Below are 70,462 nucleotides of genomic sequence, written 5' to 3' on the forward strand. Positions count from 1 at the left end.
AGTGAGCAGAAGAAGACGGAGTGACGGGAACAAACACAAGCAACAGATTTTGTGGTTCTCTCTTGATAAATCATGGACTCAGACTGGATTTACCAAGAGTTAGTCTGCACAGCAGCAAGTGTTTATGTTACACTGCCCATTGCTAATGCTAACGTGATGCTAAATGATGCTTATGCAGTTCTTACCCTTCCAGTCACTACAAAAACCAGATTGTGTCCATTTGTTTCCCTCCAGGCTCTTGTAAACGTTCAGTGACTCAGTTAACCAGGAAGTTGCAGGTCTGGAATAATGTCCTCTCCACCTGTTTCCAAACTCATAGAAAGCATGTCGGGGACATTATATCGGTCGCAGTGAACTGTGACAGGTTGTTTATTATCGCTGCATCTTAGGCTGCAAACATGGCGTTTCATGTCCGCAGCATGTACGTTGATATATTTGACTATTATTAGGTTATTTATTGTCTGTAACCTGTGACCGGCTGTCAGGGGAACTTGAGGCAAGCTCCTCTTCACTCTCCTGTGGTTCTCTCACTACATGGTTTACCTCTGCAGTCTCAGACCGCTCTCACCAGCATGCTCTCGACCTGATCGTATTACATAACAGCATCACTGTTGGTGCAGCGGGACAGAATGGATTTTTTCCTCTGGACATGCTCAGCCGGCTCTGAGTTGAGCTGAGCTGACAAGGCATGGACGCACTTTCCTCTGCATGTTGTTATGGTGTGTTAGTGTTTTGCAGCACGGCCCCCTCTGCACACACTCCTGTTGCGCTGCAGTGAAATCGATCCACTCATGCTGTTTTAGACTTTTTCTCTCTCTCTCTCTCTTCTTATGTAACACGTTTTCCACTTCTCTCCTCCTCCTCCTCCTCCTCCTCCTGCCCACATCCCTCCTGCATCACGCAGGTGCGTACGGCGATAGCCAGAGGGGACATGGTGTCGGCAGAAATAGCCTCCCGCGAGGCGCGCAACTTCTCCTTCATCAGCCTGGCCGTCGGCATCGCCTCCATCGTGCTGTGCACCATCCTCACCGTGGTGGTCATCATCGCCTCGCAGCACCATGACGACGACTGGGAGCCGTAGCTCCACGTCGACAGGAAACCGCGGCACGTGTTGTCCAGCTACTGTAACTATTTGGAGGAAACAGGATCTCTGAAAACTCTAGTGCTTGCTGGCCCTCTGTGTTCAGCCACACACACACACACACACTCAGTACGTTTACATGCATGTTAAAAGTCAGATTTTAGTCAGATTAAGACAATAATTTATTTATTTTTTAAATATTATGTAAACACGTTAGTCCGACTAAAATCAAGCTAGTCTTAGTCGGACTAACGTACCTGGATAATGCGATTCATAGTCCGATTACTCCTGAGTCGAACTTGGCGTTTGGTGCATGCACTTAAGGGTCTTTGAATCGAAAGTAGAAAGAGACGACGTATAAACTCCAGTGCTGTTGTCTTACTTTGGACAACACAAGAACCACAAGAGACATGTCCATGTAATTTGTATCATTATTAACATACAGCCGGTACAGAACCACAGCACCGTCCATATAAATGTCTTTTCTGCTCTGCATACATACCTGGACTCGTCAGGCTGTCTGATTGCCTGACTTACATCAGTTTAATGGAGCGACATCCTAAGCTCGATTAAACTGTGCATGTAAACGCACTGACTGATCGACTGATGACCAAAAACACAAACAATCACAGCTGACATTCGAATACCAAATACTAGCACGGCCCAGTATTGCTGTTAGCTCACTGACCGCTCAATATTTCCACTCAGATAACATGAGCTGCAGGACGGAAACAAAGCTGCTTTCACTCCCTATTGATTCATATACAGTATTCTCTGATGACGTCCCGGTGCGTTCTTAGAAGTTCTGAAGTCAGGAACTCGGATTTCAACCTCAACAACCTACAAACACTGTTATTTTACTCTTCATAGCACTTCAGTGTATTTGTTTCACTATGAATCCACCGTACACACACTCGAGCTTCATATTTAATCGTAGATGTATTTGCACAACACACCATTGTGCAAATGTTTGTGTGCATTGTGATGGACTAGTATTGCTAACAGTGGCTATCACTAGCTCGAGATACAGTGAACACAGCGGGTTCCGAGTTCCGATGTAAATGGAACGCAGCATTATGCTGTGTTTACACCAGACTAATTTGATGCCAGGATTTCCCACCGTGTGACAGCCGCGGAGTGTCCGCTCGTTTACTCGTTAAGTAAATGGTGAGACTCGCCAAGGGTGTGTCCGGCTCCAGACGGCGCAGACACACATAGGATGGAACGCAACAATGCGGCTGATATTAGCCACGGTTGATGCCCGTTGTACTTCTGTCTTCTCTTAGGAAAATTAAAAATGCAGTAAAGTGATCGTGCTGCGCGTGGTGTGAACACAGCATCAGTGGGAGGACACACACACACACACACACACACACACACACACACAAGCAGCCAAAGGAGGTGTTTCAGGACAGAGGAAGATTTTAGTCTCAGACACATACACACGTTTTCCTCTTTAAACACATTCTAAAAAGTGCCATGTTTGTCCAGAGCAGTGTTACAGTGTTACAGTGTTACAGTGCTACAGTGCTACAGTGTTACAGTGTTACAGTGTTACAGCTGAGAGAAGAGACGGTCGGGTGGATTGAGGGGCCGATGTTGCTAACAGACACATTGACTGACTTGCTTACCACACACTGAACGTTCATTTACGACTCATGGTTTTTGTGTTACGTGAACATTTTAGCAGAATAATGATGTTTGTTAAATGATTCTTTCAAATTATTTTTGATCATTTTCCAGTGTACTGCTCGTTTTGAATTGGCTTAGATTTGAGATCATACAAGGATGATGACGAGGATGACGATGCTGATGATACACTTTGTAGAAAGCAGATGACAGGCAGTAGCTGCTTAGATTCATAGCTCACATAGTGCATGATAAACACAAATGTAGGCTAATGAGCTTTTAGTGCCAACATAAACTGTCTCGCAGCTGTTTTTGGGGGATATTTCCACTGGTACAGTATTTCCCGGAGTGTAGATTTTTCAAAATGAGCTCATTTAAATGATAGGTATTTGAATCTTGGTTTGACATATGTTTTAGCGAGTAGTTTAGAAGCGTATCGTCGCACAGCTCTTTGCTGTAAAACTGAAACTTTAGTGCAACATGAGACTTCTGAGGCAGCGCAACCCTGCATGTCATCCTCACTTAGTTTCTATTTTGTCTTAAATATTGAGGCTGTGAGATCATGTAATGTGGTTTCACGTATGGTTTCCATACCACAGCTGTAACATTACAGTGTTAACTGTTCTGTTAGGTTTCAGGAGTTAAACTGAGAACTGAAAATGAATGTTTCCAAAAAAGGGAGGGAGAGAAAATACTTTTGCCTACTGTGTTGTAGCACTTTCTGCTGAATGAAATCATTTCCTCTCTCTTCCTGTCTTTCTCCTGATCACATGACTTATTGGACCTATTAACATATCTCTTCTGCTCCCTTCCTTCCTTCCTTCCTTCCTTCCTCTGTTGGTCCCTATGATAATGCTATTTTTTAAAAAGAATTATACATATACAGTATATTTAAAAAGCAATGTGTTTGACAATGAACACACATAGAGACAGTATGATGTCTAATTGTATTATTTGACAAACATTAACTATTATTATTATTATTATTATTAGTATGACATTGTAATTATTATTGATGTATAAAGTACATGAAACACATCTGGGTTTGTAGTTATCAAACTGCTAAGAATTTGACTTTTTTTTCACTAAATTTGAGTAAAATCGTAATAGCTTTAGGAGCTAATATCTCTAACTGACAGACATTAACACATCTCTGGACTTAAGGGATATCAAAGATATTAATCCAAAAGAAAAACAAGTCATTCAGAGATGGCAGACTCACCCCGTTCACTCTGTCGGCCTCTGTTGGTCATATTGGCAAACTGCGGAAACACAAACAGACAAACGGACACACAGAGCCACTAAAAACAACACTTCACTTGCACTCTGTGGGATAGAGAATAATAAAAATATCTATATATCTGATAAAAGAGCGCCGTTTAAACATCTACAGCCTGATTCACAAAAACTCTTTAGTTGTTCAAAATCCATTAAAAAAAAGAAGAAAAGAATCAGCTGTTTTTGTAAATTCTTTCAATTTGATGGAGGAGCGAAGGTGATCATTCACAATTCATTTAGTAAAAACCAGTTCTGCAAATGTAGGCCATCATCTCCTAAATATGGAAGCATCGTCTGACAGATGAATACACAATTATTTTCTGTGTCAAAGACGAGCAAATACACATTTATTCAAGTTTGACTTATTCTGTTTCAACACTTCACCTTCAGCAGTTTGACAAATACAAACCCCATGCTTATGTTGTTGACACGTTGATATTTGGGCTCAGTGCTGTTGAGTATTACTATTATTCTAATTGTGTGTGTGCTGAATAATAAGAGTCATGTCCAGCATATTTGGTTTAGGCTGCGACTCCCTGTGTGTTTCCTGAGACATAGACACACGTTCTGTACATGTACATATATATATATAAATATAAGTATATATATGTATATACTGTTCACCACACACACACACACACACACATTCTTGTGCTGCATTCTTACTGAGGACACTCATTCCTTTGCCCCTTACCTTAACCTTAAAGTGGAACTATACAGGATTCTTCCCCTCATTTAACAGCTGTGGAGTCATTGTTGTGGTTGAACGGCTTGTTGTGGTTGAGATTTGGGGCTGGGCTGTTTCCACTCCCGTTACTGTCGGTTAGCAGAACACAAGGCCGCCGACCCGGGGGAAGCGAGGAAGAGGAAACGACTGTCGGCCTGAGTGAGGGTCCATACACGAGTAAACCCTGGACACAGAAGAATACAAAAGGGATGCCGACTGGCACGGACATGGCTCCACGGCTTGTGTTCGCACATGGGGAGTGGGGAGCATCAGCGGGGAGTAACAACAGTGAGGATGAAGCGGTAGACAATGGTTGGATGGCTGTTTACGGCCGTGTCATAAATTGTACAGTAGGGGGAGCTCTAGAGAAAAAGGACGAAAAAGCCACCAGACTTTTCTGCTTCAACCATCACAACTAAATGCCTAATCCTAAAAGCAGGTATTGAACCCCAGAATGTCCTCAAGTTCCCAGAATGTCCTCATGTTCCCAGAATGTCCTCACATTCCCAGAATGTCCTCATGTTCCCAGAATGTCCTCACATTCCCAGAATGTCCTCATGTTCCCAGAATGTCCTCATGTTCCCAGAATGTCCTCACTCCCGTGGGTTTATAGGTCTTTAGGTCCTCACACAGACAGACAGACACACACAGTGACACACAGACACACACAGACACACAGACAGAGCTGGGATGAGTGATTTCTTTCTTGTTTAGTTGAGCGTGTGCAGGTAACGCAGTGGGTCACAGAAACCCACCAGTGTAAGTGTGCTTCTCTTGAGGTTCATTATTCTGACTGTGTTTCAAATGCTTTGGTTGTTTCCAAGTTTACTTGTTTTAGTAACAAATAAAGAATCTGATTTTTTTGGTGGTGAACGACACGGCGGTGGTGATGGCGGCGTCTCATTCCTCCTCTTCTCTCATCATCTCTCCTCCTCTCTCCCTTCTCTCCTTCTCTCTCCTCCTGTCTCCTTATCACTGAGCAGTTATTTATAGTTGCCCTGGTTTCCTCCCACTCTATCTCTCCCTCTATCAGAACATGAAGTACAGCTTCTCTTACGAGTTTGTCTTCTTGCTGGTTTGTGTTTTAAAATGAGGGTGACCGTTCTTTAAAGAGCCTTCTAAAGCTACAGCACATCAGTGGAACCTTCTAGTATTCTTAGCCACACTAGCATTATATATAACTAACCAGACTCTGGAGATCCCGCTCCTCCCTAATCTGTGCCTCTCATTTATCATTTTGGTCATTATTGAGAAATGTTTGCTATGAACGGTGAAGAAGAGAAGAGAACCAAGAACAGAGGCAACATCGAGACTGAATGTGCACGACATGACGCTACCTTTCCAAGATCTGCAGATAATCATCTGTCTGATCGAGGCGGGAATCACAGGGTTTACCTCACGATACGACACGCGACACCAATGATTCTGCGATAAAAGACATTCGTATCGCAACACATCACGATATCTGTCTAAGTGAAGAAAAACAAAAAAACAAAAGTTTCCTCTGTTCCTCACACCATAGAGAACCCGGGTCATGAAATCTTCTCTTAACGTCGCGTTGTTATCCTGCTGTAAACTCACTCTTCTTCAGAGCATTCACTTGAGCAGCGCCACCAAGAGGACACGTGAAGTTGTGACACCCAGTGAGTGACTTTAGAGCGACTTCATTTATTCATTAAAATATTCATATATATTCATATGTGTCGGTGAATATATTGCACAAGGAAAGACGACAACATGTCACCAAGTCAATATTTTGACCCCGCCTTGCTGTCTAATGACTTAACTCACTTATATATGTACATTATGTATAATAATTAATAAATGACCACAATAGCTTTTCTTTTGCAGCTAATCTCTAAACTAGCACAGTCTGTGCAATAAAGAACAGACTTTCATTCATGTTTATGATAAATGAATTTCCCTCACAATTATTTACACATGTATGAGAACGTGTGGAAACAAACTGTGTACTAAAGAATTCTGCAGGTCTAAAAATATGGCTCGATGACACACTGCAGCCATCGTTTAGCTTAGCTCCTCCTCAAACACCTCCTGTAATGAAACAGAACCACTGAGACCGAGAGCAGGTCTTTACATTTTTTAATCTCAATGAGTGAAATAAATATTTTAAGGCAAATCTAGTTACCTTATACATTATATAAGATGTATGGTCATTTCTATGTACGTTTTATTTCTTATTTTTTAAGTAGCGCTAATTTGGGCATTTGACCAAGCTAATGTTAGCATTTAGCAGTTGTTTTCTTCACAATGTTTTATTCTCATTCCGGGCAGATTATCCTAGAAAATAACATTTAGCTGCTTTAGATTCCCATGATTGTTATTCATCTGAACACGGCAACATGTCAAAATCCTGGTAGTCACTCTGTAATGTGTCATGTAAAACACAGTATATCAATGCTGTCCTTTTAACATGGTGAAGTATGAAGACAACAACCCGGACTAAAGGTGGGAGAGGAGCCAGTGTGTGTGTGAGCACGGTCACAGATGGCCGTTTAGCCTCCCAGGGTGAGTCGCTGTCTCTCAGATCATCTCACTTGGCCTCACGCTGCACGTCTCTCTCCTCCATCATCACAGTCCCAGCTTGCCCTGGTTGTCTGGCTGTGTGTGTTTGTGTCATCCTGCAGCTCCCTCGCTGGGCCGTCGCCTCGGCCACACCGTCGGCACTGATGGATGATCGCTGGTGATGCTGGGGAAAAATCCTGCCAGCTTCCTGGACACTCAGATGGACCATCATGGATCAAAGTGAGGGTGTGAAACAGAAACGCAGCAGATTCATGGATTTGTGACAAAGGAGAAAGAAAAGTGAATCTATGCTTCATCTTAGTGAGTCTCTTATTATTCTTATAGTGTCATGACTCGTCAAGCTCCCTGAAATCTTGTAAATCCATGCTTTCTTTGTCTTTCCTGCTTTATTTTGGTAACCCTTGTCTTCTTTCTTTTCACTTCCTGTCAAGTTTCCTGCTTCGAACTGATTTCCTGCCTCAAGTCTTCTTTATGAGTCCTTGATAATATTCTTTATCTTTATTTTTAAACTTAAGTTTAAAACAAGAGAAAGAACAAAGAAACACACACATTTAAGATGCAGCAGTTAAATACTGTGAGGAACATGTTGTTTTCTAAGTTTCGGCTCAAATGCCATTCACTGATTTATTGTTTGTGACTGAAACCATGGAAACGTCGTGTAAAACTTTACAGGATCTGGGTGGAGCATGTGTTCTGGCAGCATGATATAGTATAGTATAGTATAGTATAGTATAGTATAGTATAGTAGGCCAAAAATGTACATTTTATATCAAGCCTACTTCAGTCAGGGGCCTTTCTTTCAGGGGCCACCATAGTTAGAGTCCGATTATCAGATGTCACTAATTCTTACACACTGGATCTTTTAAAGTAGATAAAATGATAGCGTGAAGCTCCGTGATTGTCTGTTTGCTGCAGAGGAAATGCTCCCACATGCTCAGTCTGAGTCCGGATAACAAAGTTCCAGGAGCAGCGCAGGGTTCCGGCCTCTGTTATCTGAGGATCTTGTTTCTGATGTACTGGCAGAGGCAGAGCGGAGCGACAGTGCAGTGACTCGTCTGCGAGCGTCTGTGGTGGTGGTGGTGGAGGGACACAGCAGACAACCTGTTGGACACCAGCAGCTTCACGTAGGCTGCACTGTAAGTCATCAGCAGCTGGTAGGCTTTAGCCTGCGAAACATAAACGAGGGCACATGAGGAAGGACTAGTGAGAAAACACCATCGTAAATCATCTTTAAAAGAGGTTATGAAGTTACAATCACCCAAAAACAACGTCCCTTTAGAGGGCTCCAGATTTGACTTTTCTTTCTTGTCTTACATGAGGAGGTAATGATGCATCAGGGATGAGACTGCAGCTGGTGGTGACTTTGGCTGCCTCCTGCTGGCTGGATGAGGTACTGCCGCCTGTCACCTCCTGACCGAGCAGAGGCGTCTGTTCTTGTGAGACGCCAGCCTCAGGGTCGCTGACCTTGACCTCAGTTGTGAGTGTGAGATGGGACATTTTCTTCCTCAGAATGTTCTAGTAAAAGCACGACAGTGAAGCCAGAAATCTGTGATGCGTCCAAAGGCAACATTTCTGTTTGTCATCAGTAACAGCAGCTGGACGTAGGTTTCTGCTGCTTTTGATGCAGGAAACCAAAGCTTCAGAGAAGTGACAGCGACAGATGTACTGGAGACACTCACCTGGATGTCATTCTCCACAAAGCTGTGCTCCTCTAAAGCTTCTGTCAGCGCTCTCAGACAGAGACTGATGTCCCAATATACAAAGTGCAACTGCAGAGACATGAACATGACGGTGTTAGCACAGTGTCAAAGTTAATATCTTTAATTTAATCTCATGTTTTAGATAAGGGAAAGAAGGTAGTTGTAGCTACATAGGTCGGTGTGGTAACTCGGTAATACACAGGTAAATGTTTTTATTAGTTGACTGATTGAGTACTGAGTACTATGATTTTCTCAGACCAGTTTGATAATAATAATAATAATGATGATGATGATGATGATGATAATAATTGTAGAAGGACAACCTGCATGTTTCCAGAGCAGTTCTGCACCCAGTCAGTCACAGCCACCAGCACCTTATGTTTCACCAACCTCTCGTTCACCTGGATTAACCGAACGTCCAAATTCATGTTGATCTGACAAAGGAACGCCCACAAACACACACACACACACACACACACACACACAGGTTTGAGAGAATAACAACAACATTGAACTCCTGCAGAATAAAAAGGTACCACGGTACAATAACAGTAAGTTAATTAATGAACATTACTTAATGCTGTTATAACTATTTACTAACAGTTAATTCATGTTTTAACTAAACATTTATCAATGCTGTTACATGTAACGAGGTTATTAATTATTGTTTCTGCATCTGTAAAGCTTAATAATCATTACTTAACTCTGTTAAGCATCACTTAAGCATATACTTAACCTTTATTAATGTTCCTTGTGCCTCTTCAGTCATGTTGTATTGTCATAGTGAGATTATTAGGAATGACTCTGTTCTCATTTACCTTCTTGTTATTGCAGTGAAGGACGAAGATGATGCCACTGGTGAATAAGATGGAGACCAGGCTGACACAGAGACAGAGGACCCACCCGTCACTGACGGGGATGTACATGTGGAGGGTGGAGAACACGCTGCACCACACCACCATGTACAGCACCTGGTGAGTGGAGAGGAGAGGAGAGGAGAGGAGAGGAGAGGAGAGGAGAGGAGAGGAGAGGAGGAGAGGAGAGGAGAGACGAGAGGAGAGGAGACGGACGAGAGGAGAGGGAGAGGAGAGGAGAGGGAGAGGTAGGAGGGAGAGGAGACGTGAGAGAGGAGAGGAGAGAGAGAGGAGAGGAGAGGTGACGAGAGGAGAGGAGAGGAGACGGGAGGAGACGAGAGGAGAGGAGACGAGAGGAGAGGAGGTCCCTTTATTGAACAATTAGACTAAGAAAAATTATCTCCATTCCCTCAACATTTTGAGGGGTAAAGAAAAAGAGAAGAAATCAAATATTTATAATCAACTTGTCATATTCTTCCACTAAATAAAGAACTCCCCCAACAGCTAATTATGCAGCGCCAGAGAGAGAGAGAGAGAGAGAGAGAGAGAGTGACAGTTCATCAAGGTATGAACAGGTATGTCTTTTTGTGGGCTGAAAATAAACAAAGGAAAAGAGAGAGTCTCTCCCATGAGTCCATGAAACAACCTTTCAACAAATCAGAGGTGTCAGTCTGGAACATTGAACAAATGAGTGGGAAATCGTCTGTCAGGATCAAGGTGTGCCGTGTATTTGGACCGTCAGCTGCCTTTAGGGGAAGCGTCTGGACCAAAAAACTCAGCCCACCTCGACTCCTGTCCCCCTGCCAGAGAGTTCAGACGCAGGTTTGGTAAAGCGACTGGTGTGATTGTTACTGAAGGGAAACTGTATTCCGACCCCTCACTCCACTGGTCACATAAGGTGTGATTTTCTGTGAAGTGTCCTTCACCGTCATCCTCACTAGGTGTCCGAGCTTTGTGAGTCCAGCTTCCCTGAGTCTGGCTCAGAGACTGTCAGACTGCAGCGTTTTGGTCTTTATAAAGTTGTTGAAGGACGGAGGTTCCTCAAACAACCACAAGCTCGGAGTCTCGTTGATTTACCTCAGAATCATCTGACACTGTCTGACTCTGAGTCGAACTCCCCTCACTTGCCTGACACCTGGCTGCTGAACACACCCGCTCCCTCACTGGAGGTTTCAGGGTCTGCAGCACGGGAAGTTCACACGTTCACCACAACACTATACAACACTATACAACACTAACTCCTCAACGTTCCCTGCGGACTGTGACTGCACACGGTATAACACACAATCACTGAAGTGTCCATTTCAAACATGGTCAGAGTAAGAAGAAGATGGACAGAGGAAGACAACTGTACCGGTGCCATGATGAACTGAAAGAAGGCGGAGTTAAAAACCATGTATCTTCTGACTGAAGGAAGCTCCAGAGCTGTTTTCAGAGGAGCCTCCAGGTCTGTCTCTGGAATCTAACACAAGTTCAGACAAACACAGACAAAAACAATTAAGTGTGTGTGTGCATGTGTGTGTGTGTGTGTGCTGTGTGTGTGTGTGTGTATGTGCGCTGACCTGGAAGCCATCACTCTCCAGTTTGGCACGGCACAGAGACAAGTTAAATCTGGGGTTTAATGCTGAACAGCTCGACACTGACAGGATGCACTGACCTGAGAATGAATGAATGAATGAATGAATGACAAATGAACACCTGCGTTTGATGATGGAACCTGTGTACAGCAGCCATTTTAAGTGATGGGTCTGTCCTCTACACCACGACAGTGTGTCAGTGAAGCCAAATGGAACTCAGCCATCATTCACTGGATAAATTATTGGATTGGAAGTTACTGTAATATAATCTAGATGTAACAGAAGCATGAACTAGAATAAAAGGTAAATTAAAGTAGCACTGAATAAATAAAACAAATCTCTATGTGGAGTATACAGTAAGTTTTAAGAATGATTTCTACGTTTCAAATACAAGTTTGTGGGGTTTGGAAAGATATTTTAGTTGACAACATAGTAAAAGACAAATTCTTTATCAGGTGTTACATTTGAAAGACAAAATAAACATTATTGAGACTCTGAGACGTTGTCCTTCTGTTAGAAACTTCCTGTCTACACTTTTTCACCAATCAATCTGAATCTTTTGTGACGGGGACATGATCACCCAAGTATGTTCTCACTGAATTTAGATAAGAATCCAGATCCAGAAAGTTCTTCAAAATGAAAACATGTCAGCAGTCGTCATTGTGTCATAAATGGTATTTTCAGAGGAAAACAGAAGGATAGGAGATAATACCATTTGACCATGTGGGTGTGTTGGTGCAGGCTTGCAGCTGAGATTTGGAATGTCTGATTTGGACGTCCACCTCATTCTCCTCCATCACTGGACAGACTCTGTCTTTGTCCTCCATCATTTCAGAAGTCACCACATCCTGAAGGGTAAAAGAAAAAACCCAGCATTATTTACAAATGAAATATGGGAGTGAATGGAAGAGTGAATGTGTGAATGGAGAGGATGTCTGGACAAAACTGGCTTCATGGTAACCTCATCAATATCTGCATCTCATCAAAGTCTCATTTCTTCTTCTTCTTCTTGGGTTTAATGGCGGCGTGTTTACATGATATAACATGACTGCATCTTTCAGAACAAGTAAACACTGCTCAAGCCAGTTTGTCATCATCTTTATCAATTCTTTTTCAGATATTTCCCATAATTCTCACCACACAGATTCTCTGAGTCATTGGAAAACTTTAGCAATTCAGTACATTTATCAATTTCTTTTTTCATTGAATGTGCTGTTCGTGTGATTACAGACACAAAATAGATTTTCTTGCTTTGTTAATGTTGCTGTTATTTTTTGGATGGAGATGCAGTTTTAATTTATTTAGTTAGGTATGTGTCATTTCTCCAAACCCATGAATTAAATGTGTAGCTCTTGTTCTTGGTTAAGGAGTTAAATTAAAGTAAAAAGACATGGATTATTGTATCTAGTTCAATCCTATTATTATTTGTAAAGCACTTGTAAAACCCACAGTTCACCAAAGTGCAAAACAAAAGACAGTAAATAAATAGAAAATATGAAAGCTCACACAAGGCAATAAAATACATTCAAATATAATGAAATGAATTTAAATACACAAGAAATTCATGACTTACAGAAACAATCTAAAGAGCTACAGAGCGTTAGCTGAATCATCACATGATTCACACTTGAGTGAAAAGTATCACATGCAGGCGAGATGGTAAGGAACCTCATGGGGGTTGGCTTTTGTCTTTAATTATACAGACATGAGGTTGGTTTTTTTAGATTAGATTAGAGGATGTGATTGTTGCTTCTTCTCTCTTATCACACCCTGCAGCTGCTCACTGTGATATGAAATTCTTACTATAGTCATGGTGTCACTTTAAAGTCTTGCTGCTGCTACAGTCATGGTGTCATTTCTGCTCTCACTCTCACTTCCTTTAGTCTAAATAACTTTGTGCCATTTTGTTCTTTTGCTGTTGGTTCATGTTCCCTCTCTTTGCTTCTCTCCCCTTTGTCCTATTTTATTTAGATTTGAACAAATTTGTTTTTTTTGTACACAAACATACACACAAATCTACTTAAAATCACTATCAAACTACTATCTAATTATGGGCATAATCACACCACCTCACTCTAACCCAGCAGTGTGACCTGTCCTATGTGTCCCTGTGATGGACTGGTGACACTGATGCTACTCTTTCACTGAATAAAACTCTGCAAATGTTCTGGTTCTCTATGAATTTGTTACAATGTGTTTAAAGCCTGGAAACTATGACAGTAAAGACTTCTTTTCTTTAATGTTGTTTGTAAGTTATGTTCTTCTCTGGCTTACTGGTGTGAATTTCAAAATAATGGTGTCTTGTAAGGCTGTTTGAGCTCCACATATTTTGATATGCATGACAAAGTAGAACATTTAGACAGCTTGAAATGCCTGATTCTTCTATATCTGTGATGGCTGTGACTCGAGCACCAACTAAAGAGAGGACAATGTTTCATATGTGACATGATTAAACACATCCTACCTGTATTCCAGATGAAAAAGCATCTCAGAGCAGAAGAAACTACGGTGACTCCACACTCCTGCATTTCCAGCTGTGATCACTATTTCCACACAGACAGCCGTTACCTTGTTACCTTAAAAGCATCACTCCATACGACCGTAAACAGACTGTGGTGTGTGTGTGTGTGTGTGTGTGTGTGTGTGTGGTGTGAGTTTCAGGCTCCTAAGAATCTTCTTCCTGCTTCTCTTCCTGCCTCTCTCTCTCTCTCTGCCTCTCTCTCTCTCTCTCTCTCTCTCTCTCTCTCTCACTCTCTCAGTCTCTCTCTCTCTCTCCGTGTGACTCAGATCAGCTCGGCCTCATGACTGCAGGAATGTGGTTTGTGGTTTTCACCTCATACAGCAGGGGTGTCAAACGTACAAATGTAAAATTCAGAGTTCTTGTTGTTTATAGGTTATTATGCTATTATTTTACTGGTCCGGCCCACTTGAGATCTGTATTTGGCCCCTGAACTAAAATGAGTTTGACACGCCTGCCGTACAGTAATCACTCTTAGTTCAACCATGCAGAGGTTCATCATGTTTTCATACTTTTACACGTGTAATTTAGACATAAACATTAAGCTCTCTCAGTAAAACCATTATCACAACGTTAAAACACAGTGTTGTAAACAAAGTCAGCTACAGACTTTGCTCTCCTTCATCTTCTGCTTCCTCACATAAACTTCACACACTGGTATAGTGACATTAGATGAAGATGGAGCAAGAGATAAAGTGACTATAATTATTATTATTGTCGTTATTATTATTATTATTAATAATAATAATAATAATAATAATAAATGTATTCTTTGTTTTGTTATTTATTTATTTGTCTCATTTTCTACACTTCCTCAGCTCCACTCTGATCACATTCATACCTGGTATATAGAGTATTATGTACAGTATCATATAGTATTATATACAGTATTATGTACAGATATGACATGATATAGTTTTACACTTTCAATCCAAGTTTGGTGTTATATTTTATCATATCATAGTAAAATATATACTGTATGTCCTGTCTGCTCCTTTATTGTCTAAATAAATTGTCATTATAAGCACCAGGGCTGTGTGTGGGTTTAACAAATGGTTTAGACACTACTGTATTATAATGAAGTTATTTTTATTTAGTTATTGATTACAAATGAATATTCACAAAAATGATTGGTGTAGTAGCACAACTTGCAGGACACCTGCACACAGTTTGATGACACTACACTGTATTATGGTGGAATTATTGACAATTATTAGAGATAAATATTTGACATAAAAGCATTTTTTTAAAAGTGGTGTCTTATAATCCAAAGGAAACATGTGAGCTGTGAGGCGACGCTGTGTCATGGTTTAGAAGTTATTTAATATCATTTAAATGTGTTTTTCGGGTGTTGCACTTTGTAGACGGTCCCTTCGCTGCGGTTTCTCTTTGATCGACACGACAACATCATGTGACTCAAAATATTTCTCGTTTCTTTTAATGATGGCGGAAGTTGGAATCTGAATAGCGTTCTAACTTTATAGTCACGTGACCAGCCCTCAGTCATATGACTTGAAGAAAGCTAGCGTGGAGTTAGCTACGACGGCGTGAACGGTGCGCGAGGGCATTACCGTCTTTATTTCTCTATTTTGGTGGATTTATTGCCATGAGTGGTTTGTTTAGAAGTGTGTCGAAGTAAAGAAGAAGAAGAAAAAGACGAAGGAGAAGAAGGAGAAGAAGGAGAAGACAACATGAAGACCGGAAGCTGCAGTTGTGGACTCTCCTGGTTTCTGTCCACTATTTGGTTTGTCAGTGTTAGTGTTAGCAGAGCAGCAGAGGTACGAACAATTCTACTCTTACTCTACTACTTACTACATTTACACTTACACGACAACACAGAAGATACAGGAGCTTAGCTTGTTGAAGGGTAAACGTGTAAAGTCATGTAAACAGTCTTTAATATTATACATTTATCTATAATAATAAACAGAGCATGTTTGGAGGGTTAGGGTTCTAATGGTCACACATTTGCAAATGATTATATGTATTTTAACAATAAAAAAACAAAACTGTAATTCTCTTAAACTTCCTGTCTGCAGCTACACCTCTTCTCCACAGCTCTGTACTGTACATTCATACAACCAATCAGAAAATAGTGTTTCTTGTTGCCTGGTAAAGTCTGAAAATAGGTTTTCACATTCCACAAAAGAGCATGAATGCTGTGAATGCATGAATGCTGTGAATGCACAGGTTTCAGACGAGATGGAAGTGAAAGAGCAACGTCAGGAAATAATTACATCAATTTATTATAATAGCTGCTTATTTGGGGCCAAATGTTTCTTTGATGCATTTGTTTTTTTTGCTGTGAAAGGCGAAAATAACACAATTTATTTGGTGTAATTTATTACATTTATAAATTCTGGTAATTCTGGTGTCAGATTGACCCTCTGGTGTATGAGGAGCAGCTGCTGTGGGTAGGTGGAACCCAGGGGCAGGTCAACACCTACAGGATCCCTCTGCTCACCTTCACCCACAAGGGAAGCCTGCTGGCTTTTGCGGAGGCAAGGAAGTTTTCTTCAGCAGACACGGGAGCAAAGTTCATCGCACTTCGGCGGTCCACGGACAAAGGCAGGTGGACCATCAGAACCAGACGCACAAAACACACAGACATCACACGTTCACACTGCATCATTCTAATGACTGTGTGAATACAGGAGAGTTTACAGATCTGTAGATAAATATTGTCACATGACCAAGTTTGAGGTTTTATAGAGCTTTATTTGAATATGGGACAAATAAAAACATTAAATATTTATATTTTTGACCATGTGTCATTCTTATGGGACAATTTTGGTGCCAATATGTTGCTTAACTTTTGATACAATAACAATAAATGTCCCTTTATTCCATACTTCATACTTTCATGAACTAGTACATTAAAGAAATCTTTTTCCAGAAGATAAACATTTTCATACAGCACAAAATAGTGTACAACATTTAATTGATACCAGCTATTTGTACTAGTTAGTAGTTATTATGTATTCTTGGCAATGTTAATGGTACATTATAATCTGATGGAGTCATAATCAGGTCAGGATATCAAGTAATCCACCAGATTTTTTATCGATATAGCACCTTTCATACAAATCAATGCAACTCACAGTTTTGCAGAGAATAAAAACATAAAGAACAACACGCACTCATCAACACATATTAAACATAAAACAGGGATGAGGAAAGTTACATGGATCGTGCTGGTTCAAACACTGATGAATGACTAACTCGGCAGGAATGAAAGAGAATAGATCTGTAAATAAAACAAATAAAAATGGAATGGATAATATAAGTAAGGAATGGACAGGCAAAAGTGATGCTGTAAGTATGAAGTGAGTGTTTGTGTACAAGAATATATTCAAAATAATTATTTAAGACTAAAAACAAGTTGAAATCAACACAAACTTCCAGAGAGGAAAATAAAATCTCGTTGTTTGTCACGCCTCCAGGAGCCACCTGGTCCCCAACCTCATTTATTGTTGATGATGGAAAGAACCCGGACGGCCTGAATCTTGGCTCTGTGGTGGTGGACGAGGAGGAGGGCTTAGTGATTGTGATCTACAGCATCTGCTTCCACCTGTACCACTGCAGCCCGGCCAGCGCCATGTTGGTGGAGAGCAGGGACGACGGCCTCAGCTGGAGTCTTCCAAGAAACCTTTCAGTCCAACTCGGAGCCAAGGCCTTCATGGCGGGGCCAGGTTTTGGCATTCAGGTGAGGGAATTATATACTGTATGAAGTAGGGATGCAAAATATCTGCGTCTGCCGATATTGGCTGTAAGAATGTATTATGGGATATGGGAAACACGCTAAGCTCCCCCAGTATACTGAATAACCTGCTCCCTCCCTGACCTCTATGCTTGGGCCCTCTCCAGCAGTGATTTCTTTATGTTTATTAGAGATGGGCATTTCTAGCAAAAATGCTATTGGAATATTTGACGCTATTAATCGTCAAATACTCAAATATTCTAGACTCGAGTGCATGAGAGCTGGTGAAAGTAATGCAGGGTTCACTCGTGTTGAGCTAACAGGAGCAGCGAACGAGATGGATTCAATTTGTTTTTTGAAAACCTTTATTATATCAACCACACAAGAACGTGCTTGGTGGAGCCTGGATAATTGTAAACACAAATGCAAAAAAAGAATAAATAAACTCTGAAATAATAACAGCACAAAAAGAAGAAAATTAAAGTATAATTTAATATTATTTAAACATTTGTGGATTAAAGAGTGCAGTTAACAAAGCTAACATAATTTGATAGAAATAATGTTTGATTTCTGTACAAAATCAAGCTGCTGTTGAAATTATAAAATGATACTTGTCTCTCAGTCTGAGGCACGTCACACACCAGCATCATCTCCATGTGGTTAGATCTTTGAGAGGCAGAAAAACTGTGATTCAGGAGGCCAGCGTTTAACCTCTGGGTCCGGATTAATGCTACCTGTCAGCTGCTGCTGCCACCTTGTGGTAGTAGATGCACCACATATTTGGAAGTTATTGGAGTAGAAAGATTTTTTTATATAAATGTAATCACTGATGAAACATTTGTAACAGTGATATTTGTGACAGTAACTGTTGAGTTGAGTTTTTATTATAAAACAAATATATATATAAAAGCACTCCTGATATATCAGTAAAAAAAAGTGATATTTAGTGGGTACTGAATTTAGTTTCACAAAGTTGTGCTGTGGTTTCTGAGCATCTTTGTGTCTCTTTTTCTACAGAAGCGATACAATCCAGCTAAAGGGCGGTTGGTTGTCTGTGGTCATGGAACGATCGAGGGGGACGGCGTTTTCTGCATCCTGAGTGACGACCATGGCCGCAACTGGTACAACGGTGCCGCCCTGAAGAGCATCCCCTACAACCAGAAGAAGAAACCGTTGGACTTCAACCCTGATGAACCCCAGGTACTGTTTCTCTTTGTGAAAATGCTTTGTATATGATGTGACGATAGAGATTACTAAAGACTTTACCTGCTGCATGGGTCCACATACATGTAAGTCTTTAGTGGGACCACTGTCCTCGCCCCGGTATATACAGTAGCACTACATGGTGGTTAGATTTTAGCTTGCAGCTGGTTGTTAGTATGTTGAGCACCATTCTGAAGTTAGCTCCAGGTTTATAATAGCTTGTCTTCTTCTTTCAGCTTCTCCCTTTAGGGGTCGCAACAGCTTATCATCTGTCCTCTCCTTTGTTGTCCTCTTCTGTTGCTCCAACTGTCCTGTCCTGCATGTCCTCTTTCACCACATCCATGAACCTTCTCTGTGGTGTTCCTCTTTTCCTCCTGCAAAGCAGTTCCATGTACAGCGTCCGTCTTTATTACAGCTCATCTTTTTGGTGCTAATCACTACAAACCTCCTTCTGCCCCTCTGCACCTCTGCAGCTGGTCGAGATGTTGGACGGCAGCATCATCGTCAATGCACGGAACCAGAACAACTACCACTGCAGGTGTCGCGTAGTGGTGCGTAGCCACGACGGCGGATTGACCCTGCCCATAGACGATCTGTTTTTTGACGATACTCTGGTGGATCCTGCAGTTGCAGCTGGAATTCTGCAGAAAGGAGGAGTGCTATACTTCACCAACCCCTTTAACGCTACACACAGTAAGAACTCTCGACCTCTTCCTCTCTCTCTTATCATGCTCAGAGTTGAAAGAAGTTCATGTTTTAACTATAAAAATGGTTTGCTTTTTTCACTGTTTTTGCTTGAATCATAGAATTCTAGTTGGCTTATATTATTATATTATATTATATATATTGTATTTTGTCAATACAATAAATGATTAATCAACTTATGGATTCAGCTCTAATTTACACAATGACCTCTTGTTTCGCTTCCCCCTGCAGGAGTCAACCTAACCTTAAAGTGGTCACTGACCAATGGCACCTCTTGGGAGAAGAAATCTGTCCAGATATGGGCGGGACCAAGCGGCTACTCCTCCATCACATCACTGGACACCGGTTCCGTAGATGACAGGAAATACATATATGTCATCTATGAAAAGGGCCATAAAGACTATGACGAGACGATCTCGTTCGCCAAGATCCACCTCTATGGTGGCCGGTAGCACATAACACGAAAGGGAAGAGGAAGACAGGGAGACGTTGTTCTCCGGCTCTCTCAGGAAGAGGACAAGACTTTCCAACATTTAGTGTTTTGACAATTCAAAACACTAAACACTCTAAAATTCCGACACTTCATTTTCCACAGAATTGTTTGCACAGCTGCATTATTTTTTAGGAGGAAGTACACTGAAGGCAAAGCTTTCAGAACAAATAAGTGTTTTTAATAAGATTTAGTCAACAATGGAGCAGTATCATCAGTTTTCCATGTAGCATGGGAGAAAATGACCGTGTCCAAACTGCTCCATTGTTGACTGTTAAAGACGACGTCAAGAGCTTTGACATGTTTGTTTGTGAAACTGCAAACAAACTGAGCAACTGTAGAAGAACAGCTGGAATGATTAAAAATGAAACGGCTTCTTTTGTGATTGCACAGGATATTTTCTGTTACTTCTGTTACTGGTGGTTTGGAGAGAGAAATCTCACCATTTTTATGAACAATGACGATAATAAAAAAAAAAACACCGCCTTTCTCATCAGAGATATAAGTATTATTATTAAATGTATTACAATAGAAGGGAATTGTTTAATATAAACCAGTGGTGGTGATAACTGAATCTGTGCTGACGTTTGTATTAAAATGACATGATTTCACTAAAGCAGTGTCTTCATTCTTGTGTCTTGGAGTCCTGAAGCTTTCAGAGTATTTTACAATCTGGGGGACCCCAAATATTTTATGAGAAGAACAAGGACTGTAACGTGCATTTAGTGGTCGTTTGGGAACTTTTGGGAAGTCTGTCTGGGATTACATGAAGTGTTACTGAGACAAATCTAAATCCACAGGTGATGCTCGTGAGTACCCTGAGAAACTACGTTAGAACTATTGCTGTTTCAAATATTATCAATTATTGATTAAATTCAGGATTTTTCATTTTTTTTTCTATTTACTTCACTCTGTGTGAAATTAATTGACCAATGAAAATGATCATTTATATTGAAAGCATCATCGCTTTAATTTCAGTAAACCATAACCTTCTGCTTCTAGAGGTGTGACGCTGCCCTCCGTAGTTCAAAGCTCTCACATCACACCCAAAGGTCTTTATTCACAGTTGCCCTTCAACACAGTTCAAAGTCTCAACACAGTTAATAAAGTTCCTTCATCACAGCTCAAAGTTCCTGCAATGCAATTCAAAGTTCCTACAGTAGCCATAAGTCCCCCATCCCTCTTCCCAAATCTTTCTCATCTCCTCATTTTCTTAATCACAGTTCCAAGCTCCATGCAGCGTCACTTGTCAGCCGAGTCCATCCTTGTCCATCCTCTCCTTCTTCTCTTCTAATCATTTCCGGCAGGCTGTGCACCAAACGGTGAAATGCTTACCTTGGTGAAATGCCCTTGACAGGAGAAAATGTGTCTGACTGCAGTTCAAAGTTCTGCAGTTCTTTCCTTCTTCTCTTGTCCATTATCAGCACAGTCATACATGGTTCAAAGTTCCTCAACGCATTGCAGATCAAAGTCCTTCAACAAAAATGTGTCCCTTTATATTCTTACATATAGACCAGTTGCATGAAGCAATGCCCAAACTGCCTCCACAGCAAGGAGACACCTGCTCTTAAAATTTGACTGCAATGGGGAGCTTTGAACTGCAAACTACAGAACCCAGAACTCAACATTCTCAACTTTGAAGAGAGCTTTGAGAGAGATCCAGAATCCAGAAGGATTAAGGAACAAGAATGAGGAGAATGAAGGAGAACTTCAAATTGTGATCAAGAACTTTGAACTGTGGAGGGCAGCATTACACCTCTCAGTGTACAGCCTGCAAGAAAGTATTATTAGAAGAAGAGGAATATTGAAAATTGACTTCAAGAAAAAGCACAAAATTCCCAGGTCAGCTAGTTTTTAAAATAACTGTTGCTGTTGCTGTTGACCACATGAAAGTAAGCCATGTTTAATTGTCTCTGGATGTCCTCACTGGCACAGACCAGATCTGGGTGTTTTCCTATCATTTTCAGATAGCTGTCTGATCCACAATGCCCCAATGTCAGTCTAGTTAGGACAAGCGTATCCCTTCTCTTTCATATTCTATTCTAAAGCTCTCTGGCGAGCAAACCAATCACTCTCACACCTACGGTCAATTTAGAGTGTCCAATTTACCTAATCCCCCAAATCTGCATGTTTTTCCCCACACACGTGGAGAACAAACTGCATTCAGACTGGGAACCCAAGTCTTCTTGCTGCAAAGGCAAGAGTGCTAACCACTACACCAACCATGTGGCAGAATGGGATCATACCAAACACGGTTCTGCTTCAGCCCAAGGATGTGTGCAAAAGAGATTTTTCCGTATATCCTTGAACTCCTAGCAATCTTCCAATAGGCATTTTGCAGCAGATTTGCCCTTGAGACCATTCAACCTAGCCCAGAGATGCAGCCTCAGTGTGCTTCTCCTGATCCAATTTTCAACAAGTAAGGCTGGGACAGATGTCAGAAAAGCTCCTCAACAGATTCTAAGGAACTTAGCCTGGACCCTGTCCAGATTGGAAGGAATGGATTCAGCGCACGATGATGCAGTGACTAGCATCGAACAGGAAGTTCAGATCAGTTTGACCAAGGGCATTTCAGAGGGATGTGCGTATGTTCTTGCATTGTGTGTGTGTGTGGGGGTTCTCTCCAGGTACTCCCGTTTTCTCCCATAGTCCAAAAACATGCAGATTGGGTTAACTGGACGTTCTAATGTCCATGTGAGTGAGAGTTGGTCAACTCTATGTGTTTCCCTGGGTGGACATACAATCTGTCCAGGGGGGGACCCCGCCTTTCACCCTATATCAGCTGGGATTGGCTCCAGTTCCCCCCGTGACCCTCATGTGGAGAATAAAGCAGTAGAAGACGGATGAATGAAGGATTCTTACAATTGCCTGGTAAATCATCACGAGTCACTTCCAACAAAGATTCAAAGAATGTTATTCACCGTTTCACATTTACTGATTACTTCATCTACACATGTCATTTCATCATTTATAGTAGTTATTTAATATTATTGTATTATGCATTTATTCATCAATCAAATCATCAAAAAATATATCTTGCACATGGTTCCATTTTTTGGGATGTAGACAGATGGATAAAAACAATTTTCCCCAACATTTCATCTACAAAGAATCTTCATTTTAAATGGCAGCAATTAACATTTTATTTTCATTATTGATTAATCAGTTTATTATGTTTAGGTTTCCGTTATTAGTTGTTTGGTCACATACAGACAAATATTTACATAGTAGAAGTAGGGATGAGCCAACACGATAGTATCAGTATCGGTCTGATATTGGTCAAAATAAAATGACTGATATTGGCAGATACTCTTGTGTGAGATATCAGTATTGGACACAAACAAGTGGTATCATGCCATCCCTATATAGAAGGTGAAAAACCAGAGATTGTTTTTATAATATTCATATAATAATACTATTATACACAAAAATACAATGTTTTGGTTTTCTTTGGCACAAATAATCCTATATGTATATAAAATAACACTGATTGAGTGTTTTTTTTAATTATTAAAATAATCGCTGATTCATTTTGGTATCAACCATCGAATAATTATTGCACCACTATTGAACTCTGTTATTTATTATTAACCCAACGTCATTTTGTTCATGTTTATAATGTTATCTCCTTTATAAAAAAAAGAAATCTAAAGACTCTTTAGAAGAATCTTTGAACTCTTTCGTACAGTAGAGGTCCCCAGCGCTGCTCTCTCGAACTCCTCAGTAGCCGTTGACGGCTCGTTCGGCGTTAGACCGATTCAAGGATCACATTTTTCTTTTCCCCTTTTCATTTATTTTTTGTGAAAAAGGAAAAGAAGTGCAAGTAAGGCGAACACCCTCTTTGTCTAAACCACAGTCGTGTCCGTGTTGAAGTGAGTGTGTTTTACTGTAATGTCCATTTCTATGTGACCATGCAGGGGAGGGGGAGAACGTTGCTTTGCTAGCTGGGTCATTTGCTAGAAAAGCTACGTTATAGCAGCAGAGCTAAAGCTCAATCTGCGCTAGAACCTCGAGACAAGTCGGGACAAGACCAGGTCAGTGTCCAGGGATATGTTTACACACTCGTGTAAACGCCGAAGTGTCATTTAACATCTCGCTGAGTGTATAATCACTATTGTAGATGGACACGGAGTGGGCTGTTGGAGAGATGTTTAGTGGAGCAGTCTTTATTTTCCCAGCTGTTGTTGCTATCCTACGTGAGGTGGCTACCCTAGCAAGCTAGGCTAGCCCAACTAATATTTCTCACATGCATTTGGTTGGATCGAATCTCATTGTGAACTATCCTTGGATGTTATTTGGTGTTTTGCCACTAAGTTGCCGTGGTGTTAATATATCAAATCGTTTGATTTTTGATGATTTAATGCTATACGCACGTAGCTAGCGGTAGTGTTAGAGCTTTAGCAAGGAAGCTAGGCCTGCAGCTTTACCGTCAGTCTGCGACACTCAGACCGCGAATGACCTCGTATTTATTTGTGTAGTGTTCACATTTACCGTATACTACATTCGGCTCTTCTGTTTGACGCTTTAATAGAAAAGTTTGTTGTTTGATACTTTGCATTTCTACACCACTGCCCTGTATTAACGTTACTATGCATCGGGCCTGCCTCCAGCGCCATTTTGTTTTGTTCTAATAAAATATTTTCCTGCGTTGTCCTGTGAGCAAAAAAAAATAAATCTAATGCACGATTTTGTTTTGACCTTTTTTATCGCAGTGTCATTATGCGTAATTGTCAACAAATCGGCGCCCTGTAAACGGAGAGCTGTAACATCAGCAAATGCCACTGTTAAGTATTGAAATTGAAAATGAAACATGAACGCAGTCCCCCTCCCAACGCCACCGCTGAGGCCCAGTGTTAGCCTGCGAGTCAGTTAGCCCCTCAGCAAAGACGTTTGTTAATTAAAAACCTCAGCAGCAGCTTGTGCTTAGTCTGTGTTTCATGCCCCTTGTTAGATTCGTTGCTTTCTTTCCACCTGGTTTTGCCACTGTATTATTATCCAGGTACAGGTAGTTATTGTTGATAGTGTTAGCTTTGGTGTTTAATAGTGCTGCACGACATTGGGAAAACACAAAATATCTTTAATCTTGCAATGACGATATCACTTGTGATGAATAAATACCATATTATACACTATTATTGTTTGTCTGCTTTGGGTTCGCAGCTAACGTAGAACCAGACTAGACAGGGGACAATATGAACATTTTTGACACCATAATCCTGAAGTTGTAATGCACAGTAATATTGCAATTATTGTACACATGCTTTTAAACATGCAATACCTTCATTTAGTTCCATATGGGTTCACTAATTGGGCACAAATAACTGTGCTACAGAGGATGTATATTAATAATGTTACTAATTGTACCAAAAAAAACCCAGCCAACATTACTGATGTTGCAAATGCTGTAATGTTGGAAAGACATATTTTTAAGGAAACATTTCTGTGTACTTGTTGGCATTTTCTGAAAGCATATGGATACAGAGGACAGCAATTAACGATAAAAATTTAGCTATGTAAGTTCTTTGCCAAATAAAATGATAAAATGACAGATCATATACATTTACTGCAGTTCAAGATGCATCAGCAATGTGTATCTCTTTTGCAATATGAATGTTGCGTCTATTGATATCGCGGACGGTAGTGGCCAGGTTTCATTATACTGTGGCGCTGTAATTGGTAGACCTCTTTATGGTGTGAGTGTGTGTGTGTTGCTGCAGTCTATGGTTTGGCTGTGAAGCTGCTGGGCCCCTGTTAATCCCAATACAGCATGTAGTTGATCAACCACCCCATGACCTAATTTTCTAATCTCGTCTAGCTGTCGAGGCACTGCGCACTGCGCACTAGGTAGTCGTCCCTTCAAGCTGTTTGTTGTTGAGTTTCTGCAGGGACTTGTGTAGTTCAGGCATTGTGCGGTTGTGTTTTTATATTTGTCCCTTGGCAGTGATTTTAATTGTGGTCTCATATGTGATCTTGTCATTACGGCGTGTATTTGTTATTCCGATGTAGTGGAAATGAATGGAGTAGCTATCATTTATTTCTTTTATGAAATAAACACTCAATGATCAATTAATTACAAGAAAATGTTGCATGAAATGTCTAGTAATATTTCAAGTCAGTGATGAAAATGACTGGCTCACATCATTTACCTACTTCAACAATATGATTTAATTTTCATTTCTCTCCTCTCGCTAATTGTGCCCAACGGGTGTTGGGTGGAGTTGGGGGCAGCAATTAAGCCTTCTAGATGCAGCCATTACCAAACTGAACTGAACAGATGTCAGTGCAGTGTGTTTTATTGATGTGAAGAGTTCAAGCTGAAGGCCTTGCTGTTTCCATGGAGCTAACACTGTCGCAAGGCAAAGCATAGAAGAATATCATTTATAATGCGTTGCCATAGGAACCATGGGCCTGCTTTTCCCTATCTTTTGTACCATGTTTTTTTTGTGTGTGTTTAGTCATGCACTGTATTGGGGCTGCTCACATTCAATGGTTTTTAATGTAGGTTTCACTGGCCTATTGCTAAATCTGCCCGTGCTGTAATTTGTACAAAGGTAATGTGCTCTTTAAAAAGGATAAACAACTTCATCCCAGGTTTAGAATACTTGCACACTTACTGTAAAACTTTAGGAATTATTCAATTAAAAAACTCCCTCAATGACAACTTAAGCTTTTATTGCATTGGGCTGTACGTTTTTGAATGCTAGTGTCAATTTTCATCAGTCAAAATACCAAGATTTACAAGTAGAGGTGTCAAAAAAACCTTCCAAAAATGTATTTCTTTGTGTAGTAGAAAAAGAAGGCTTACATTTTATGGACACTATTGAGCCAAGGTATGTCATACCCTCACTTTATCAGGTTATACCCAGGTTACCTGTGCAAGTTAAGCTTAAGTTAATTTAGCTTGTGTTTACGTTGCCCTTTTCCAAATATAAAAACTACTGAAACTCTTACTGAATCTTGCAAAACATTAGACTCTGATTTAATTATGACAGAACTTTTCTTAGCTCAAAACAGCAGACCCTCAAATTAGCAGCTCTATGCACTGAAACAATGTTTAATCAATTTTTTTCAATTTGAAATGGCTTTGAATTGAAAATTATTTTTAAAATGAATCCTAACCCAAGGAATTGGAATCTAATTATGAGATTCTAAAATATTCACACCTCCATATAAGTGACATCATTCAGCCAAGAGTTACAGGGATATTGTTTTAGGTCCATCAGAATAGGTTTGAATTTAAACAACTTCAAGTTGTTTTGAATGCATGTCTGTAATTTGTGTCTGTCTCTTCCTCTCCAGTCTCAGGGCTCACCATACTCGATGAGCGGACAGCGCAATGTCAGAGCGCTCTGGGCAAACTGCAAAGGGGAAGGAAGGCAAAACCAAGTATGCGTCTCTCAACCTGTTTGATACATACAAAGGAAAGAGCCTTGAAACACAAAAGCCTGTTGGTGAGTAACTTAGTTAAGTCATGTCCAAGCTTCCATCGTGGTGACATGTATCCAGTGGAACGGATCAGGTTTTCTGACTGTTTGAATTCATGATATTAGTGTTATTTATAGGCTTTTGGCTCTGTTTAAATCTGCCTGATGGTTTTGTTTGGCCACCATGTAGCAGTAAGTTATCAGATACACTTGAAGAAAACAGATCTCCTTTGTCAGTGCTGGATTTTCCCGTTGGTTTTGTGATTGTATTTTTCTGTCTGTGCTGGGTTGTGTCCTGCCGTGAGTACTGCAACTCAGATGCATTAGTCTACCGTCTCCAGGAGACGGTCTCCCTGATAGCTCTGATGCTGACTTCGAAGTGTATGATGTACTGTATCGCTCAACTGCTCGCCAACCTGCTTTTGCTGATACTGATGATATTTTTCAGCAATCATCATTACTTTTCAGCACTAACACCTGTCTCTTTCTGAAAGAAACCATTATTCATGTTGCCATATTTAAAGAAAAATGCACAGTATGCACAGTGAATGGCTCTCAAGCCTTGACATATCTGCTGAGCCTCGGATCCGTTGGACCCGACCCGAGACAGAGGCGTGGACACCGTTTTACTTTTGTATATGTTTTATTCAGAAGCGCCTCATGAGATCTAAGCAGCTGTCCCCCTTTCCTAACTACAAGAATCCTTCTTCTACATAGTGAAGTCACGCAGTGTTGTGCTTCTTGACCTAAAAAATAAATTAGGTTAGGTTCAGCTCAACTTAACTTTTCAGATTTGAAAGGCTTGTCTAGGGCTGGTGGCGTGGCTTAAAACTCATATTGCAGTTCAGTTTGCAACATCCGGCAGTAACGGTATATATATTCTTGGGTGTGTACAAGAATACACAATTTTGGTATTTCCACTTGTCAGCTAGGCACCACATACCTTTGATCAAGAGAATTAATCATGGCCAGTAAGACACTTATTTTGTCTCAATTGTAAGGGTTTTAAACAAGAATAAGGGGTATGTAAATGTACACACACACACACACACAAAATGGTGTGTGTGTGTGTTAGCAATTATCTAACCATTGCTTCGCTGGTTGGATAATTTATACATTAATAGATTTTTTTCAACTCCCCTGATATCCTGCAATCTACAAATGCCCTTACTGTTGTCTAATTGTGCCTTGTGTTTAGATGATTGAATGAATTAACTGAATGACAACTTTTCTCTTCCCCATGTCAGTTCCCCCCCGCCATGGCCTGCAGTCTCTTGGTAAAGTTGCCTCCGCACGGCGTATGCCACCCCCTGCCAACCTGCCCAGTCTGAAGGCAGAGAACAAAGGCAACGACCCTAACGTCTCGCTCGTTCCCAAAGACGGCACAGGATGGGCAAGCAAACAGGAACAAGCAGACCCAAAGAGGTAACCCGTCTTAAACCTCTAACTAAGTGTTGGCAATTGTTTAAATGGTGGAAAATATCTTCACAGTAGAAAGTTTTGGTTGGTTTTATCTTTCCTTTTAGTACCGATGCGTCGTCAGCACCGCAGCCGGAATCGCAGCAGCCTGTGGCTTCACAGACACCTGCACCGACCCGCCCGAGAACCCCACCAGCTTCAGAGGTACCAAAAGTCACAATACCCTAGATGAAAGTCATAGTCTGATTTAATAATATTGCAGAATATGTATAGCAGCAATAGGTAACATGATGTTTGTTTGTCTTAGGCTCTGGCCCCAGCTTCAACCCAGGCCGTAGGGGCAAGGTCCTGGGCACAGGCCAGTGTTACACATGGAACACAAGGGGATGGTGAGTCTTCCCTTTTGAATTTCTGACATTTATGTCATTAGATTGAGCCTTTTGTCACACATTATTATTATTTTATTTTTTTACTCTTTTATAGGTGGAAAGGGATCAAACCTACCGTCGCCATTCTCTCGCGAGGAATTTCCCACCCTGCAGGCGGCTGGCGACCAGGACAGAGCTGGCAAAGAACAGGGCACTGCAGATCAGTGGTATGGGCCCGGACCAAGCCTCCGCCCCCAGAGTATGTGATGTGTACTTAATTTCCAATAAATGACCATTATTGATCATCAGTAGTTCAATTTGTAGTTGTCAGTAAACTAAAAGGTAGGAGTGCTTACTATGTACTCATTTTGGTTAGTAGCATAGAGCAGCTCATCATGTATTGGGGGATCGATGTTAATCTTTTCATGTATTTTTTCAAATGAATAATTTAACTGGTCATTCCATGTACAAATTATTGTTGGTCTCAATGTGTCCTAGGGATTGGCGCGGTCTTTGAATATATTTTATTATATCGACAAATAGTAGTCAGCTAATCCCAGTGACCTTCAAATTGGATTTTTTACTTGAAATGTCAATCCCTACTTTGTGCATGCTAAAGCCAATAAAAAGTTTGACCATTTTTATTGGGTATTAAATCTCCAGTCATATACCATTAAAGCTCATAAAATGTACTGACTGTTTTCACATAGACATTAATTTACGCGTTCATTACTTGTACATGTGATTGCTGTAATGCTCTTCTTTCTGGTCTCCCCAAGAAGAATATCATCAGCTACAGCAACTTCATACTGCATATGTTTGTGCTGACCTGGACCAGAAAGAGAGTGTACATTACACCGATCTTAAAATCGGTGTAATGTACACTCTCTTTCTGGTCGGGCAGCAGAGACATCTAACATTCTTAAAAGCAAACTTAAGACCTACCTATTTAACCTGGCTTTTACCTCACCTTTATTTATTTTAACTCTTCTATCTCATTTTAGGACCAGACACAATTTCCACCCTTTAACCAACTGCACCTATTATTGAATCATGTTCTAATTCATCTTATCCTTTGCTGCTTATAGTACTACTTTTTATTTATTTTGTTATTTATTCACTTACTTTCTAACCTTTATCTGTTAAGAGTTGACTTTTTTTACGAGTTACAATTTTCTTTCCTGTATCTCCTGTTCCAACAATACCAACCATATGTCTGTATGCCAGTTGACATGTGAAGCACTTTGAGCTGTATTGCCTTGTATGAAAAGTGCTATCTAATTGGAGTTTGTTTTTCCCAGACGTTACAAGTTGGCGGGACGGTGGGGGCCGAGCTCTGGCACCCACCATGGCAGGGGAGGGCGCAGTGGAGGGTGGCAACGGTGGGGCTTTGGTGATGGATGGGGCAGCTGGGGTCCCCCTTCTGAACTCCCAGACCCATGGGCCACCTAGGAATCCTCCTGCAGGCAGCCCCGCCTTGCCTCTGCCCCAACCCCCTGTGGGACCTGGGTTCCCTCAGTACCGGGGGATCATGCCTCCTTTCGTAAGTCTCCTCTTGCGTTTCTCTCTGGTCTCGCCTGAATGTAAAATAATTGGTGTCTGACCTTAGTCTGTTCTTTTGTTTCTCACAAGATGTATCCTCCGTACCTGCCCTTCCCGGGCCCCTATGGCCCTCAGGGGCCCTACAGGTTCCCGCCACCTGGGGAAGGGCCTGCTCCCAGGTTTGTTCCTTTTTTTCTTTTTTTTTTTTATGTTGAAATGATTATGCTACTTTTTTTGCAGAGGGGCAAACCTCACTCACTGAAATTGAGCTGGAAGATAATTAAATGGGCTTTGAGGGTTTATAATAAGGCTTAATGTCTAAGTGGGCATGATGCCATGCTTCTTTTTTTGTTCCTCTGCATATCACTTACAACAGCTTTTTCCTTTCTGTCAGGTTCTCTCGTGGGCAAGGTAGTCCTGACAGCAGGCCTCAGGGTGGCCCACGTGACAATGGTGGAGAGGTGGTGAAGCGACCCTCCATCTTAAAGCAGGATGACCTAAAGGAGCTTGATGAGCTGGACCATGATAATGATGAGGGCTGGGCAGGTCAGAAGATGCTATTTTTTGGATATGCAAAAACATAGTAATAATAAAGAATGACTGTCATTTCCTTATACTCAATTGAAACTGGTTCCAAATAACTTCGGAACTACTCTCGTTTAGTGCGATTAAATCAAGCCCTGGTGCATTTACCCCTTTAGTATGGTTTGTTTACATTTTGACCCAAATAATCGTGATTATTTTTTCCATATTCAAGCAGCCCTAACATGTATAATGTGCGTAGAGGAGAAACTCTGCATTTGCTTTACACCAAATTTAATGCTGTAACAACAGAATTACTCTGGTTTAGTTGTAGTTTACATATTCTGCATTTAGATATTTTCCATTTGGGCTTTTAACTTGAACACATTTTTATTAATATAAGTTGTAGTGAGGTTGTACTGGGTTTTAATTTGTTGTTGTTTAGCCCCATTAAATAAGATATCTAAGTATCCCATGCATGCAAAGTGGTAGTTACTACGATTAATCTGCGATTGTTGCCTTATATTTCCTGCTCATTCAAAGCAAAGCTGTACCAGTCACTACAACCAGCTGATAGGAGGAAGAGTGGAGGATCAGATTTACCGATTAGATATATGCCCAACAAATATGTTTCTGATTTTTTTTTTTTTTTCCCCCAGGGGCTCATGAGGAGATTGATTACTCTGCTAAGTTGAAGTTCAGTGATGATGAAGGAGAAGAGGAGGCAGAAGAGGAAACCGCTGAGAATGACCTGTGGTATGTGGGATACAGTGTGGTTTAACAATTCTAGAAATACTCCATTTGACTTACAAGTAGCAAAAATTCATTCACTAGCTAGTACATTTATAAGTGCTTTCCTCTCTTTAATCTAGTGAGCAACCGAAGTCGCAGGATGCCCCTCCTGCAACCTCTCATTCTCGAGCCTCAGACAGCAGTGGAGAGGCCTGCCGCACCCCTCCTCCTAATGCAGACAATGGCCCCCAACCTCCCTCTAGCAAGCCAGGATGGGCTGAGGAGGGAGGTAGTGGCTGGGGAGGCCAGGGAGCATCCACTAACTACCAGGTAGCTAAAAGCTGTTGCCCAGACAAACTACACTTGCGCTGTTTAGAGAAGGCATAGAGTTGAAACCTCCTGGCACAGGACACTTGTGCAAACTGTTGAGCAAAGACTCAGTCATGGGCAGAATGTATTAGCAAGTGTGTTTTGTGGGTCTAGATTATTGTGGTGGAGCATGGCTAACTGTCTGCCTGTATAGAGGGGCGCAGGCCTGGTTTGGGTGGTCTCCGGTAGCAGCCCTCCCCCCACCTGGGCCGCTCCTTGGATAAGTGCCCTACTTCTTTTACCGACAGGTAGACATCCAGAAAGGGCCTCACAGGCTACGTTCAGAATCAACCTATTGTTGGGTTGCTTTGGTATTGACAGGTGCATGCATGTTTGTTACACCACTCTAAAACATGGGTGCAGACAAAATGTAGGTGAATCATCTGGCTCTTCAGTCACCCTGTCGAAATGCAGTGCAGAACTCGTCTGTAACTTGAGAAAACCTCTGCAGCGAATTTTGTTGAGCAGCAAGGGAATGAATTGAAATTCAGTTTTATTTGCAGATTCATAACATACATTATCTTAAGGCACTATGTGGTAAGGATCTGATAATTATTATAGTGGAACACAATGAGCATCTCCTTTTTTAACAGGAAGAAATCTCTGACAGATCCAGAGTGCATGGCCATCTGCTTTGAACTATTGAGGTAGAGGAGAGGAGAGGAGAGAAAGAAGAAGAATTAAAAGGAGGGAAGAAGATGGAGATAGAGACCAGGATACAGATACAGCACTTCTGTCATCAGTTTTGATGTTGTTTCAGGCAAAAAGTGATGCAAAGAATGATTATAACTCCAAACACACATCTGCAGTAATCTGATTTGAGTCAAATTTAAAGCTATCTCCAAATGTTTTTTGAATTGGATTTAAAAACAAAAATATCGCATATAATGCGTCTTGGTTTGTATCTTCAGATTTTCTAATCCAACCTGGATAAAGTCTGGAGATGCACAAATCTGACTTTGGTCTGGTAGCCTGAACAAGGCTATAGACAAACCATTTTTATCATTATATTATCCACCGCCCGGAGGTGTTAATAAATAAACAAACTGTCTTTAGGTTAGACCTTTTTAAGATTTGTTACAACAGGTGTAAGTCATTCCGACTGCATTTTTCCCTCAATAAGAATGCAAATATGTCATCTGGTCTATAGTCAAAACTACAGTGCAGCCTTTGTTTTCTAACTAATCAGGACCGGCCCCACAACCAGGGTGCGCCTCTAGGCCCTGGGAAACCTGGAGCAACCCAGCAGCAGTCTGCAGCAGGAGGTCCCACCACTCATCCCCAGCCAGGTGTGCATGGGGCCCAGGGTGATGATGAGGATGAATCTTGGCGTCAGCGCAGGAAGCAGTCCTCCTCTGAGATCTCTGTCGCTGTGGAGCGAGCACGTCGCCGCCGTGAAGAGGAAGAACGTAGGATGGAGGAGGAGCGGCGTGCAGCCTGTGCCGAGAAGCTAAAGAGGCTGGATGAGAAGCAGCTTCAACAGCAAGGCAGCAGCAGTACAGGAGTTGCTGTGTGCAGTAGTAAAACCCCCAGCCTTGATGGTAACTCCACTGCGGCGCCAGCAGGCAGCCCAAGCCCATCTATTTCAGCATCTACATCCTCTCCCAACATCAGCCAGCCCTCATCTCCTTGTGTAGACCCAGAGGAGCCTCCAGTGCTGGCTGTTCAGCCAGGGCCCAGTCCTGGGGTTGGTGACAGACAGCGAGCTAGCAGTAACAGCAGCTATGACTCCAACACAGGTGAGTTCTTCATCCACATGTGATCGATGACTGGATCATTAAGATCATACTTATTTTCTGCCTCTTTATCTTTTCTCTCCTGATACAGATATCCAACAGTGTCCCCAGCCAGCTGTGTCACAGCCACAGCAGCTCACACTGGATGTACCTTTACCTGTAGAGACTAAGGAAGAAACCATGGGTGGTTCACACATCCGTGCAGGCAGTGGTGGTGAAAGAGGAATTGACTCGGCCAAGATTGAGAATATCGCAGCAGTTCGTCAAGCTGGTGGTCCTTCAGGCCAGGGATACTCAAAATACCAGAAGTCTCTTCCGCCACGATTCCAGCGGCAGCAGCAGGTTAGATTGTTGTAGAATCCTAATTTGCTCTTTGTTTGAGATATACAGCCCAACTCCTACCAGGAACTATGTACTGATCTATGCCATCCTTGTAATGTATTTGTACATTCTTACAATTTCTTTGATGTAATGTTAATTTCTCTGTAGGAGCAGTTTCTGAAGCAGCAGCAGCAGTGGCAGCAGCAGCAACATCAGCAGCAACATCAGCAGCAGCAGCAGCAGCAGCAGCACAGCCAGGCATCACAAAGTCAACTGTCCCCTCAGCCACAGCCTCCACAGGGACCTTCACCAGGTTCAACACCTCAGCCAGGACCTGGACCCAAGCAGGCGGGACCCATGTATCAACCCGGCAATATGGTTCGACCCCCACCCTTGGCAATGAATTTCGACCCCCGCTGGATGATGATGCCCTACATGGACCCACGCATGATGCAAGGCCGCCCTCCACCTATGGAATACTATTCAGCTGGCATGCACCCAACTGGTAAGTGACATTATCACTGAGATCTGATCTGAAGGTGTTTTTAAGATGAATGATGAATAATTAAATACTGGCACAATTAACACAGCTCAGATGAATGTATGTGTGTGTGTGTGTGTGTGTGTGTGTATATATATATATATATATATATATATATATATATATATATATATATATATATATATATTTATAAAAAACACTTCATGTTCTCAGGGCTCATGGGGCGTGAGCGTTCTGATTCAGGGGGATCAGGTTCGGACCCATTTGACAGGCAACAGCATCCAGGGCATCCTCACCGTGGGACCCCCCCTATGGATCCTAAAGTGGCCTGGGGGCCAGAGGTATTCCCTGGCGGAGGGGAGAGTCGTGGGCTAACCTCCCCACTAAGGCAGAAACAGGCATTGGAGGAGGAAGATGTGGCCAAAGGGCCTAGGTATGTTTTCATTGCCAGTGGAAAATATTTTTTGTAGGGAGGGGGACAATTTATGAACCTCAATTTTTATATTTGATAATTGTGAAATTTAGTGATAATTTCATTTTTCTCTCTCTCAGGAGTGACACCCCTCCACACCGCATGCGGGAAGGTGGATTGGGACCCATTCAGCAGCCCAGCTCCAGCTCTGGGACAACCAACCAAACCCCTCCTCCTGTCAGCACTCAAGTGGGCGTTCAAGGAGGCAGCCACCATCCTCATCATTACATGGGGGGACGGGGCAACTACAGCAACTTCCCTGACCAGGGTGTTAGGGTGCCTCCCCATCAGCAGCAGCAGAGGGTGGGTGAACGGGGAAACCAGCCTCATGGCTTCACCCATCAGGATGAAGGGCCTACTCGAGGATCTCAACAGGGCCAGATATGGGGAACCCCTCACCCACACTATGATAGAAATGGTCGTGCAGACCATCCTCCTGTTGAGAACTCTCACGTTCATCACCCTCAGCAGCCTCACTTCCCTCTCCACCCACATAAACCAGAGAATAACCGTGAAAGGGTCATTGAGAGCACTAACAAGAAGGCCGCCTCCTCGCCCCCTCTCCACCAACCATCCCTTTCATCTTCTTGCTCTTCATCCTCCTCCTCTTCTTCTGCAAGGGAAGATGGGAGTGTCAAAGTTGCCCAGCAGCATCATCATCATCCATCTCAGAGAGAGGGTGAGGCTGGTAGTGGGCACAGTGTTGGCGAAAGAAGTAACAGTGGTAATGCTGTCAGAACTGGCCATGTGAAACAGGAGAAACAAGGCCCAACATATGCTTCTCATTCCTCAGCAACCTCCTGTCCACCTCCTACTCAACATGGCAGCCATACTCCACATCAGCAGCAGCAGCATCCCCACCCTAGATCAAACCAAAGAGGGGGGCGGGAGCACAAGACGGAAACCCAGTGGGGCCCTCGGCCTGGCAGCAGCAATATGGGAGGGGGTTCCTCCCATGGCAGGAGGGCCAACAATGCTGGAGGTGGGAACAACTGCCGTGGAGGAGAGGATTCCTCCAACATTCCATCAGACCACAAATCCTCCACCCAGACAGGGGGCAGCAGTGCCAACAAGAGGGCTGGCCCCATCAAGAAGCCGGTGCTGAAGGACATGAAGAGAGAGGGAGGTGAGATTGAAGGAGATAAAACAAACCCAGGCTTTGGGAAAGAGAAAGAACACGATGGGGGACAGCTGGTCTCCATAAAGCAGGAATCCTCTTCCAACCCCCAGAACACATTGGCTCCATCTAAAGATGAGCCCGCCCAGACAGCCAAATCTAGGAATGGCGGAAAAGATCGATCCTCAGGAGGTGGTGGGGGAGGGTCAGGTAGAGGCCCAAAAGATGTGGACCCCAATTCCTCAGGTTTTTCTGGGTCGTCCTCAAGAAGGGACAGAGACCGTTCCTTTGAAAGAGGAGGCAGCTCCTCCCACCATCATGGAGTTTCTGCTAAAGGTGGCAGAGGCAGTCGTGGACGAGGGGGAGAGTTCTATGGGCGTGGACGTGGTTACCGTGGCACCTACACAGCCAGTGCTGGGCCTGCTGGTAGCAGTCGAGGCAGAATGGGTGGCAGAAGTGGCAGAGATTACCGTTCATCTGTTGGTGGTGGCCAAAACCAGGAGTCCAAAGGTGAGGGGACTGGTGGCAGGCATGGTCAGGATCGGTCACAGCATAACCCAGCCAGGGCCAGGAACCGAAGTGAAACTCGTAGCGAGGGTTCAGAGTATGAGGAAATCCCCAAGAGGCGGAGGGAGAGGGGTTCAGAGACTGGCAGTGAGAGTGGTGCAAGTGACCTTGGTCACTCAGACAAGGAAGACCACCAGAAAACCAGTACCAAGAATGGACCTGATAATGCCATCACCACTGGCAGTGGAACCATGTCATCTGCCCCACCCAGAGGTTCTCAGGCCCGGGTGTTCACCCCTAGAGGTGTACCCTCAAGGAGGGGCAGAGGTGGAGGTAGTGGAGGAGGAAATGTCTCCAGAAGTAGTGGCAATTTTGGAGGAACTCCTGGGGGACACAGAGTTGGACATGGCCCAGGCTCTCATGGTGGTTCATCTAAGTCATCGGCTTCAACTAGGAAACAGCAAGGCCCACCACAAACCTCTGGTCACAAAGACCTGGGCCGAGGAGGAAATGGAGAGAAGGACAAGATTCCTAATGCAGGTCAAACTCAGATTCAGGGGACCAATCCCCCTCAGCCATCTTTGCCTGCTACATGTCCTGCCACCCTAGGTTCCACTGAAAACGGAGGGGTTGTGACTCAGCAAGCTCCAGCCAGCCCCTTGTCAAACTCTGGAGGGCAGAATACACTCCCTCTTCCTGCTAACCGTGGATTCCCCCCCAGTGGGTTTGAGCGACCTCCTAGACGTCGCCGTCACGGGCGTTCTCAGCATCAGCAGGATAAGCCACCCCGCTTCCGAAGACTGAAGGAGCGAGAGAATGCTGCACGAATCAATGGAGGAGTGGGGGTCATCGGTGGTGGAAGGACCTCCTCTCCTTCCTTGAATTCAGTTCAGGACAGTAATGGAGCCCCTGCTCCCATCACAGGCAATTCCCAAAATGCAAACCACAAAGCTGCTCTACCTACCAACAACAGTGGTGGAGGGCATCTTGGTAATGTAAACAGTCACCACCATCACCACTACAACCAGGCAAATGCTGGGGCCACCCACCCCCAGCATCACCACAGCCATGGTGCAAAGTCCCCCGACTTCACCAACCAGAATTCAGACCAGGCCAATGAGGAGTGGGAAACTGCCTCTGAGAGCAGTGACTTCACAGAGTTCAGAGACAGGGAAGGAGGAGGAGGAGGAGGTGTTGTTGGTGGTGGAGGAGGAGGAGGAGGGGGAAGTCGTATCCATCTCACCATCATCACCACATGGGAAGAGGAGGAGGAGGAGGCGGCGGTGGTGGAGGAGTTGTGGTTGAGCGGGAGATGACTGGAAAAGAGCCCTTGATGAATAAGAGAAGTTTCTCAAGTCAGCGTCCTGGCATGGAGCGACAGAATCGGAGGGTCAACACTGGAGGAGGAGGAGGGGGAGGCCGAGGCCCACGCGGTCCACCTGGCGGTGGTTCAGGTGGGCCTGGCAACGGAGGTGGCAACCGTGGGGAGAAGCGTGGCAACTGTTCTCCGAAAAATAGGAAATGACAGAATAAATAACATTTCAGATGTACCCCACCATCTTACATTGTTATCCCTTTTGATCATTGTTTCATGACTCACTGTTGGCATCTCTTAACACTTTAGTGCATTGTACAGTACATGGAGATGGTATTCACTTTCACCTTAGCTGACCTCACCTCAGTCACCTCTCTCTCTTTCGCATCAGTCAGCTGATTGACCGTCCGTTATTGTAAATTTCCCCATTGGCTCCATTTTGCTTTCCATTCACTTCTCGCCCAGCTTACCCTTTTTACCCTGCCCCTTGACCCCAGTCGGATTTGGTAAGCATGACGTTCTAAAATGGAGGTGCATGTCGTTTTGACAGAAGACATTCACGCAGATCTTCACACACTCGAGCACAAATATGACAGCTTTAAAAAAAAAAAACAAAAAAAAAACATGGAACACATACAGGTCCTGTTGGTGTGATAAAGAAAATATGGGTTTAAATTGGCAAAAATGTTTGGATTGGGCTAACTTTTATATTTATGGTCCTGTGTGTATTTATACCACACTTTGGGCTTGGGTCGTATTCAGTAGTACAGTTGTGCATTACTTCCCTTCAAACGGAAAGAGTGCAGATTCAACTTTTAACAAGAACAATGTATCATAAGAGGTTTTGTTTCTCTGTTTATTTCTTTGGCCTCATGTCAGTCAAGCTGCGACCTCTGGCAAATGGCAGAGGTGTGTGTTTGTGTGTTTTGTCTTCAGCGAAGCAGGTCATTAAAATACCTTTTTACTAAATTTCCAAATCCCTCTTTGGGGCAATTTTTTGGAGTCCTGCAACGTCTTGTCTGATTACTGTGATAAGACCCAGTGAAGTACTATTGCTCAGTGCTCACCTACACTCGTACTGATTTGTCTTTAATATAAATGTCTTTGCTGTACACAGATTGACAGTGTGATTTTTTTTTTTTTTCTCCCAGAGATGTTGACCTGCTCTTACATTTCATTATTTCTTATTGGGTGTTCCTTTGTTTTTTTTTTTCTGGGCCTTGTTGTAGCATCCTCCTTGGCTGCAGAATCCCTGCATAGTGCAAGAATCAGTAGTTTTACACTCATGTGTTTTGTTTACCCCATGAAGACTATTAATAGTGTGATGGCTTTATTTTAACAACCATTATTTCCTCAGTAATTTACATTTTCTTCTCTCTCAAGGTGAAATATAATTTTAATCTTGTAGGGGGGAAGTATGTTTAATGGAAATGTGGGTCATGATAGAATAAAGAAAAAAAGTATGACTTTAATACAAATTTATGCTTCAGTAGATTATTGACATGTTAAAAGAAGCACTTCCTAGTGAAACAAAAGTCCATGTTTGCTGTTTTTTTTGTTTTGTTTTTCTTTTCTTTTTTTGTGTTAATGTTACTTGGGGCAAGTTACTTGTGATGCAACAAGACAGGTACTCTGTCTGGGCCCAGAGTACAAAGCTAAACTGAGTATTGTACTTTTACATCCCCCGCTGCTTGTGCCGCGACACACTCTCTGTGCTTTAGTGGAGACTCCCCACACCAAGCAGGACTACGACCAGGAGCTCCCTTGTTGGAGGAGACATTTTTCAAAGCGTGTGTGTGTGTGTTTTCTCGGGAAGGCTGTGTCGGTACACGGTGGCAAACCAGTAGCTCAGATGAAATCAGGACAATGCAGAAGCGGGTGACAGTGACTCCGTGCATCACCCTCTGCAGGTCACCGCAGTTTTTTTTTTTCAACAACGAATGCAGACCTGAAGTGTCGAGGAAGTGTTGATGTGGGTTACTCTTGTAAACTTAGTGTGTGTCACGTAAATGGCAAAATGACCAGAGGCGACACCCAAGGTGAACAAACCATCACTCATCTCTATCACCTCTGTCACTGCTGTAAGTTGGGGTTTGTTTGTTTACTGACAACAGTTTCGAGATCGTCTCTGGGATGTTGTGTGTTGGGCATTCGATGACTTGTGTGCGTGCGTGCGTGCGCTTGTCTGTGTGTGTGTGTGTGTGTGTATTGGGTGGCATGTGTGCATTTTCCAGTGTCTGTATTTGCTCGGGATGGGGCGGGGGACCAGAAGGGTTAGCACTTTCTGCCTTGTTTGCCCCCCCCCCGCCCCCCTCCCCTGCTTTGATTTAACTAATATAATTATGATAGTTCAACTGTTTTCTTAAATACATCCACATATATACATTCAGCTGTGTGTATATGCTCATCATCCCAATGAAGGACATGCAGTAGTGGAGTTAACCAGTCTTTTTGTAGAATTGAAGCACATTCTTCAGCAGGCAAATGAAGTTGGACATATTTTTATTTTTCACTATGACTTCTAAGCATGTACACACACACACCCTTGGGTGCAGCTTGCCTTGCCTGTTACTGGTTTATACATTGATAGCTGTACACTTAACACTGGCTCAAAGAGTCCTTCATCCCTCCTTAACTCTTAATGTTGATGTGCGCATTATTGTTATGTACCCATGTTAAAAATGAAAACAATAGTGTATTCCAGAAAAAACTAAAAAAAACAAAAAAACAACTCAAAGATTGTACTTTGTTTCCAGCATTACCGAGGTACCTGGAGTGGTTCAAACTGTTTTTAGCATTTATGTTTTTATTAATGGAACTGTAATATACACACATGTATGTATATTGGTATGTATCTAAGTTTGTCTACCCCAACTTACATTCCCACAAACAAATGTTGCCATTTTTAGTTCATGGGAGCAATGTACAAGCAGAGAAGTGTCTTATAATAAAGTTATACAGAGAAGGCAAAGTTAAATAAACTACTTTTGATTTAATGGAAAAGATTGAACCCTATGTCTCTTTCTTCTGTTGATGAAGTGGAATGGATAAAGAAATATCTGTGATCATTGCATGTTTTGACATGTCCCAGCATCAGGTTGATCTGATAGATGAAGGTGTGACATTGAAATCACATACATATTTACATGTAATTCAGCTGCAATTATCTAATAACATGAGTGAAACATTTATCATTAAGGGTTTTCCATGAAAGGAATCGATACATTGTATAATTTTAACTACCACAAGGCTGCAACATCAAATGTGCACGATCAGTGCCTCCTGCAGTTTGTCTTCCAAATAAATTCAGGGTTATTTTTGGCCATAAAGTGTTGTTTCCAACTTTCCCATACAACTTCAGACATTGACCTCAAGCCATGTAACCCCATACACACACACACAAACATGTGTGTCTACATAGGTAAGTAGAAAATATTTGATTTTGTCATTCTAAAAAATATGCATCTCTTGAAAAAACAGTAAAAAATAAAACAAAAATGAAATGGGGAGTTCATGTTGTCTCTTAATATCTTCACACATGTTCATTATATTACCTATTTGTGGGAGCGATTGGTTGATGTCTGTCACATTCCACCATAGTAAACATCTACATTTATAATTCATAATTTATAAAATATTGAATGAAATAGTGAAAAAAATGTGTATGAAGCGGCATGAAATCTAAATACATAAAGTACAAGTACTACCATTTTAGTAGAAACATCAAGCTACTGCATCATGAGAGTGTAATATAGAGGATGAACAGTAGGTGGCAGCAGCTCGCACTCGGACCTGTCCTCTGCACCGGACAACACACCGGAAGCAGAGGAGCAGCGGAATCTTCGGGGTGAACCTCGGCTGGTGTCCATTTTATTTACAACAGTGGAGTTGTTAGATTTTCACCATTCGGGTTTTACAAGAGAATAGAAGCTTAAAGGTAGGTTTTCAAATCACTCATTCACAAGCGTGTGGGCATTTAGAGCCAGAGGCAACCGGAGCTGTAAGAGAAGAGCGTGTCTGTCTGTCCGGCGGCCTGGTGTCTGACGATGCGCCATATTGAATCCAATAGAGGCTGTTAGCGGTGGTTAGCACAACAGGCTAACATTAGCTGCGGCAAATGAACATTTCATATTCGTAGAGTTTTTCCGTGTATAATAAACACTTAATTGTCAAATACACACTTAAGGTCATATTCGAGGCTTTAGTATTTTGACTACAAAGGAAACTTAACCAGGATAGCAGAGTTGAGGTTTGATAACGATAGCGAGCTCATTTATGCGGCTCAGTTGCACCTTTGGCCAAAAATAGTTATGAGTTGAAGGAGTTTAATCAATTGGTTTAGATGTTTTTATTATTATGAGGCAGACTTACGGCATTTATTTGGCGGGGGAGTGTGTGGTGCGGTGTACTTTGCCAGGTCAACAACCAAATATGATATTTCAAATATATCGTCCTACAGATATTTCCATATCTCATCTATTTCAAGATTGTGACTAACTTAAGAATTTTGTATCACATTGTACATCACGTTGCGTGGAATCTGAAAGAATGTGACTTCTGCAGTTGCTTTATCCTCTGTCCAATCATTCTAGGACCTCGTGACTTATAACAAGCTCATTTTGTGACATGTTAAAGACAATAATGTAGTTTGTTGTATAATTTGTTCATCTGTGCCACCGTGTCCAAAAACTGAAGCTCATGTAGATTTCAGACAGAATGTAATTTATCTGTTACAGGTTTTCAGACATGAGCAGTTCAGAGGAAGTGTCATGGATCTCCTGGTTCTGTGGGCTGAGGGGGAATGAATTTTTCTGTGAGGTAATATTTTGCAGACAATATAAGATTCTAGATAAATGTCTTGACAACCATTGAGTTCATATTTTCAACCTACTTTACACCCATAACACAATTCAAATATCTCATGAATGTGAGGACAGTTTTTAAAGTGAAGCTTGAAATCGTTGTCCCATAATCCATTAATGAAGTGTTTTCAATGCTCACTTTGAAAAGAGCTGTATTTGTCATGACGTCAGCATATGACTGACACATTTGACCCACTTTCCTACATTTGAATTGGATCAGGAATGTCTTCACTGCTTGATCACACCAGAGGAATGATCTCGGCAATTAGAAACAAATAACCTCTTAAATTTATTTTCTTACCTCCATTTGACAGGTGGATGAGGACTATATCCAGGACAAGTTCAACCTGACGGGGCTCAATGAGCAGGTTCCTCACTACCGCCAGGCTCTAGACATGATCTTGGACCTTGAGCCAGGTCTGTATCATGTTCATGACACCATATTCTCTTATTGAATATTAAGTCTTAAATGTTGTCTACATATTACAAATTTCAGCAGTTAAAAATGTCGTTGACTACATTGACTCAGTTGTCTGTGGGTAACAGACAACTGATCATAACGCCCCCACCCTGTCAGACACAAACTAATACTAGTCTCTTCTATGTTACAGGCCTGTTACTATTGTTACTCAGCCTGCTGTGTGTGTGGGTGTGGGTGTGGGTGAAGCAGCAAGTAATGTGTACAAAAACGTAAACGTTACAAAGACATAACTGCAGCAGTGGCTTATCACAGAGCCAAGGTCAGCATAGTTGAGAAGTTTGGTTTTAAAAATGTCATCAACGTGCTTGACATTACTTTTTCCTCTGTGTGGTCTGATTGATAACTAAAGTGATTAAAATAAGAGGAAAGTTTATGAGTTCAGAATAAATGTGTAAAAGTTAAAATATTTATTTTTATATCGATCTATATGAATTAGTGATATGGTGATATGGTTTTCAGCCCTATGCGATATCAACGTGCACGATATTTGTTCGCTGTCTGTTTGAAATGGTTTCTCAGTACAGCTTTAATGTCTTCACTCTTGTTTTTTTTCAACGCTCAGATGAGGAGCTTGAGGACAATCCTAATCAGAGTGACTTGATCGAGCAGGCAGCAGAGATGCTCTACGGCCTCATCCACGCTCGCTACATCCTCACTAACCGAGGCATCGCACAGATGGTAGGCACCAACTATGTCCATCCATTATATTTTATTCATCCGTCCTGCTTATACCGGGTAATGTCGGGTAATATTGTGTTTCTTTTTAAAAAAATTATTATTGTTAACAAATGAATTGCCTGATACATTTTATTACCATCGCTAAGATGAACTTTTTAACATATCCTAAACCATTTTCGATGCATGTTGACGGTAAGTTCAACCTTTTGATAAGATTCAGAAATTAAATTGCTAAATTAAAAGAAAGGCTGTCAGAGATGGCAGACTTCACCCCATTCACGCAACAAGCCTCAGTCGTCCTGTGTTGGTCATGTTGGCAAGTGCAGACGAACACACGGAGCCACCAAAAACAATACCTCACTCCCACTCTGTTGATTTAAATGTTTAGTGTCAGCCAACAAGAGCTGTGGAGCTTTATGTGAGTGTTTAAGTAACAATTATCTGCTTTTTCTTCTTGTTATTGACTGCTTGATTTCTTTCCTCATTGTAGTTGGAGAAGTATCAGCAGGGAGACTTTGGTTATTGTCCTCGTGTTTATTGTGAGAATCAGCCCATGCTTCCTATTGGTGAGTATTAAAGCTTAGTCGCTTGCATGACAGTGAAAGTCATTTCAGTGTTTGCCACAGGACAATATTCAGTCTGTGTGGTGAATACAGGCTAATTACAGTTGAAGCAACACAACCAAGCAGCACCTGCTGAGAAGTGTGTGCCAGGCTCTCATACACAGCTAAATGGAAACTTTTTTTCTCAAAGGAATCTCTGTTTTTCATGCATGTGATATTTTTAAGTTTATTTCATGACGCATTCATAAGATAACAGAAGATTGACTTTACTTTTTGTTTGTGTTTATTTCCTTTCTTTTTTTGATGTTTCTCCGAGTGAAGCTACGGCCCCCGGCTCCTATAATTTATTCACTTAATTGCTTCGCGCTTGAAGCGAACAGTAAGGGGCATCGAAATTCGCCTCTGAATTGTTTGAGATTTCTTACCATTGAGTTGTGTTAACATTTAGTCGCGTTACCAATAGGGCTGCCAACATTAGTCGACTATTAAATTCGTCGGCGATGAAATCACGTTGTGGCTGATTACATTTCTGATGAAGAGGGACAATTGTCTCGGTAAGCTAAAATGAAATCGGTCGTTGCTTGTGGCTTTTTGACACAAGACATCTTTGCTTTGTATGAGAATAGACTGTGGACATTAAAGGGAGTGAAGTTATTATCCAATCAGCTTGTCTTGGGTGGTGCCAGTCTAGCTCCACCCAGACTGTAGCATACCATTTTCCTCTGGTACCGCAAGGGAAGGGTGCCAAAAATGGAATGGCTCGACCAGTGATTTTGGAACGGAAATGCAAAAAATCCTATACCTTACCAAACCCAACTGTTATACACGGCTTTAAATATAATACCGAGTAAAAATACCAGGAAGGAAAAAGGAGGCATTTGCATTCCACCAGCAGAGCTAGTGCAATCTCCATTATAGGAGTATTAGATTAACATCTAAGCCTTTTGTTTGTGGTCATGCACAGGTCTGTCAGATATCCCAGGTGAGGCCATGGTGAAGCTGTACTGCCCTAAATGCATGGACGTCTACACACCCAAATCCTCCAGGCACCACCACACAGATGGAGCCTACTTTGGCACCGGTTTCCCTCACATGCTCTTCATGGTTCACCCCGAGTACAGGCCGAAGAGGCCCGCCAACCAGTTTGTCCCAAGGTTTGTTCTGCAGTAGTAAAAATCATTTTTTTCATGTGCACTGATCACAGGACAAACATTATACATTTATATAAGTAGAACCTAGTGCTGAGTGATGGAATGATACTAATGGTAATCAGTGAAGCATTCAAATCACTGTATCAGGGCCTGAGTGCTAATCACGTTCACAATCAGAGTCATTTGTTAATCCCTTCCTTAATCTAAAGGAATGAGATTAAGAAAACACTGTTTTACCAGCAGATACACTGCTGGATATAATCTCACAATATAATTGTTCAAATGTAGTAAAACCACATTTGGGTCAGGTAATTATTTTCTAGTCCTACACATTTAGATAGATTTCAAATGGCAAATAGGTGTACAGTGTGTTATTTAAATATACATAGATATTAAAATGGATATAGTCAAGAAGTCGCAGTTTGATGAATTTTTAAACAAAGTGACGAAACAAATGACTATGGAGAGACGAGTTTTTCTTATTTTCTTATCGGAATTACATTTTTATTTATTACATTTTTTACACACAATGAGAATTGTGTGTAAAATGTGTTCTAGTTTCTATCATTTTCTTTCCTGTTTAAACACTCATGTTGAAAGTAAGTCATGTGTGTGTATATATATATATATATGTGTGTGTATATACATAGTATAGTTTATACTTTGATGGTATGGACTGATAATGGTCCATTATATTTTAAACTGTAAAACAAATCAAGTTAATATGGTATATGTTTATCTACAGTGCTTGGCAACAAAACTCTGAAGTGCAGCTTTATAAAAATATCACGTCACAATCTTTGTCTGAAAAATGTGATATTTTTAATCTTAATCTCAGTCAAATGTTTCTGATCATCTGACACGTCTTCTCTTGCTCATCACTCATCACCATGATGACGCGTTTGTCTGACGTTGGTTCTTTGTCATTAACTCATATGTTGCATTATTAGTTTTAATCCTGTAACTCATGCATCATTTAGTTTACACACAGTGTGTGTGCAGCTCTGGAGAGAATACCAGTGGTCAACATTGGTCAACATCGACAGCTGATAATTGTTGTGTAAGAAAAGAAAAAAAAGCAGTGTCACCACCTGATCTGTACCCGATCCTGAAGTGTGATTACTTACTTAAAATACGATTAAAATAATACTAAGATTATAATATTGTGTTTTTAGTTGTTTTAGCAGCTGTTCTTCTTAGACTAACACACACTTTTTAAGTAGTTATTCTAAGAAGGCTAATACATGTTTCTTTATTTTCTTCATACACACTTTCAAGGGAGCCCATCTTACACTTATCACTTTACTTCCTTTAATCCTGGCCTTCAAAATAAGAGCCACTGACTTTTGCTATGACTACTTACTGTATAACTAAAACAAAATATACACATTTTTATGTTATCTCTCATTTTAGTAGTGATTCCACAACTATGTAAAATATTCTCAGTTCCAGTTCACCTTGAAGATGCTGGATAGGGTTAAAGGTCAGGGCTAAGATCATTTCAGACCAAACTCAACAAACCATTCACAGTTATGTTGGAATAGAAAAGTGAACTTCCTGTTGACACACAAGTTAGAAGCAGAGCGTTGTCCAAAACGTCTCTGGATGCTGAAGCTTTCACATTGTCCTACGTTTGAGACGAAGGCTCTTGAGCCCAAAGCCTGATAGAATTCAATCCTTCTCATGTATGTGTGTGTGTGTGTGTGTGTGGGGAGCACATGCTTGACTAGAAGTTATTAAACCAAACTTTATTATTCTTTACCAACATAATGATGTTTGTCATTGTCTTCTTTCTTAAGGCTGTACGGGTTTAAGATCCACCCCATGGCCTACCAGCTGCAGCTGCAAGCCGCCTCCAGCTTCAAGAGCCCCGTTAAGGCCATACGCTAGAGAGCGTCCAGACAGAAGGAGGAGGAGGAAGAGGAGGAAGATTTCAACAGAAGAAGAGGAGGGGCGTGGAAGACGGGGAATAGTTGTTGGAAGAGCAGGTGTTGCCTGCGTTTTAAACCTCTTCACATGTCCCCTCTTCAACCTGAAGACTGTATTATTTTGGTTTAGACTAGGGCAAATGAAAACGCTGTCAAGAGAATTTTTTTTTTGAGTGTGAGTGAGACAAAAAAAGAAAGCATAGCCGTGATCTTAATCACATGAACCACACACACCTGTACCTTACCCAAATAAGCCGTGTGACTAAAGCAGGAGATGAAGAGAAGAAGGGGAGTTGAACACAGTATCGTAGGTTAAGAGTCCGTTTACACGTGTGTGTGTGTGTGTTTGAAGCCCAGTATCTCCCTGAACTAGTCCACAGTGCATGTAGACTCAGGCCCACACAGAGATAATGAGGCCTGCGTTGGTTCACAAAGCAGTCTGGTAACATTTGCCTTGAGGTGCAAAACAAGTTCTTGCGTTCTTGAGGCAGGAGAACAAAGTTTCTGGTTTCATGCTGTCGGAGTAGATGTTTTTTTTTTCATTATTCGCCGTCATTTCTTTAACGTTCTTCAGCTTTATCTTAAAATAGTTTGACATTTGTGGAATGTCAAATGTGTTGGATTGGAAGGTTGAAATCACGTGAAGCCGCTCGGCGCCCTGCTGGGCTTAGACGAAGTCTCCTACTCATTATTGGACGTTTTGCTGACGACTCGTGGTCATTTAGTCTCTTGTGTAGCAAAGTGAACGTAATATTTCTCATAATCCTGTCACAGCACATGTAGATAAAGGTTTCCCTCATTGTGCAAAATAAATAAACGTCGTAGAAGTGGAGGAGCCGCTTATTCAGCCTACTGTTTGTCATTAGTGATATTTGACATTTGTTAAGACAAATACTTAAACTACGTAACTATTTGTACAACTACTTAAATGACAGCCATCATAAACATGTGTATTTGTCTTGAAAGCCTATATTGACCGATACCGACATTGTGCCAATAATATTGTGGATTCTTTATCACACCCTTTAAAACACTTACTTAATTAACACTTGGTTTGACTCTGTTGTGACACTGAAACAGCCGTGTGCTGCGTAATAACTTCTGTTTTAGTCTTAACTGCAGCTTCTAATGTGTTCATTTCTATAGAAACGAGCAGTCACTGTTGTGTTAAGTGTTTGTTTTCCACTTTCTTTTCCAAAACTTACTTTGTTTCCAGTCCAACGCTGAAGATCGTACATTCATAATTAACCACAGCTGGTTTCAGTCTCCACACTTTTCCCCGAATGTCAAACTGTGTCTAAAGATGAAGCAGGAGAGACTCAGAGATTTAAAAAGCTGAGTCCTTCAGCTCACTCCACCTCCGTACCGATCCGTCGTCCCGGTTCTGACGCAGATCACCAGCTGCTAGTTTTTGTTTCTGATTACTCATGACCGCTCTCCCTTTTCGCTCCCTCTCCTCTCTGTGTGACTTTGAGGAATCCATGATACAAGAGAAAATGTATTTATGTTTCCAGATTTTAACTAATGTTTTTTTGTGTGTGTGTGTGTGTGTGTGTGTGTGTGTCGTCTTCTCTCTGAGACTGTGGGTGAGCAGGATTCAGAATTCTCAATAAACTTCTATTTTCTTTTCATACTTCTCTTTGTCCGGCGTCTTAATTTAGACTGCAGTTCCACACTTGTGCCACATGGTGTCAGGAGAGAGTACGATATACATCTTTCCACACATACTTACATATTCTTAGTCATGTTTAAATCCTGAATACCTGTGTGTTTTTGGTGAGTGTGTGTGTCTGAGCTGAGCTGGAATTTGGTTTCCATGGTAACCAAACTATTACGGTTGTCTGGCTTCAGGGTGTGGCTGCAGCGACATTTCACATGACTTTGACTAAGCGATGGTGGGCAAACACATACCCACACACACACTGAACTACTGATAAAATCATAAGATCTTGGTCATGCTTCAGCAATTCTTCCTAAATTAAATGAATCCTGACAGAGCAGCGTTTGATATGAAGACAAAAAAAGGGAAAAGGAAATGAAAACAAGTTAAAATAGAAATGTTATGCCCCAAAAACTCAACAAACACCTTGTGACACAAACAGCAGGACACACGATAGAATAACTTCCATTTGTATGACTCATAAAAACAGTTTTTCCCCTCTGTCTGTGGGGAAAAAAAATGACTGGCAGACCTGAGTTGACTTATGTGGCCAAGCCTTGTCAGTTTTTCCAGCACAGAGAAGAAGAAGGAGAAGAAGGGGAAAGAGGAGGATCCCTTATGACTCAGGATAAACCTCAAACCACAGCTCAGGACCTGCCCTTCTTCACCACCTCCCAATATTACAGCAACTCCTGTGAGCTGTAGGGAATCGTGCGTACAACACTCGAGTGTAACCTGCCGTCGTCCTCTTAACGGTCAGCTCAAACTTCCAGGTGTGGCCAGAAACAGCCGTGCCAATGACGGCTTTTTTTCTGTTGTCATGTGACATGTTGGGCCCGTGCTGTGCCACACCCAGAGGGAACGCTGCACTGTTTCCCTCACAGATGTTGTTGTTGGGATGAGTCTGTGCAACAGATATGAAGGAAATGTTGTAGCCACAGAGACTGAAACCACACGCTCAACATCCTCCGGGCCCGTGGTTCTCAAACTGTGGTGGTGTCCTCTGGTGGTACATGGAGGGAAATCAGAAATACTGTTCTATTGTATATAATCTGTATATAATAATACTGTATGTGATAATACTGTATATAATCTGTATATAATACTGTATGTAATCACAGTGGAGCTGTGGAAGTTTGACTGGAGTGTGTAGAGAATGAGACAAAACAAAGATGAATACATAAATGAAATAATAACAATTAGAGTCACTTTATCTCTCGCTCCATCTTCATCTAGTGTCACTATACCAGTGAAGTTTATGTGAGGAAGAGGAGGGTGATGATGAGAGAGCAAATGGTCTTAATGAGAATAAATCTGCCTCCTGTGAAAAGTCTTCTTCTCCAGCAGTGATAGAACCTGGAACCTGGTGTTCTTCTTCTTCTCCATCGGTGATAGAACCTGGTACCTGGTGTTCTTCTTCTTCTGCATCAGTGATAGAACCTGGTACCTGGTGTTCTTCTTCTTCTGCATCAGTGATTACCTGGTGTTCTTCTTCTTCTCCATCAGTGATAGAACCTGGAACCTGGTGTTCTTCTTCTTCTTTCTCCAGCAGTGATAGAACCTGGTACCTGGAGTTTTCTTCTTCTCCATCAGTGATAGAACCTGGTACCTGGTGTTCTTCTTCTTCTCCATCAGTGATAGAACCTGGAACCTGGTGTTCTTCTTCTTCTTCTCCAGCAGTGATAGAACCTGGTACCTGGTGTTCTTCTTCTTCTCCATCAGTGATAGAACCTGGTACCTGGTGTTCTTCTTCTCCATCAGTGATAGAACCTGGAACCTGGTGTTCTTCTTCTTCTTCTTCTCCAGTAGTGATAGAACCTGGTACCTGGTGTTTTTCTGGCCACTGATTGGTCAGACAGTGTCGTCACTGAAGAGTCATGAGCATGACATGTGACACAAGAATCAAAGCCACCTTTTTTTATGTCTGCTGTCTCCAAAAATACACATCATCGAGCTGCAGCTTCATGCAGCCCTGCTATGATGTCCACGCTCACGTTGAGGAGGAGCTATAGTCATTGAAAACAGTGAACAAGGCATTTTTCCCCTGAGAACTGCTGCTGCTGTTAGTGTTACTGCTGCTGTTACTGTTGTTACTGCTGCTGTTAGTGTTACTGCTGCTGTTAGTGTTACTGCTGCTGTTACTGTTGTACTGCTGCTATTACTGTTACTGCTGCTGTTACTGCTGCTGCTGTTGTGCTTGCTGCTGCTGTTACTGTTGTTGCTGCTGCTGTTACTGCTGCTGCTGTTGCTGTTACTGCTGCTGCTGCTGTTACTGCTGCTGCTGTTGTTACTGCTGCTGCTGTTAGTGTTACTGCTGCTGTTGTTACTGCTTGTTACTGCTGCTGTTACTGCTGCTGTGCTGCTGTTACTGCTGCTGCTGTTTGTTGTTGTTACTGCTGCTTGTTGTTGCTGTTACTGTTGTTGTTGTTGTACTGCTGCTGCTGTACTGCTGTTGTTGTTACTGCTGCTGTTACTGCTGCTGCTGTTGTTGTTACTGCTGCTGTTGCTGTTACTGCTGCTGTTACTGCTGCTGTTACTGCTGTTACTGTTGTTGCTGTTACTGCTGTTACTGCTGCGTCTGTTGTTACTGCTGCTGTTTTACTGCTTTTTGCTTTGCTGTTACTGCTGCTGTTACTGTTACTACTGCTGTTGTTTTTGTTACTGCTGCTGCTGCTGTTTGTTAATGCTGCTGCTGCTGTTGTGTGCTGCTGCTGTTACTGTTGTTGTTACTGCTGCTGCTGTTACTGCTGTTGTTACTGCTGTTACTGTTGCTTGTTACTGCTGCTGCTGTTGTGTTACTGCTGCTGTTACTGTTGTTGTTACTGCTGCTGCTGTTACTGCTGTTGTTACTGCTGTTTGTTTGTTACTGCTGCTGCTGTTAGCTACTGCTGCTGTTCTGCTATTGTTACTGCTGCTGCTGTTAGTGTTAATGCTGTTTACTGCTGTTACTGCTGTTACTGTTGTTGTTACTGCTGTTACTGCTGCTGTTACTGTTGTTACTGCCGCTGCTGTTAGTGTTAATGCTGCTGTTGCTGTTGTTCAAATACCAGTTAGATACAAGACCCAATCAGGATTTGCGTGACTCATTTCGTTTTAAAATAACTAAAAGTTACATGTTATACGTCTTGACATACTTTTAGTGTTACTTAACACTGATAGACTGCTTTGCTGTGTCTAAAGATCACATTAGAACAATGTGATGCAACAGTGTCTGTATTTCTATTAAATAATAATAAATGTAAGGAATTAAATGTACTGATTTAATGTTACTTTAATGCTGTGTATTGTGGGATAAGTGGACAGTAGAAGAAGAAGTGGTCTCAGTTACGATGTTTAATGTTTTAATATGTTTCGCTTCATTAACTCTGTGGCTGCAGGCAAAAGGGAAAGCTCCGAGGCGTAAGAGTATTTACACTGCAGTAAGGTCAGTGGTGTTTTGTTAAAGGAGGTGGAACACGGTCTTATTTATTCAAATGCAGACAGAGAGCCAAGTCAAAGCCTCACGCCCTGTTCACACGGTAGTTTTCCGTAAACACGGCATCACTTCAGGAAATCTTCATCTACATCCACATGAAACCCCTTGAAAACAGCACTGTCACTTTTTTTGGTGTCCATGTTCTGAGTTAAGGAGAATCATATGGAGCTTCAGTAGACCATAACTTTTCCATAGACCTTAAGTTTCAGTAGACCTTAAGGTTTTTCGGTAGAACTCAAGTTTCAATAGACCTCAAGTTTTGGTAGGCCTGAAGTTTGGGAAGACCTGAAGTTCGGTAGACCTGAAGTTTCAGTAGACCTGACGTTTCGGTAGACCTCAAGTTTCGGTACACCTGAAGTTTTAGTTGACCTGAAGTTTCGGTACACCTGAAGTTTTTTTAGACTTGACATTTTAGTAGACCTGAAGTCTCGGTAGAACTCAGGTTTCAATAGACCTGAAATTTCGGTAGACCTGAAGTTTTGGTCGACCAGAAGTTTAGGTAGACCTGACATTTCAGTAGACCTCAAGTTTTAGTAGATCTGACGTTTCAGTAGACCTCAAGTTTCGGTACACCTGAAGTTTTAGTTGACCTGAAACTCTATGTCCACCCTTGTGTTTTTGTGTGTATGTGCATATGGTCAATGTCTCCTTCTCCATGTATTTTGATGGTGGATGGTTTTATCAGTGGATCAGTGGAATTTGCGTTGCACCAAAATGTCCTCCCTTTGACCTGGAAGTAGAAGGATACGAAGTATAAACTTCAGTACTGTTGCCGGAAAAGAACAAACCACACTTGGGAACACCGTGGAAGAAGACCCATTCACAATTAACATGTCCAGCAGGTACAGAACAGCCTGACTCAGTCGAATCAGCTGTGTATGTAAACGTAGTGACTGTTGGCTGAAGGAACTCCACTGAATTTACACCCTACCGCATCCCCTCCCCCACCCCAGGGGCTTCCTGCAGGGCCACACCACCACATGCAGGATACTACCACCATCTTGCTACCACACCAGGAATGCCTCAGTATGATGATATGCAATGTTTGGCCTCATCAGACCAAAACAATACAAAACCCTGGTCCTTTTGTTGTAGGAGTTTCCTCACAAGCCCTCAGGAAAACTGCGGTGTGGATGTGATGTTGGGGTTTCTCTGAAGTCAGCTGCTGTCTCAACATTCTAGGCCAGAGTTTGGCACAGAATTGTAGTCCGTAGACAATAACATGGTTCTCCTGGACTCTTCTGTTGGATGGACTGCATGACTCATCACAATGAGCCAGAGGATAAAAATAACTTTGGTGACATGCTGACCTCTACCTCCATCAGGTTCAAACTACAAAGTGTCAATTAGAGTTGTCAACAAAGATTTTCATTTGCCTTAGCTGTACTTATTACTGTGAGGGTACATTCACTGACATGACTTAATGATGTCTTCATCATTAAGTAACAGTTAATCCATGTTATAACTAACCATTTATTATGTTATTAATTCATATATTATTCAGAGCTGAACATTTTTATTATAGACTCTTATTATAAGGTGTTCCCACACTTTATAGTAGTTTTATCAGTAGCTTTATAAACCCTTGAATTACATGAATAACTGTATTTTGACAGCAGATATCAGTAAACATGTCTTGTCTTCATCAACTTCAGACACAAGACTGAAGAAAGTGTTAAAGATTCACAGTGAAACTGTCATAAAATAACAAAACCACTGTTTTTACACACGGTCAGTACTGTACTGTCTGTGACTGTGTTGTCTGTGACTCTGTTGTCTGTGACTCTGTTGTCTGTAACTCTACTGACTGTAACTCTGTTGTCTGTGACTGTTGTCTGTGTCTCTGTTGTTCAGACCTGTTGTCTGTGACTGTGTTGTCTGTGACTCTGTCTGTGACTCTGTTGTCTGTAACTCTACTGACCGTAACTCTTGCTGTCTGTGACTGCTGTCTGTGTCTCTGTCTGTGACTCTGCTTGTCTGTGACTCTGCTGTCTGTGACTGCTGTCTGTGACTGTGTTGTCTGTGACCGTGTTGTTCAGACTGCTTGCTCAGACTGTGTTGTCTGTGACCTCTGTTGTCTGTGACTGTTGTCTGTGACTGTGTTGTCTGTGACTGTGCTGTTCGTGACTCTGCTGTCTGCGACCGTTGTCTGTGACCGCTGTCTGTAACCGTTGTCTGTGTCTCTAACTCAGACTGTTCAGACCGGCACCAGACCTCGGGTTGTTCAGACCGTGTTGTCTGCACCGTGTTGTTCGTGACTGCGCTGTCTGGTGACCGTTCAGACCGTGTGCTTCGTCTGGTGACCGTGGTGCTGTTCGTGACTGTGTTGTTCGTGACTGTTGTTCAGACTCTGTTGTTCAGACTCTGTTGTTCAGTGACTGCGCGTTGTCTGTGACTCCTGTTGTTCGGTGACCGTGTTGTTCAGACTGTGTTCAGACTGTGTTGTTCAGACTGTTGTCTGTGACTCTGTTGTCTGTAGACTCCTGTTGTCTGTGACCGTGTTGTCTGTGACTGTGTTGTTCAATCGTCTGTGACCTCTTGCTGGTTCAGACCTGTTGTCTGTGACCGTGTTGTTCGTGACTTGCTGTCTGTGACTCTGTTGTCTGGCGACTGTGTTGTTCGTGACCGTTGTCTGTGACTGTTGGGTTCGTGACTGTGTTGTTCGTGACTGTGGCATAGACTGCTGTCTGTGACTGTGTTGTCTGTGACTCTGTTGTCTGTGACTCTGTTGTCTGTGACTGTGTTGTCTGTGACTGTTGTCTGTGACTGTGTTGACAGTGCAGAAGTCACAGTGTTTGCATGGTGACAGCCGTCGTTTGTTGAGGTTGCTCCTCGTTTGAAGTCGTTCCTCAAACTCAGAAATTCCAGAAATTCCAGATTCAGACTCCAAACGGAACGTACCATCATGTTAACTGTGGCTCTGGCGTGTCCTTGAATCCACATGTTTTCTGACATGTACAGTATCATGTTGAAAGAGGACGATTCTAGTTTTTGAACAACATTTACTTCATATTTCTACACAGTGTATATGTACTTTTACTTAAGTAATACTTTGTAGCCACGGGTATCTTTGTTTGAATATTTCTGTTTCTTATTGCTGTTGCTCACACAGTCAGGATTATTTTGGCTGGTTTCTCCCACACGCCCTTCTCCCAAATGACTGCAGTTGAGAAACACAACAAATCTGTGGGCAAAACAATAGAGGCATTTCTCCGACAGCACCATAGATAGCCTCCCTCTCAGCAAAGTATTTCAAAACCATGACTCTGAAGATGCCATTTCATAACTGCACACTCCCTCCACCCTCCAGGAATCCAAAGTGTGCCTGTTTTTTTGTTTTGTTTTAAAGATTACGTGCACAGATAATCAATAAACTGGTGTCACAGCGACAACAAACATACACGGTAACCAAAAGCGTCTTTCTTTGTGATTGCTGTGGACAAACAAACAGTCCCCCCCCCCCGGTCATACTGGGCAGTCACTCACTGAATAGACACTTGAAACCACATAAAGCCCTGAGACAATTTCTGGGCAAGTGGAAACTTGCTCGTGTGAATAATTAAACTCAACCACAAACTCACCTATAGAAACAAAGTCATGTGAAGTTTGTTTCCTCATTGCATCTGGAGGCTCGGGACGAGCAGAGACGTCCTCAAAAGTGGCTTCACTCCTCAGGAGACATGCGAGCATAATAGATTTAACGCTACATGCTGTGAGACGCCATCGAGTTTCCATTCAGAAAAGTACTGTTTTTATTGTTTTGTGTGTTTTTTTGAGTCAACTCAGTGTTTAAATGGTTTAATGAAAGAGGACTTTACACGTTTAACATATGTTTTTAAACTAAAAACCTTCAGTGTTTTCATGACAGCTGATCAATGAAGGGATAAATGGTCACCAAACGTGACCGGATGGCTAGTTTTTGGAGCTAATTATTCAAAGTTCAAGGACAAATAATAATAATAATAATAATAATGATAATAAAAAAAGGTGTGAAAAACTCTTGCAGATCTTGTTGTGTGTTCAGAGATGGTGAAATGAAACGAGTGGTTATTTAAAGGGGACATATTATGCAAAAATCAACTTTTTAACCATTACAATACTCATATTTGAGACTCAAATATGAATGTGACAGTGAATGGTTGTTGGTGTCCAGGTAACGTGTCCAGAGTGAACCCTGCCAAGACAACGGTGAGTGAGGATGTACGTCGTCATGTGGTCAAACCTCCACTCACTTTGTTGTACATGTTGATGTTGTTCTACGTTCTATGAGCTGAAGCTCCCTTGTAAATAATCCCGAGGCTCCAGTTTGTGTAGAAGCCACGTTTGTAAACATAATTGAATCATAGACAAACAGTGTTGCTGTGGTTGGTTTTAGTGTCGGCGACCGTGGCTTCACAATAGCTTGAAGGAAAACGCCATCGTACGTTGAGATGCCGCTCACACACACACACACACACACACACACACACACACTTGTGTTTCAGGCGGATCAATTATTATTCAGAGCACTAGAAGTTTGCATGAGAGGAACATCTGTGTCAGGTTTGATGTTAAACCTGAGCTCAGTCACAACAATCACTCTAATCAAGCTGATTAATCCAGGGTACACACGGTGGTGAAGTGGTTAGGGGTTAGAGTTATGGACTGGTGAACTGTCCAGAGGGTGTGAACACAACAGACATTACTTGTTTACATACATATTTATATATATGTTCACGTATATTCATATATATATATATATATATATATATATATATGAATATACATGCTCCACTATATAAAATGCATTATTTATATATTAAGTAAACAGTTAATCTTTCACCCATTCACATGCTGACAAGTGTCGTGGACGTTTTTCCTCTAAAGATACTTCTTTGTTTTTGTGTGTGGTGATGAGTGAACACATGAACGCTGAGTGAACACATGAACGCTCCCTGCATTCATGGAGTAAACGACGAGAAGAAGCTCAAAGAGTTCATGAGAATAAGCGTCAGTTTAAAGTGACACCACAACACAACAACATCAAGTCACCTTTAACCCCCACGAAAAGTTCACCCCCTCATATTCTCTGCACGTGAACTCCCTGATGAACACATTAACTCCAATGCAGCTCAGGTGGAAGAAAAAAAGCCTGGGCGGATGCTGGAGAGAACACGTCCTGTGATTGGTCAGCAGTGACGTTCACTGTGAGGTGGAGGCTATAAAAGCGACGATGGCGGCACATAAACGCTGTTTAGTCAGACTTCTAACGGTTCGTCACGGGCAGACAGACAGGCAGACAGACAGACGCAGGTCGCGAGAGTAAAGTTCTTCTTTATATTTGTCCAACATGAACAGAATCATCCTTCAGCTGTTTGCAGTCGCAGTCTGCTTCGCAGTCGGTAAGTGTTTACTCTAATTATTATTATTATTATTATTTCTCATGTAAAAGAATCATTGTCAAGTTATTTGTAAAACTTTGGAACTTCAACAACTTCTTTTTGAACAAAGTGAGTTGGAGTCTGTGTTTCATTGTCATACAAAAGCGTGTTTTCTTTTCTTAAAGCTTTAATATTCATATTTATTTTCCCGTCAAACACGTTTAGAACCTGCACGTTCACTTAGTCATTGAACCTAACGGAACATTTATAAACTCTGTGTGTGTGTGTGTGTGTGTGGAAGCCTCTCTGTAGCATCACCTGTTGTTAATCATGATTTTAATAAGGAGCTTAATAATAATGATTTGTAATCATAGTAAATAAAGAAATAAACAATAGTTCAACATCAACTAAAATGAAGAAATAAAGTATATTAGGGTTAATGTTAAAGTATTAAACTGGTGTTAATGTTAAAGTATTAAACTGGTGTTAATGTTAAAGTATTGAACTGGTGTTAATGTTAAAGTATTGAACTGGGGTTAATGTTGACTAAAGATAAAGAATGAACCACAAATGAGTGGAAAACAAAAAAAATAAAGAGATGAAACATTATCAGTAAACTGTTGAGACAAAAAGAATGTGAATTCAAACCGTTTTAAGGAAGACCAATGTTGGCTAAAATAAAGAGATTAATGATGTGAAATATCATATATAATAATTCATAATAATATAACTTAGTGATTTAACATCTTTGCTCACAGACTGCAGGGTGTGTGTGTGTGTGTGTGTCAGTTGAGGGTGAGGCAGCTTGTTTGTGGCACACACAGATCCTTTTTGGTTTGAGGCCGTTTTTTGTTTTTTTCCCCTCTCTCTCAGTCTGAGAAGTGTGAATCATGTCCTGACCTGTCACCGCTGCATGAGACATTCCTCACCCTGTAACAGAGCAGCCTGTGCACAACTATCACATTTCTTTTCTCCTGAGCATCTGCAACCTCCAGACACAATGAGGGAAAGTATTGTATTCCTCTTTGTTTTGCCTTGAGTCGCCTCGCAGCTCTCACACCATCACCACACCCTGTACCAGGATCTCTTTTCCCTTTAGTGAATCAGGCCTCTGGTGCTTTACATGGAGTCGTTTGTGTCAGAAAAGTCATTCGCACGTGGAGAAAATGACACAGTGAGGTTTAAAAACACTCCTTTGGTGGATGTTTTGATTTTATACGTATTTCACGGTTCATGAGACGTATAAGCCTCGATTTGTCACGTCTCAACAAGTCAACAATATTATTAGAATAATCAGACCGTTTAAAGTGGACGTTAATAATCACCACAGCTAAAAACTTTCTTCTCTTTATTCCAGCACTGTTTGCCAAGTGTTTCAGTAAATACACGTCCCTCTGCTGCCACCTGTTGGGTGCTTGTGTGTAATGCAGAAAGCTGCATCCCAACAACTTCCCATTTCTGGGAATTAATGCAAATAATAACCAGAGTCAAAGATTCCTGAACTATAAAACCTGCATTTCACTGTGGATAGTGTGTGAATGCACGCGTGTGTGCGTGTGCGTGTTCCATTCACCTTTTTAAACTCCTCACAAGGATGTTGTCACTGCGATCAGGAACCAAAGCATATTTGCACAGAAGCTCCGCCCACTGCCGCGTGTTTACCGTTGCTCTGATGACTGTAATCACACTATTGGAGCAAAAGCCTGGACGTCGATACCTTCACGATCCTTTTCATAACCCTGTTTCTTCATGGTGTCACATGTCCGCTCTCTCTGTGTGTGCTCACTGAGCATAAACATGCCCTATTTATTTAGTTTCATCATTGTGTTCTGTTCTGTGATGTGTAATTTGACAGAATGAGCAGTAGAGGGCAGTGTAAGGCTGACTCTGACAGGAGTAGGAATTTGTCAGCCACACCTGAATATTCAAACATTTTCCTTCTTTCAGCTGAATTGGTGATTATCGTCTGGTTTTGAGATAGAACTACTCCCGTATATAAAGTCTATGTTTGCGTGCATCCAAACTCCTTTTAAAAACAAAGACAATCATTTATTGAATTAATACCTACATCATTTTTTTTTACATGGATACAGAGCAGATCAAACATCACCAATGAACTACAAATGTTAATCATTTCATTAGCAGACAAACACACATGTGAACTTGGAGTCAACAATTAGATATTAAAATATGACAAGTGTTTTAATTAAATATGTCTCTCTTTGATGTTTGTTGGTCACTTTAGTGTAAAGTATTGAAATCATACATGTGTATTAACTGCCTCTCTGGTCAAACACCAGTTACTACATTCAAATGTTGTCCTCGGCTTTCTTAGTCCACTCTTTCATCACCCTCTCGTCCAATCATGGTGAGGCTCCTTGTCCCAGACTCCTCCCCCTTTTGTAAATAACATAGCTGTAGCCTCTTTGTCGCTCCACCACTTGAAACGGGTGAGGGATTGAGAGGCTCGTCTCCCCCCTCCCTCTCCCTCACTCAGCTCTCACGCCCACTTCTTGGTATTTTTCAAAATCAGGCATCATGGGCGGAGTTAACCTAAGAAGAGAGGGGTTTAGTTAGAGCTGACAAATTCTAAAAAGACAAAATGAGTGTTGACATTTCATCGTTTTCACCATTTAAACATTGACATTAGTGCAAACCTGTGATCTCACACAGTGAGTGCGATGACATTTGTATAATCCCACAGTGCTGCTGTAATTGAACATCATTCGTTTGTACTGCTCCCATGTGAATGTGTCTGCATGCTCACAGCATCACACTGTGGTCATAGTGGACACATTAGAAGATTAAAGACCAAAGTCCATTTCTTTGTTATTTGTGTCTTAATATTTGAATTCTGTCTGTTTTCAGCTTGTTTTGTTTCTCTGAAGTTGATTCTTCTTGGTTTCTGGTAAATATGTGTGATTTCGGTTGATTGAGTGGTTATTAATGACCTGTGTGTGTGTGTGTGCGTGTGTGTGTGTGTGTGTGTGTGACGGCCTGTGGCAACACGATGACACAATAGCATGAGAATCAAGTTGGTCTGGATTTCAAATTCCTGTCAGACATCAGCGGGTAAACGGGTGATATGCTGGATGTTTGAGGCGATACAAGGTGTGGCAGCACGCAGCTGACATGCCAATGCCATCATCAGTGATTCCATCGTCTGTGTGTCTGTGTGTGTTGTTGGATATTACTGGATGTCTGCTACTCTGTGCTTATTGACCTGTCTTTACTCTGTTGTAAGTGCGATCACGTCGGTCGACTCGGGGTGTAACCGAAACCGGTTTTTGAAAAGGTGTGGTTGTCGTTGGAGAACAATGGAGCAGCGAAGAATTGCCTTATTAGGATATTATTAAAAATCTCGTCCTCTTACGTACGACGGCTTCATTATGGAAAAAATAATAATCACAATTATTTCAAAAGTTTACTCATATTAGCAAAATTTTACATTTCCCTTAAAATAACTATTTAATATCTAACCCGGGGAATCCACTGAATGTGTGGGACAGGAAGTCAAACACTGTTGTATTTTCAGAATAAAAGCCCCCGTTTTGTTTCGATTATTTCTGTTTTTGTAATTGTTTGGGGCAAGTTTTGATGAATTATACATCATTTGTTGTAGGAAAAGTTCTGTGTAATTAAAAAATCACTGTGCGTTTAGTTTGAACTCTCTATGATGTAAAGAACACTTTTGTTCCACACTGCACACCTCAGATGGAGAGACTAGTCAACTGGAAAACATGATGAATGGCCACGACTCAGCTCAGCAAACCTCTTAATCGCATAGTGATTATTTTAAACCCACATAACCAGAATGATTAGGCAAACATGACATCGTGCACCACTGAAGTAGCAGAGACATTGTAGTGATTTATTTGAGAAGTCAAAAGAAACTGCGAGGTAATCAAAGTGCTTCATATCTGAATAGAAAATAAAAGCACACAATAAAATAATGGGAAGAGGAAAAAAATACAATAAAATAAGATTCCGACTGCAGATCAACAACAAAGGAACGATCACTGTTCACATCTTGACCTGGGATGTGCAGTTTAACACCATGTTTAATGCAACTTTAAAGACTCTGTTGTGTCTGTTGTCATTGACGTGGATGGAAGAACAAAACACATGGAAAATAAGACTTTACACTACCTCATTTGGATGGAGGACATTTTGTCCTCGAATGTCCACTCCTTTGTTTTTATGGATCTTTAAATGGGTCAGTGTTTGCGTGGCTCATTTATGAGCTGCTTTTTGCAGATTGTATCCGTTGGCTTCATAGGAACCTGGAGAGAGAGAAGACCAGAGGTCGCGACCTCTAAACACGGGATTTGACTGTGTTCTGTGATCATTTATTATAGTTCAGTGTTTACTGACGTCGGTGTACTTTTACAAACATTCCAGTCTGGGGACTTGAAACTGGAGCGACAGGTTTTAGTGGAACAGTAGTTTCAACAGAGACACACACACACACACACACACAGTGTGCAGTCGGTATTTCAGGCTTTGCTTCATTGTGACAACAGACAACACCTTATGTGTGAGGATTATGAAATCGTCACATTTATATTATCATTATGTTTGCTAATTTAGGTCCAATAGTTATGTTAATGTACGTCTTATGTGAGAAAATGAATGTATTACGCTTTGATGTCTTTACACCTGACATCAAAGAGTAATCTGGAATAACTGCAGAAATTATTCTATTAATGGACCATTTTAACTGCAGAGATTATTCTGTTAATGGACCATTTTGATAATCGATGCGTTGATTTTTAGTGTAACCGGCTTTTTGAGTATTTGCTGGTATTTTTGCCATTTGACAAAAATCATTCAAACTGATTTATTTTGGTTTGATTTTGACGTTTTATGGGCTAAACAATTACCCGATGAATCGATTATGAGGATAACTATTAGTTGATGTCACTACGTGCTGTTCTATCTGCTCATCATGTTACTGTAGGTCTCAAACCTCAAAATGATGTCTTCGTTTATATATGTAGTAGAGAAACCAGAAAAAAACCACTGCAATCCTAAAATGAGTTTTTATTCATTTATTCTCTCAGTAATCCGTTAGTAATTGCAGCCCTAGTGCGGATGTTAAAGACCTCCTTCTTTCAAGGTGAGGTCATTTCCTGGCTGTGAGGGGAAATCCTGATTGACGCCTCTGTTCAGACCGAGTTATCTGTAAGACGAGCTCTGGCTTTAAAATAAACTCACACCAGGTTTTACCCACTTTAACGATCGCGTGCCCGTCTGTCGTCATTGGCTGCAAAAGGCAAAAAGTTTCAATTATAATGCACAAAAAAGATGTAAATGAAAGGATGAAGTTTGAAAGTTGCAGTGAGAGCTTACTATTACATTAACACATTTATTATTAAAGATTATGTTTCTGAGAATAAACACGCACTCGTATGAATTATAACCTGTTCTTTTTCTTCTTTCTTGACATTAGGTCAGTCTCTGCGCTGCTACAAATGCAAACTTGGCTTCTGGGATCTGTGCATAACCAGTGAAACCACGTGTGACGCAGGAGAACACTGCTACAGTGGTATTGGGAAAGCAGGTAAGGAGCTCAACATTTCTATGTGAAGAGTTTACAATCGTTGAATCACTGGGTCAAAAATAAACATTTAAAATGATTCTTTTTTTTAGTGTTAACGTCTCCTTTCTCAATAAATAAAATGCTTAAATCATTTTTATTCATCAGTTGGGGAAATCTTTGAACTACAAGCTACAATGCAATGATAATAACAATATTGACTTTTATTTACCTTTTCACTCACATGTGATTTCCCCACATGTGCGTCACTTATCAGGTGTTATCAGGTGATCGCAGACACTTGATGAGATCATCACAGATAATGGCTCAAACCTAAATACCTCTCCTCAGTCTTGACTGTTTACATAGCAATGTACATAAAGGCTTTCATGGATTTTTAAAGATTAGAGTAAATGTACGTAGAGTAAACATCAAGAACAAAAAGCCAAACCATTTTTGTTACGTTTCTGTCTCATGATACTTGGAGTCAGTTGGGAGAATTGTTCGTGTTAAAACTGTTTGTCAGGAATGAGAACTCACTACGTTCACGTCGAACAACCTGTCCAGGAAATTCAAGCCCGGCTACATGATCGCTGCATAAGTGGCACCTAAATCTTTTCTGTAAATACTGACAGATGAATAATAAGTGTTCACTGATAAAAAAACAGTTATTGGTAACAAATCTCACAAAAAGACGAGTCAAGTTTGGTCAAAGCTTCATGATTCATTGTCTTTCCCGTCTGCGACTTCAGTCGGTCATGCTCATCCTTGACCGTCAGACAACGCAGTGAAAAAAACTCCCCTGTGTGTCATTTGTTTACCATTTTTCCATTGGATTATTGGCACGTCAGGTGACACAAGAATGACATCAGCTAGTTTGTCGAGTTAATTTCAACTGTTGGTTTTGAGGTTTAAAAAAATGCAATTACAACATAAACTGGCTGTGTGTTCAAATGGACGCTCACTGAGTTCTGCAGTTAAACATATCAAACTCTGTCATAGTCTCACTATTTATTTATTTATTTATTTATTTATTTGTTTGTTTAGCTGCTGTACAAACCACAGAGCACGCTTCCATGAGAATGTGTGTTTGATGAAACCTGCACACCCACTAACCCAGTTAATATTCCATTTATTTCCCCATCTTCTCTGACCTCTTATAAAACCACTGGTGAATAAAAGTTTCCATCAAATTACATTAAGATTTATAGAATTACAAAATTTCACTCAAAGAATTCATACTGTATCTTTGAAGGAGACCTAAAAAAATAATAGATTTTCTTGCTGTGCATAACAACCCTGTTTCTTAGAACTGAGGGACGTCAAGTACTGCTGTGTTTATTGTTCCGTAATTGTGGTTAAGACCAGGAAACCGAAACAGGACTAACAAGGTTTCTTGCCATCAGAACATTCCCCTGAGGCTGAAGCTCCAACCTCATTTGAAACGCGGTGAACAATCGACACTGACGTCAGTTGTGTTTGTCATTCCTCAGCCGGCTTCGTGGACGTAAAGAAGAAGGGCTGCCTAAAAGTGGCCGATTGCAACAAGACGGAACAGGTCACCATCACGGACAACAACCCCAACGCCACCCTCTACACCATGACCAAGACTTGCTGCTCCACCGATCTGTGCAACGCCGCGCCCGGCCTGCCGGGGGCCTCCGGGGTCAGCCTGGCCTTCGCCACCCTCACTGCTCTGCTTGTGGCCAACGTCCTCGTTTGACATGGGATATAACAATGGATCATGGATAATAAAATGTACACACACACACACACACACAAAGCACTACCAAGTTTGAATCAAATGCCCCCCTGACCCATGACCTCTGGTTTCTGTAACTTCGGGGCTTCCCCACGTGGCCTTTTGTGTTTACTTTGATATAATATTGTTCTTACACTAAATTCAAGTGCCTTGTTTGTATGAATCAAAAGCTTAATGTCCAGTTATCTCACACTTTGTGCCAATAGACATTTTATTCAAATGTGATTAGTCGCATTTTGTGACGGGAATATTCACTACAGCTGGAAGGCTATTAGCTTAGCTTAGCATAGAGACTGGCTCTGTTTGGAAAAGTACTGGCAGGTTTACATTGAAGTAATTGACATGTTTGAAGCTGATTAGCAGAACCAGGCTAGCGGTTCTGTTGTCAGGCTATGCTGGGCTAAGCTAAATTTCTAGCTGTTTGATGTTCGTCCTGCACGGATCAACCGTTTTCTGTCAGTTGTCGGTGTCAATTTTTCTTCTAGAAGTAAAAAAACAACATGTTGAAGTGATTAGCATTAGCTAGCCAGTGATAGCAGGAGCAGATTAGCAGATCCAGGCTAGCTGTCCTAAGCTGTCTGCTAAGGTTTGTCCTGTATAAATCAGTCCATTTCTAAATTGTCAAACTATTCTTTTATAATATTCAAATGTCAAAATAAACCTTTCTATTTCTAGTTATTTCATGTATTTGCCTCTGTGTTCACTGTGTCGCTGACATTCAAACACCCACTATCTGTAAAAATCTTTTGTTTTGCTGGTGTTCCTTTTTTCTTTCTCTGCTATAATTGTATTTTTAAATACTGGTGTAGAATCTTCACTGCACATTACTCATACGCTGTGGGATGGATGCTTTTGTTAGTGTAATGTGTGTGTATGGGGAAAATAGGATGAATCCATGATGTTGTGTTTGAAGAAAATGAAATGTAATCAACGTCAGGTCGAGGCTGGTTGTATATAGGCTTTGATTTCAGCATGAATCAGAAATGATTACATATGACTCACTCATTTCCTGGGAGTTTTTCCAGCTTTCATATAAAGCCATATATGTTTTTGCAACATTGATTATTTTAGGCAATAAAGAACTTAAACCATGCGAGGGTGAAGAGTCTGTGTTTCTTTTCTTCTTTTCTGATGCGATTTGGTTTCAGAGGAGCGTCGTCCTACTGGACCAACTTGTTCTACAGGTCAGAGATGCTGCTGCTGCTCTCATTGTAGGGACTCCTCGGTCTGCTTTCAGGTTTTTCAGGACATTTTGACACAATAGCAGTGAAATCTAAAAAAGTATAGTGTCTTTTGGAGCTGGTTTTGAAATATTTGAAACATTCGAATGCTTTTTACCTTTGGTCATATTGAGAATTCCATGATGTATACGTTGGTGAATGTAAATGTGAACCAACCAGTTTCAACAGTTCGTTTTCCAACGTCATTTCTTTAGCACGGCCACAGTTTGATCAGTGGATTAAATACAGAACACGCGTAAAGTTAAAATGCCACAATTTTAAACATGTCTCCAGCTCGACTTGAATTAAAGGTGCATCTTTAAGTTTAAAAAACGACAACCCAGTATGCCAGGAGTGCTGTGTTGGTGTGGTAAATGATATCCCTCTAGTTCCTCTTTAGTTTGTGGGATCCAAATAAATCAAAACAATCAAACAATCAACAATAAGAACATATGTCAGTGTGTTTCAGCCATAAAGGTACAGATACAGTAACTTTAATTTGTTCAAGTACAAATTGTGAATATTGTTTAAATCTATTGAGAAAAGAATACACATTATTCATGGACATCTCGTTCAGTCTTCATCTTCCGTGTGCATCAATCATTCATTCCATTCCCTTTGTCTCAGTGACAAAAGCCCTGAAAACCCCAACTTCTCCCCTCCCCTCACCTGTGACATGCTATAAAGCTCAGGTCTCACCAAACAGGCTCATCACTTGACTCCACACAGCTTCTGCTAACTGAAGAGGATTTTTCTTCTTGCCTGCACAAAGGAACACACAACAAGATGGCCAAGATCGTATTTGGAATCATTGCAGTCATTGCATCTTTCATGCTGGGTGAGATGAAATAAACTATCTTTAATTTATTACATGGAAGAAATCATAGAAAGAATGTGGAAAAGATTTCAACAAATGATCTGGTATTGATGGATCAGATTAAGTGATCCTTAATCTGTTGATTTATTGATAACAGATAGATATTAGGCTTCTGACAAACTTCATACTAAGACACCTGATGGAATTCAGCCAATGAAAATGCTTTTTTTTTTTTACATTTTTAGTTTTTATTGTCTATTAATGTTCCGTCACTATTTGTGTTCATCAAAAAAAGCAATTAGACTTGTTTTTTGAAGCCAGTCATAGAGCTGAATTTACATATTTAAGTACGGACCAAATATTCAATCAACCACTGGGGATAATTTCCCCAGAATAGATCAGCTAAAGTTATTATACAGACCTGTATAGAGCTGTGAATGAGATTGTATTCATTTTATTTGATGAACTTTAATTGACAGAAGTCTCAGATACCTTCAAACCCAGACTAACGTCCTGTGAAACACATTACTGCTTTTAGTTACAAAATAAATGTTTTAAAATCCATTTAGCAGAAAGCTCTGCAGTCTGACTCTGATTATCTAATCTGGGTGTGGTTTCACATTTGTGTGAACCATAGTGCAGGGTGTGGTGGACCTGAAATGCCCGTAAAACTTTGAGTCACTTTCCGGGTTGGTCAGGAATAGGACTTCATCTGAGTTCCATCTCAGCCAATATTAGAAGTCCTATAGGAGTAAACTGCTGCCATGAATTCAAAGAGTACGATTGGAAAAATGTGGTTAAACATGGGAATGACCAGATTTAATTAAATCCCTTAAAAGCAGTTTATTTAAATTCTTTAGATGTAGTTTGAGTTACTTGACCTGTTTTTACTCAGCGTTTCATGATTTTAACGTCTGTGTTTTGTCTTTTGTTTTTTTCAGTGGAGTCTTTGAAATGCAACAAATGTAATTTCGGTTTGGTGGGATTGTGCCTCATCAGCAGCGAGGAGACCTGCTCAAGCAATAGCAGCGTTTGCTATAGCGGAGTAGCAAGTAAGTTCCATCCAAATTCTCAAAAAGCTCACACCCTCAGTAATTCAAGCATTACAAAGCAGAACAGGCACATGCTCCAGGAGACACACCCCCTATCAAACCAGTGCACCCATGTGACCACATGCACATACTCTCAGCGTGGTAGTCGCTTCCGTGTCACATTCCTTCTAGTTTAAAAAGAAGATGACAACATACTACAAGTGCTAATTTCTAGTTTCAACATCAGGTAAAAAAGTATTGTTTTCCCAGTTTGGGGTGTTTTCACAAATTGAGGAAGTGGGCGATACCATTTGTCATAAAAACCATATATATATATCAACATAGCAGCATATAGGTGAAGTCGGTGTACACACTGCTAATCTAACACTACGTTTCTCCTCAGCATTCCCATCCCTGGAATCCTTCAGTGGCTTTAACACTCAGGGCTGCAGGGTCAACTCCACTGGCTGCAACACCACCACCACCTCCTCCCTGCTGGGTGTCACCTTCCAGACCAAAATTAGCTGCTGCAGTGAGGACAAATGCAACCCCGTCACCAGCGGTGCCCCGTCCACGAAAATCACCTTCACCACTGGCATGGGTGCAGCTCTGCTCATCTCCGTGTTGGGAAGCATGCTGTAAAATGTCTTCTTATACAGCTTTACCAAAACAAGACTTAAAGTACTGTCCAAAAATAAACTCTTTGGTCATTCTGAGTTTACAAGTATGGTTCCTTCCTTATATGCTCCTTATCTATTGTAACACACTTTATTTTTCACTACTTCTTCTTCTTTTGTCATACTTCAGGTTTAGAGCAGGTACAAATATACGTACACTGTATTCTCCAACAAGGAGTTTGATCAATGATATATTTCAGAGAAATATTGAGTTTATTGAGTAAATCTTTCACACTGTTTTGTTTTTATTATTATTATTGATAGATTTATTTATCCTTTTAATACATTGCCTCTTCCTGGAATAAACCCAATGATGGTTAATTAAATAAAAATGTTGGAATAATCATCTCTTGCCTGTGCTGCTTGTTCTTATCCCAGCTGACGTAGGGCGAAAGGTGGGGTCACACCCTGGACACATCACGGGGCAAACACACAGAAACACACACACACACACACACATTCACACCATAAGGGTCAATTTAGTGAGACCACTTAACCACTGCAAAAACTCACCTACAAATCTGCAGCCACTTTCAGAGTGCAATGGACATTAAAATGAGACTTTTGAAGCTGACGTCTAAGAATTTCTAGCGTTTTTCTAGTGTAAAACTTGCTTTGCCAAAATGATTTTCCTTTTTAGACAAATAAAAAATAAGAATAAAAAAAAGAACATGATGGACTCCAACCCTCTGCTCAGCCCTTTCACACCCCTGTGCTAAACAACTGATCCAAATCTCAACAATTAACTTGTTGTTAGTTTGTTTACTTTGGATCCTGACACTTGGAGCTCCCAAACGGTCAGAGTTCAAATTGAATTTTATTTGTATAGCGCCAAATCCCAACATTGTACACAGAAACCTTTACAACATTATAGAGAGAAGAGAAACTCCAGCAGAACCAGGC

At 41.4% G+C, this 70,462-nt stretch overlaps 6 protein-coding genes across 9 annotated transcripts in view; 5 read left to right on the forward strand and 1 right to left on the reverse strand.

Moving 5' to 3' along the window:
• Positions 1-5,593, forward strand: part of prrt1 (proline-rich transmembrane protein 1) — a 10,943-nt gene extending 5,350 nt beyond the window's left edge. Inside the window, exon 4 of the mRNA XM_044052076.1 lies at positions 905-5,593. Within this exon, the coding sequence (XP_043908011.1) occupies positions 905-1,081 (177 nt within the window). The 3' untranslated portion in view covers positions 1,082-5,593. The remainder of the gene's footprint in view (positions 1-904) is intronic.
• Positions 5,594-7,851: 2,258 nt separating this feature from the next.
• LOC122786058 (transmembrane protein 268) lies at positions 7,852-14,025 on the reverse strand. Its single transcript, XM_044052074.1, has 9 exons — positions 13,858-14,025; positions 12,106-12,241; positions 11,379-11,473; positions 11,171-11,278; positions 9,781-9,933; positions 9,286-9,396; positions 8,942-9,031; positions 8,577-8,777; positions 7,852-8,428 (listed from the first exon to the last, which is right to left on the reverse strand). The coding sequence occupies exons 2-9, from the start codon at positions 12,221-12,223 to the stop codon at positions 8,252-8,254; spliced, it is 1,053 nt and encodes a 350-aa protein (XP_043908009.1). The 5' UTR covers positions 12,224-12,241; positions 13,858-14,025; the 3' UTR covers positions 7,852-8,251.
• Positions 14,026-15,373: 1,348 nt separating this feature from the next.
• Positions 15,374-20,625, forward strand: neu1 (neuraminidase 1). Its single transcript, XM_044052073.1, has 6 exons — positions 15,374-15,689; positions 16,290-16,479; positions 17,355-17,617; positions 18,629-18,811; positions 19,288-19,507; positions 19,751-20,625. Exons 1-6 carry the CDS (start codon positions 15,603-15,605, stop codon positions 19,969-19,971), a joined length of 1,164 nt encoding a protein of 387 aa, XP_043908008.1. The 5' UTR covers positions 15,374-15,602; the 3' UTR covers positions 19,972-20,625.
• Positions 20,626-23,725: 3,100 nt separating this feature from the next.
• Positions 23,726-41,358, forward strand: prrc2a (proline-rich coiled-coil 2A). Of its 4 annotated transcripts, XM_044052444.1 has the most exons (17): positions 23,726-23,881; positions 27,309-27,460; positions 28,681-28,858; positions 28,960-29,056; positions 29,160-29,241; positions 29,336-29,479; positions 30,522-30,763; positions 30,853-30,941; positions 31,157-31,308; positions 31,944-32,040; positions 32,157-32,346; positions 33,575-34,124; positions 34,213-34,463; positions 34,611-34,947; positions 35,158-35,377; positions 35,497-38,233; positions 38,269-38,565. In XM_044052444.1, exons 2-17 carry the CDS (start codon positions 27,346-27,348, stop codon positions 38,563-38,565), a joined length of 5,778 nt encoding a protein of 1,925 aa, XP_043908379.1. In that variant the 5' UTR covers positions 23,726-23,881; positions 27,309-27,345. The 4 variants fall into 4 exon arrangements, with proteins under 4 accessions (XP_043908379.1, XP_043908376.1, XP_043908378.1 ...); XM_044052441.1 differs by having other exon boundaries at positions 23,726-23,832; positions 35,497-41,358; XM_044052443.1 differs by lacking the exon at positions 23,726-23,881 and adding an exon at positions 23,943-24,055 and having other exon boundaries at positions 35,497-41,358.
• An 809-nt stretch (positions 41,359-42,167) lies between these two features.
• Positions 42,168-49,651, forward strand: csnk2b (casein kinase 2, beta polypeptide). Its single transcript, XM_044053354.1, has 7 exons — positions 42,168-42,292; positions 43,092-43,173; positions 43,532-43,634; positions 44,261-44,376; positions 44,867-44,942; positions 45,904-46,093; positions 47,890-49,651. Exons 2-7 carry the CDS (start codon positions 43,102-43,104, stop codon positions 47,978-47,980), a joined length of 648 nt encoding a protein of 215 aa, XP_043909289.1. The 5' UTR covers positions 42,168-42,292; positions 43,092-43,101; the 3' UTR covers positions 47,981-49,651.
• An 8,715-nt stretch (positions 49,652-58,366) lies between these two features.
• On the forward strand, positions 58,367-66,907 carry LOC122786848 (sperm acrosome membrane-associated protein 4-like). The gene is made up of 3 exons (XM_044053350.1): positions 58,367-58,534; positions 63,966-64,076; positions 65,546-66,907. The coding sequence occupies exons 1-3, from the start codon at positions 58,483-58,485 to the stop codon at positions 65,773-65,775; spliced, it is 393 nt and encodes a 130-aa protein (XP_043909285.1). The 5' UTR covers positions 58,367-58,482; the 3' UTR covers positions 65,776-66,907.
• The last annotated feature ends 3,555 nt before the right edge of the window (positions 66,908-70,462 follow it).

Source organism: Solea senegalensis, linkage group LG20 (genome assembly GCF_019176455.1).
Source record: "Solea senegalensis isolate Sse05_10M linkage group LG20, IFAPA_SoseM_1, whole genome shotgun sequence".
Classification (NCBI taxonomy): domain Eukaryota; kingdom Metazoa; phylum Chordata; class Actinopteri; order Pleuronectiformes; family Soleidae; genus Solea; species Solea senegalensis.

Excerpts from the sequence above, each read along its gene's own strand:
- LOC122786058 (XM_044052074.1), bottom strand. The coding sequence starts at position 12,223 with ATGATGGAGGACAAAGACAGAGTCTGTCCAGTGATGGAGGAGAATGAG. Across the intron at positions 8,778-8,941 it reads TTGTGGAGAATGACATCCAG|AACATTCTGAGGAAGAAAAT; the intron begins GTGAGTGTCTCC and ends TGCTTTTACTAG. Across the intron at positions 8,429-8,576 it reads ATGCATCATTACCTCCTCAT|GCTAAAGCCTACCAGCTGCT; the intron begins GTAAGACAAGAA and ends TATGTTTCGCAG.
- neu1 (XM_044052073.1), top strand. The coding sequence starts at position 15,603 with ATGAAGACCGGAAGCTGCAGTTGTGGACTCTCCTGGTTTCTGTCCACT. Across the intron at positions 15,690-16,289 it reads GTGTTAGCAGAGCAGCAGAG|ATTGACCCTCTGGTGTATGA; the intron begins GTACGAACAATT and ends TTCTGGTGTCAG. Across the intron at positions 16,480-17,354 it reads TCGGCGGTCCACGGACAAAG|GAGCCACCTGGTCCCCAACC; the intron begins GCAGGTGGACCA and ends TCACGCCTCCAG.
- prrc2a (XM_044052444.1), top strand. The coding sequence starts at position 27,346 with ATGTCAGAGCGCTCTGGGCAAACTGCAAAGGGGAAGGAAGGCAAAACC. Across the intron at positions 35,378-35,496 it reads GATGTGGCCAAAGGGCCTAG|GAGTGACACCCCTCCACACC; the intron begins GTATGTTTTCAT and ends TCTCTCTCTCAG. Across the intron at positions 38,234-38,268 it reads AAGGAGGAGGAGGAGGAGGT|TCGTATCCATCTCACCATCA; the intron begins GTTGTTGGTGGT and ends AGGAGGGGGAAG.
- csnk2b (XM_044053354.1), top strand. The coding sequence starts at position 43,102 with ATGAGCAGTTCAGAGGAAGTGTCATGGATCTCCTGGTTCTGTGGGCTG. Across the intron at positions 44,943-45,903 it reads TCAGCCCATGCTTCCTATTG|GTCTGTCAGATATCCCAGGT; the intron begins GTGAGTATTAAA and ends GGTCATGCACAG. Across the intron at positions 46,094-47,889 it reads GCCAACCAGTTTGTCCCAAG|GCTGTACGGGTTTAAGATCC; the intron begins GTTTGTTCTGCA and ends TTCTTTCTTAAG.
- LOC122786848 (XM_044053350.1), top strand. The coding sequence starts at position 58,483 with ATGAACAGAATCATCCTTCAGCTGTTTGCAGTCGCAGTCTGCTTCGCA. Across the intron at positions 58,535-63,965 it reads CGCAGTCTGCTTCGCAGTCG|GTCAGTCTCTGCGCTGCTAC; the intron begins GTAAGTGTTTAC and ends TCTTGACATTAG. Across the intron at positions 64,077-65,545 it reads CAGTGGTATTGGGAAAGCAG|CCGGCTTCGTGGACGTAAAG; the intron begins GTAAGGAGCTCA and ends GTCATTCCTCAG.